Source organism: Pangasianodon hypophthalmus, chromosome 8 (genome assembly GCF_027358585.1).
Source record: "Pangasianodon hypophthalmus isolate fPanHyp1 chromosome 8, fPanHyp1.pri, whole genome shotgun sequence".
NCBI lineage: Eukaryota > Metazoa > Chordata > Actinopteri > Siluriformes > Pangasiidae > Pangasianodon > Pangasianodon hypophthalmus.
In genome coordinates, this window is record NC_069717.1 from 27,463,916 (window position 1) to 27,536,004 (window position 72,089).

Below are 72,089 nucleotides of genomic sequence, written 5' to 3' on the forward strand. Positions count from 1 at the left end.
GGTGTGTGCTGTGTTGCTGAAAGGTTTGTGGTTTGTAGAGGTCATATACAGAGGACATAGATGTGGTAGGTACAGTATGAGTATGAATTCAAAACGAAAGAGAAAATTTGATAATCTTATATTTATTTTGTGGTTAAATAATATTCAATATATATTTCAACATGCAATAAAGAAAACAATGCAGATGTATGTACACAACCCAAAAGTTAGAAAATTGTCAATTATTCAAACTTATTCAAATGAAAGTTTAGAGTTTTGTCTTATAATATGCCATGTTTTATATTCTATCCTGGTTGACATGCAAGAATTATTCCCCGTGTGATAAGTGCTGATATCATCAGTCATTAAAATCCATTAAAAAGCGTCATTGATCAGAGTAACGACATAATAACCCCATTAACATTTCTCATCGTTGATTCATGTCTCCACGCCTTATCAATCTCCTGGAGAAGCCGCCGCTTCTCACAGAACCTTCTGAATGGGGAATATCATGCCTGTGTTGTGGCATCTAGTTACAAAGTATGTGTGTGTGTGTGTGTGTGTTGGGGAGGGGAAAGAGTGGTGCTTTTTTCTGTCTTGGAATGCACGGCTCTGTCAAGAGGGAGAAGTGTGTTCATGTTCCGCATGTATTGAACTGTGGGTGACACACGAGCGGGAGAAACACGGTGGAGGTAGGCGGTGATCGGTGAGGGGGGCAGATGCGCGCTTGTTTTATTGCCCCGGACTGAGCAGGGGGAAGCACACAAACACACAAATGGCAGCGAGGTGAAGAGGTTAGAAACATAATTCTGAAATGCACAGATAAATCAGTGTGTGCAGCCACGGTAAGCCACCTGATGTTTCTTTTATAAACAGCCTGGCCTGCTGTCCTTACCAACATGGCACTTATGCACAAACACACACACACACACACACATGCACAATAATATACAGTAATCACATGACACACATAATGAAAACACATACAGGTTATGTAACCTCACACAAAAGACACAAGCACAAACTCTGACAGGGAGGTAAGAACACACACACACACACACACACACACACGGCCTAAGGACATGAGCAGGCACCCTCTGCACGTTGCTGGCCAGGGCAACGAGAGGACATTCACACCTTGTTAAGTTTTACTGCTTGCGCATTTGTCGGGACCAATCCTCTATTGCCCCCTTTGATGTGAGCCGAGCTGCTGCAGACACACAGAGACGAGCCGAAAGAGGACTCACGACGTCCTGCCATGAGGACACACAAAAATGTGCGAGAACCCAAAGGTTATAGTGGCAAGTCGCTAGATTTACAAATAACTGTAATGTTTTCTCACTTTGTAGACTCAAGGCACATGCTTTAAGACTGCAAGCATGGGAAGCATGACCTCCAGTAAAATTTAAATGAAAGGCAGCAATGAAATTACCAGTGTGTCTACGTTATTCATCAGTCCTGGTCAAATTCAATATTTTAGCAAATCGAAATGAAATATCTCACTGCAATATCACTCCATTCATTCATTTAAAGTTTTTGGTGGACTTCCATTGATGCCTGTGGACTTCCATTGATGCACAGCTTCACTGGGCTCCTATGACAGATGAAGTACACTGTGTTTTAATGGGAGCAAAGATTAACACTCATTGGACACCAGGCTTTCAATACGCCATTTTGGGTCCCGTCCGGACGCATGGCGTCACTGGCAGTCAGTGAGTGCTTCACAGGTGAGTTACGCACAGAAAAAAATATTATTGGACAGCGCACTCTTCACTTGTCCTGCCTGAATGCACGGCTTTTCCAAATGATGACTGGAAGATGTCTCTAAGGGGCGGAACCTCATAACCAACTGCCAATCATTAAAATACTAATGAACATGACTGACATCTCAAACCTTAACATATCAGTGCAGAGCACTCGGAGTTGCAGTAGTGCTCAGTAACCGAAGCCATAACAGTTTTACAAACCAATTATAGCTTTAATATTAAGGTTAATATTCTAAGTATGAAGTTTATTTTCAATTATTTGCGTTCATTTTGGAAATTTGTTGTTTATTTATAGGTCTAGCTAACTATTAAAAAAAACACCAAAGGTACATCTTCTGTATATGTAATTAGTGTATTTTTTTCCAGAACATTTTCAACTGCCAGAAAAACAGAACTTTGGGTTCCGGTTCATTTTCCACCAACTGGAGAGGAAACTGAAACAGTAGCACCAGTGGTGGATAAAGAACAAATATCCTGTAATGTATACTACTTCTGTTTACAATTCTACAATTTACTGTAGTTAAGTGTCAAAAGTCTGGAGTTATTTTAGCTATATTATTTTGATGATCAGTTTCTAGAGATCTCACTTTACTGCAGACTAAAACAAGGCTCTACGTGTCCCCTGTACACAGCCAGTGTCTCGCTGCTTGAGGGGCGTGACTGTCCCTAATGCATGTCATGAATGAACCTGTCAATCATGAAATTGTGGAGTTCAAATTAAGTATCTTCATGTTGGCTACTCTCGCAAACTTAGTTCTAGTTTTCGTGTACAATAGACTTGTGAAGTTAAAACTTATCTTATAGCAGCATCCAATGACACGCATTCTCACTCAGATGTGCTTTAAAAAAAAAAACAGTACTCATCTATAAATACAGATGAAACATGAAACACTCAAGACTAACATCGGAAAAAGAAGAGGGTTGTCATAACTACATAAGTTTTATCTCTGTATTAAAAAAATAGCACAAATAGCACATTTGAGCAGGAATGCATGTAATTGGATGTAAATAGACAGCTAGCTGTATGTCGTTTCCCTTTGGACCAGGACAAAGTGCTTGCTGAAAACCTTTTTTTTTCCCAAGAGTCTACTTTTTTTCAGTATCCCTCACTGCAGAACAAAAAGTCCAGGGGGTGGAGTCGGACCTCATCCAGATCCTCTTACCTGGGAGGAACTGGGTGGGGTCGAGCCAGAAGGGGTGGAGCGTGTTTCAGGCTGGACAGTGTGTTCAATGTGTTGTTTTGTGTTGTTTTGTGTTGTGGTTATGGATTAGTGTTAGGTTTATAGGAGAAGGTGGATCAGATCCAGCTCCGCCCCTGGACTTTTGGCTTGGACTTGTGGATGATGGATAAAAGCACTACTCTAGTTTCCAGGTGCCAAATGTTCTAGTCCTTTGTGCAATAAAGATTGAAAACTTAATTGGGGTGTATAATTGGATCTTAAGGACTGTCACTGTTGTATATTTGTAACATTTTGGGAAACAAAATGTACTTTTATCTTTACGTTTTCTGACAGTGACCGAGTTCTTGGTCCCTTTACAGTGTAATTCCACTACACTGTGTGTTTTGTCATGTTTGGATTTCTGTGTGACAACAGCGAGAGAGAGAGAGAGAGAGAGAGAGACAGAGGATTGCGTGGGGAACGTGATGTCAGACGTGGTTTGTGTGGATCGCTTTGACGTTATTGTTGGGAAATTCTTTCCCTCTTTAACCTGTACATGAGAGGCTTTCCCAAACTGCATGAAGGAATGCAACACGAGGTGATTAAAGGAGCGGAGAGCAGGTGATATTTCAGAGCGAGGAGTGCTTCGTGTGTGAAGACTTAGTGAAAGAAAAAAGAATGAGTGAGAAAGAGAGAGAGAGAGAGAGAGAGAGAGAGAGAGGAAGTGTACATGTGGAAGATTTCATAAACTGACCTCACTGTAAAATGTCCATTCAGTGAAATCAATCCTCAAGGCACAATTCTAGGAAAAACAGAGAGAAACACAATGAAGAAAAGAAAATGTCACATGAATAATCAGAGGTTAAATGTGAATTTTAAACACTTCACATGTTATGTTTCACTAATTTTCACATATGGATTTTTTATATTTGATTTTTTTCATGATTCATTAATTTTCTTGATTTTCAAGCAGCATATCAATTGTTACTTCAGTTTTTTGTGGTTTTATTTTTCAAGTGATTTTTCCCACATGATAATTTTTTACGTTAATTTTTCACACCGACTTTTTTTTTAAACAATTTGTTTAATTTCATGTTAATTTGTCACATGTAGGGCTTGTGGCTTTATTTTCCTTGTGATTTTTTTCTCCCTCTTGTTTGTTTTTTTCAGGTGTGGTGCATTCAAATTTTTAATTTTTCACACTGTGTGTAGTTTTATTTTTCACTTGCTTTTTTTTGGCATTTTGGCATTTTTTTTTTTTTTACATTTTTTCTTGAACTGTTTATTTTCACATTATTTTTTTCCACACTTAGAGCTTGTGGTTTTATGTTTTTAAATGTGATTTTTTTCTTCACCATTCTTCACAATTCATTTCTTTTCAGATGTTAATTTGTTGTGCATTGATTTTTCACATTATTTTTATTTTTTATTTTTTTGCATGTGCTTTTATTTTTTAAATCCTAGTACTCAGTACTCACTAGTAGGGTGAACATTCTGATATAATTGGGACCATAAGACTTAGCAGCATTTACTTCCTGGTCCTGAAAAACAGGAAGTCAAACAGGAAGTTGACCCCCAAAAAAGCTTGAGGTAAGAAAAATGACATATGCATTGACTATGAGGTTATAAAATTGTTATTACTACTATATTACACATATTAATGACAAATAAGGTGTACTACTGTAACAACACAAACAGTTCAAGGTTTATAATTTAATCATTTTCCTTTTCAAGATGTCTCAAATGACCAAATATGGTTTTCAGTCAGTTTTGAAGGTTGTCATGCTTCTTTAGAATATGATACACACATTTTCCTTCACATGTAGATAGTTAACACCTTGAGGAGTGTGTTTACGTACTGAGAAGCTTCTGAGCTACTGATCTGAAAGAAGCTGCATTAAAAGAAAAAAGAAAAAGAAAGAAAAGTCCAGGTTACATGCGAGTTCTCAACACACTGATCAGGTTTCCTCTCCGTCAGAGCCGGGGATGGAGTGAGCAGAATTCCTGGGCTGTTCTGAGAAAAGAGAGGGGAAAAAAGAATCACTATAATTTAGGTAATTGTTTTTTTCCCTTTCTTTCTTTTGACATGGCAGAGAGAGGTTGTGGAAGGATGGAGGGAAAGAGGGAGGGAGCGAGGGCATACCTGAGACCCAGGAACACCACCTTCCTGCGTGAAAGGCTTCTCTTGTCCCTGCGGCCTCTGAATGCGGGATTAAGGCTTTTGAGCATGCCTACTTTGTAGCACCTGAATGTGAAAGAAAGGCGGCTATTGTGCAGCCTGCAGCTCGCTCGAGTCCTCCCCGAGCCTGGAGTCTGCAGCACCGACCCGAAAAAATTAACCGACAAAAAAAAAAAAAAAAACTCAACGAACCCCCTGCATACACAACTAATTGTTTCCTAACGAGAGCTTTGCAGGACGATTACATGTCGTTTTCCTTTGGACCTTTCAGCATGGGGGTCTTTGACGCTCTGTGTGTGTGTGTGTGTGTGTGTGTGTGTGAGAGAGTTTTGGGAGGGCATCGTTCCACTCTGGTTAAAAGGAGCTAAGCCATTTTTCTCTACTTATTTCTTTCTACTTACTCTATTTAAAGTACTTATTTCTACAGATAGAGAGAGAGAGTGAGAGAGAGAGACAGAGAGAGAGCAAGATAGAGGGAAAAAGACAGATATACAAAGTGAGAGACAAAGAGATTGACAGAGATGGAGAGAGACACAGAGAGAAAGAGCGGGGCAGACAGACAGACTGACAGAGAGAGTGAGAAGGAAACAGAAAGAGAGAGAGAAAGGGAGAGAGAGAGATAAAGGAACATAGTAAGAGAAAGAAATCGAAAAGACAGTGAGACAGAGAGACAGACACAAAGAGAGACAGAGAAACAGAGAGAGACGGAGAGACAGAGAGAGAGACAGAGAAATAGACAGGGACAGACAGAAGAAAAAAGAGAGAAACAGACAAACAGAGAGAAAGAGAGACAGAGAGAGAAAGTGAGACAGAGACAGAGAGACAGAGAAAGAGAGAGAGACAGACAGATCACCTCACATGATGTAAGTTGCTGCCACTTGCCCTCTTTTCATAAAGCTTTTAAGTGAGACGTGTGCTTTTGCGCAACTGAATGAAATCATTCTTTTTTCTTTTTTTCCCGCCCTCTTTCTTTCTCATCGCACTTTGATGCACTCTTAAGGATTAATTCTGGAAGAAATGGAGAATAAAGAGAGAATTTAATTCGCAGGCATCCGTAAAGGAACATGTTTATTCAAGTGTAATCCAAATCTGTGATTTTTTTTTTTTTCAGCTCTTCATTATTATTTTTTTTTTCCCATCGAACTTGGAACATGTGCATCTATAATTACACACCTTCTTATTTTACATCAATGGAGCTTTTCCCTGCGACGGCTCGGCTTCAGATGTTAGACATGTTTGTTGCACTGAGACATTTTAAATCAGCGGTGTGCATGAGAGAGGCGTTGTGACAGAGCATCTCTAACATTTTGACATGGATGATGAGAGAACACAAAGAGCTACAGTGAAGTGTGTGTGTGTGTGTGTGTGTGTGTGATGGACACCAAGCTCCTCCTGTGTGTGTTGGTGTGTGTGGGAATGTTTTGATATCTTTGTGAGGACCAAATGTCCACACGAGGATAAGAACAGTTTTGGCCTTGTGGGGACTTTAATTATATAACTGTATTAATAATCCTGTGTGTGGAAGGTGTTCACAAGAGTTGTGAGACAAACTTGTGTGTGTGTGTGTGTGTGTGTGTGTGAAGAGCCACACTGTCATCCTGTAAAGCAGAAACAGTGAGTGAGAGCAAGATATTCCTCTGGAATGTTCCTGTCATGTACAACTGACACACAACCATTGACCATTCACAAACCTCTGCAGTGTGTGTGTGTGTGTGTGTGTATGTGTGTGTGTGTGTGTGTGTGTGTATGCACGTAAGTGTATCTTCTTGTTCCTGCTTTCAAAATGGTTTACTTTTACCTCATCCGCTACCAGAACTTCATCTGCTACCAAACACCATTGACGACTCGTGTGGAATTTGATGGAACTCTAATGAATGGAGTTATTTATTTATTTATTTGTTATTTTGACCTCATTTTCTCCTAATTTGATCATTTGCCAATTCCCACCCACTAGCTAGCTCTATCACCCTACAGCTACCAATCAAAAGCGGAGAAGGCTAATAACTTGATTTTATTCAATTTCATGCAAAGAAAAATGTAAGAAAGGTTACAAACTCTCACTTTGCCTCTTAACTATTTGTAACATCATGCAATCTTACGTATTTACAATGTGACACATTCCACAAAAACACTTTTATCAGGAATCTTCCTATGTTAAAAAATAGAAAAGTTAAAAACTAAGACTAAAGAGACAAAATTAACTCTCTTATTCACAAACTTTGATCTGCAGAGCCTGCATGCTAAGCAGCTAGCTAGATAACTTAGCTAATATTGTTTCCAGGGGTTTATGATTATCAAATAAAATAACCAAAGATTTACGGACAACTGTTTTACTACAACTGTTCAATCATCAGTTTAGGTGTCTCAAATTGACAAGGAGACATGAAAAATACAACCTAAAAAAAAAACCCTGACACGCTCCTGCAGATTTTGTGTCAAAAACGATCTGATATTTGCGTATGAAGTAAGCTATGAAGCATTTTAATTCAGTTAATTTTGAAGATTCAATAATTGATTGACTTATGAAAATAAACGTGGAGATGATAGCCTGCATTGTAATACCACTGGCACACGAGGACGCGGATGAAATCTCATCCTTACGAGCATCTCGAGTAGAGGAGAGGGGGCGGCAAAACACAACATAAAATTATTATATGGTTATTTATTTTGTCCCGCCCACAATCCTACTGCGACAGTGAGTTACTGTTACAACCAAAAAGATTTCTTATAATAGCACTTCCCAAAGTGTTTCATTCCTCTTATACCAGAGCAATTTGCCAACAATTACAATTTTTAAATTGATTATTTATTATACATCATATCTTTTATCCATTTATAGTTACAATTACTGTTGTGGAACATCCACAAAAAAGTCACATACGTTATCGCAGCTATAAACAGTCATTCCCTCACTTTCACTTAAAGTTACTAAGACAAAAAACTCAGCTCGTCACGTTACCAAGAAACCGCAAAACATAAACTCCTCTGCACTGACACTGGAGACTCCTTCCAAACATTTCACAGAAAACTTCACCATATCAACAATTATGAACATGTTCTGAACACCTTCTGACCAATCAGATTTGAGAGTTCAACAGTGCCATGACATTTTTAACCCATCAATGTCTAAAATGTAAATGTTGCTTCAGAACTTATTGAGGTTAATCTGTTTATTACACATTTTTATGACAGGTTTGAACGCTAGCTTGTGTGCACGCCTCAAACATGCCGAGTTAAGAAGACGACTGTATTCATCTAGGAGGGTGTGGAGAGCATCACTCATGGCCCCGGATGAGCGCGGCCCCCTCGCTGGCCGAGTCATGGCTCCTGCAGGAACTTGCTTTAGTGCACATGTCCGCACAGGTGAGGAAGGAAAAGGAGCTGTGTATGTCTGCGAGTCTATGTGTGTGCGTCTCTCTCTCTCTCCCTCTCTCTGTCTCTCTCTCTCTCTCTCTAAGGGTTTAAGTGCTGTCTGAGATGGTGTTCGGTTACGCCGCTCTCTCTCCAACCTCACACGCACACACTCCCGCAGGCATCAAAGCCTCGCTCTCCATCACTCCCAGCGTTACGGTGTGTGTTTGACTTGGGCACTGTGTGCAGCGAGACAGATCTGCCGGTGAATGATAACTCCAAAATAACAGAATGCTAACGTTTCAAACACTCTCGGATTTCAAAGAATAGGCTAATGGTATTTGGTATGGTAATGCTATTAAGGTATTGGATGCAAAAAAAAAAAGAAAAAGAAAAAAAAAAAAAAGAAAATCAAGTTCTTGTTTGTTCTGTTTGTTAAAACTTAGTCTTTAATTCTATATTTTGTCATTAGCCCTATGTGTTGTTAGGACACACCTGCAGGACACACCTGTCCTAAAACACAAAAGTGTTTGATTTTAGCATTAGTCCTAATAGTACATTTTGCATTTGGATTATTAATTAATGTGCAGTGCCAGTGAAAAGATTTTCACATTTTATTACAGTTTACACATCACTGGTAAATAAATATGGACAATAAATAAACAAGTATCTCATCCAATAAATAAATCTTTGTATTTACAGACTTCTTTTAATATTTAAATCCACTCTCAGATATTTTTAGGGGTATAGAAGACATAGAATTAGGTTAGATTCAATTTACTTTTAATGCCTTAAACCCTGGTCCAAAAATATTAAGAATGGGGTTCAAAAGCTTTTGTTTGCAGTGTAAATATTACAATTATATCACAGTGTTTCTGTGGAAAAAGTTTTGCACTAGTGAATTGAAGGTTTGAATTCAGATCTCAGGACTTTCAGAAAACATATAATAGTCCTTAAGCCAGGTCGATTTGGATAAAACTGTCTGTGAAATGTATAAATGAAAAATAAAAAGCTTTCTATGCAAAGCCGTACAACTACAAAAACTCAGAAATGTTAGCAATTTGTTCAGGAAGCCATTTATTCCAACACATCTCCTTGAACTGCCACGTAAACAAGTGACCTTTCGAATAGTGCAGTAACCACAAAAAACCTCCAATTCCGGTAGGATTTACCAAAAAACTATTACTCACTTTTCCATCCTCAGTCAGGCTCTGAACTTTTTTGAATGGTGCTCTTGGCCCCTCGCCGAGTGAGAGGGCGGTTGAAAGATGCCGCTGTAGATTGTGGAGGTGGAGAGCTGATTGAAGAGAATGAAGGGATGAGAGAGAAGAGGGGTGAGGATTGACACGGGGGAGGTCACTTGTTCTCCTAGCAGGGGTCAGCCACAGGTAAGAGGGCATTGTGACTGACCCGAATAAAGCAGAGCTGGTTCCCACGACTGCTGACCCCATGGCTTGTCACCAAGAATGAACACACCTGACCTGATAATTGGAGGGGAAATCTTTACCTTCAGTGACCAAAAAGTTAAAACTCTAGGCAAGTTAACCAAGCAAGAGAATCAGTTATCCTTTCTGAGGACAAGGTCATATTTGATGGTGTGAATTTCTGCAGCAGAAAGCAATATTCATAGAACATACTGGACTCACATCAACACATGTTCTATCTCCAGTTCATGTGTGCAGTATCTGCTGAGATGAAAATTGTCAGATTGACTACAAAGGCTTGGTGGCATATCATCTGAGACCAAAGATGTGTTACTCACTTCTTATTATTTAGAAGCTAGTATTTTTTAGATCACTTTGTAAGAAATACTTTCCAGAAGGTAAGGGATATCATAATTTGTATATGTTAGTAAAACCATCCGCCCTGCATGCGTCATAATTATCTTCTTCTATAACTGTTTGGTCCTGTTCAGGGTTCTGGTGGTAACAGAGAGTGCAGAGAAGTTCAGATACCTTGCAACTTCCTCTATCTTCTCTTGTAGGATCAACAGGCACTCTCAGAGGAAAGGAGACAGGGTCCAAACTTGGTGGAGTCCAACACCCATCTCGAACAAGCTCGACTACTCCATACTCCCAAAGCACCTCCCAAAGAATACCTCATTGTCATACACTGCCTTCACCAAGTACACCAAGCACAAAACAAACTTAATTAGCAAACTACTCACTCAGTTATCTGTGAGAGAATTAAAAATTTGTATAGTTTTCCACAGCCAGTACAGAACTCAAATCGTGCCCCCTGGATAAGAGGTTCTACTATCAGTACCCTGACTAAATTTTATAGGAATGATGACAAGTATGATATCCTAGTAATTAACGCAAACCTTTTGGACCCGTCATAAAGTTACTACCAACAAGGGACTATCACCTCTGTTTGTCAGTTCAGAGTCACTCCAAAACCCTCCCATGCCAATAGCTTTTGATTCAGCAACCACAGTAGCTGCAGTCATTTTCACTTATTGGTACCAGTCCGCAGGTCCCAAATGTGAGCCAAAAAGTCTCTTTCCTCCACTTGCCAGCCTCATTCACAGCTGGTATCCACCACAGGGTGCTCAGTTGCTGCCATGACAGTCACCAACAAGCTAGGATTAACAGTCAAACCATGACTGGCACAGTAGTCCAATGAAATCTCACTAGTCATATTCAGATCAGGCAGGCCATTGCTCACAATTCCGCCACTCCAGTTTTCCCAGTTGCTGCCAGTATGTGCACTGAAATTCACCATCAGAGTTCTCCATCAAATTCTCTAAACAATGGAATCTGTAGGTGGACCCCACTTACTTCAAGAAGACTTTGACTTGACAAGCACACGCAACATCAATTTTCGTTTCTGCAAATAATTTGCACTGAAACAACCATCTTGTCTACTAGGATGAACCTCTATCTATGTGACTGTTAGCTGGGGTTTCAAGATGCTTGTTTGAGATGGGTGTTGGTGGTTTATATATCTGTATCAAGACCCATGACAACAAGCATCCATGCACCTTGATGGGCATTGGTCAATATCTCAACTATGGACCTTGCACAAGTTTGGGCCAAAATGTCACATGTGGCCCCTTTTGACTGAGTCTGACCAGGTTATGTGGCCTGCATGGCCATCGGTCACTTGCTTGCAGACACTTCCCCCAGGGCATGAGTCCAGTGATAAGGTTTTGGAGAAAATATTCCAGCCCAGATAAGAGAGGCCTTTACTTGTCCTGTATTCATTGTATTTTTTTTTTCTTGAATGAACTCCAACTACATGGCTGCTAGCTGGGGTTTTGTAAGAACACACACCATCACCCTGTATGAAGATGTATGGTTTCAAAGTCAACGCCATACATAGACTCAACTATATCTATATCAAGGCCCATGACAACAGGGGTCCCTGCACATTTACCCTTACCTTGATGGGCATTACACCATACTCTAACTATGGACCTTGCCCTGAATGGTCACCCGTGGCTTCTTTATTCTGAACTCGACCAGGTTAAGAGGGCTCCCTGGTTTCAGGGCACGTGCTTGCAAACCCGACCCTCAAGGTTTGAGTACAGGGGTGAGTTTTCAGTTTCCCATTCCAGGCAAGGTAAGAGAGGTCTCTACTTTCATGTATTGTAGCATTTGACTCACCAAGGTTGTACAGGTGTAATTAACAAGCATATCATAAAGGGAGGGAAGTTTGAGACAATTCCAAGGGTCTCGAGTAGACCATGCCACATCTTCTTCCATTCAAGGCAACAATCTTTGTTGCCAAGTGGAATTTATTTAAGTCTGTATGTATCTCTCTGATTGACAGAGACTGTAATGACAGTAATCTCTATTATCTCAGAGAGCAGGATGAATTTTTGCTCTCTCAGATGGTTGTGGCATGGCATCATCAGGATTCAAACTCGTGATCTTCCTACTCAGTAGGCTAACTATATAGAACAACAGGAGGACTATCGAAATAACCCAGATTGTATGTGTAAATTTATAGGAGGAGTAAAGAGATTATCTGGAAAGTCAGTCCTGTGTGATAAGTTAAGAAAAGAAAATATGAATGTGCAATGAAGTGCTTATGCAAATAGTATATGTTTTCACCCAACGGCAGTCTAGCATGTTTGTTGGTGTGTGTGTGATGTTGATATCTGAAGTTGCCCGCTTGTGGAAGGACACTTGTGCGTGTGGCTTTTGTGGTGGTGTTGGGGGTGGGGGGGAGTGTAGGGTTAGGGGACTAGCAGAGAGTGAAAATAGAAAATGGAAAATTCCTGGGTGAAGTGCAGCGGTTTGTGATCAGGTGTGAACTGCGGCAAGATCAGAGCGAGGGAGAGAGGAAGGGTGGAGCTGACGGCTAGACAGCTGCTCAAATCCACTCTAAACAGAGCAGCCGAAAAGTCACGACAGCACACAGCGGCCTCGTGAAGGGTTACTGTAATATGTTGTCTGGCACATTGAGTACTTGATGATAAGCTCAGAACTCCTTTTTTCACCAATAAATTATTGTGTAATTTTCATACTGATAATATTCTTGGAAAACATTCCAGTCAATTCTCAGGCTGCATTTTAACGTTAGGTTTTATTTTTGTTGTGCTTTCTGGGTGGGGCATGGCAGAGTGTCTCTGAGCTCAGACTCTGTGGAGGTGTTAATGTGTGAGAAATGCAGAGAGATGTTTCATGGGCTAATTTTATCAGAGGGAATTTCCAGCTATTGGTCAGCTAGAGCAGTATGTTGTTGGACAAGATGTGAAAATAGTACTGAAAAAAGAAATGTAGTTCTGGACCTCAAGAGATGTACCTGTTCAAATAATTAAAAATATTCACATAGAAGCAGTTATTTAGAGAGAATAAAACAGAGTAGAAATAAAACCATTCCTACAGTGACACGACTCATATACGACTCATACGACATACAAATTACGCACACTACGTATCAAATCACACATTATCTAGCTAAAAACTTGTTTAGCTAGCTGCCTCCCAACTGTAATGAATGTATTGCTAAAATTTTTAGGTGTTCATGATAATATTGTGCATATTGAATATGTAAGGAGTAAATCATGATGGGACGTGGTGTTAAGTGCTGACGCTGGAGTCTCCTTCCATAAATGCTAAAGAAATGCTTACAGAAAACTTCACCATATCAACAATTACACATGCCTTTTAATCTGTTTATATGGAATGTCCTCTGTACATGTCCATGTGTAAGTTCTACATGTACTACATAAACAATATCATATTAGAACACGCACGTTAATAATAACCTGGATTTGCATCTGCATCTTTGTTAGAGCTGCTGTTATAGAAAATTAATCAACATCTTCTGACCAATTAGAATCAAGAATTCAACTGATCTATGGTATAAAGTGAGGTTAAGGCCCCAAGATGGGCAAACTGATCTGCTGATACATATTATATTTGTCCGAAGCTATAACACAGTGCTGTAGGACTTCATTCATCATTACATATCAATCACACAAAAGAGTATAAGTCTCGATTATCACACAGACATCCTCGAAACACTTCATCTCAGACCCCCAACCCAGATTCAGTCTGCAGTCTCTCATCTAGCAACAGTAAAAACAGCCAGAACCGGGGGCAGGGACAGGTCTCAGCTAGCGTGTCCACAATCACTGAAACATCTGTGTTATTTTTAAGGAGCAAAATGTCAGCGTGCAGCGAATAGTCTCGAGGAACGTGTGTGTTTTCATGTGTGTGTGCGTGTGTATGTGTGTGTGGCTGGACCTGAGAGGTCAGGTCAAAGCCATAATGCTGGTGCAGGATGAGCGTCTAATGCTGCCCAGATCAAACCCCACATTGAGCAGAATGTGCTCTTGGAGACTAACTGATGCTTGGCTTCAAATCATGTTGATTAAAATAAATAAAATTTAAAAAATCTTAATTTTTCAGGTATTAGAAAGGGGCTCGTGTTGAAAACAGTGCGAGTACAATTTTAATCGAACATGGCTGAGAAAAAAGAAGAAGAATCTTAAAAATGTGACCTCTAAATCGCAGCTTTCGGAAAAATAGTCATTTATTAGAGATTGGTTCTGCTCCAGGAGAGGAGTGACCGATGTGTCCCAGTGGAGACGTAAGTCCATTCTATTAGACGGCTCAGTGATTTCATGGCCTCAATGAGGATTCATGGATTCATCAGCCTTCGCATGCATTTAATCACACTCGCTTCATATTTAGACACACACTAAATTAGTGCACAGCTCAGTAATATACTGCTACAATTGTAAGTCATTTTGGATAAAAGTATCAGTCAAATGAGTAGATGTAAAGGACTATATTTTTATTTTAGTTTAATTTACAATATATTACTGGAAACATATTAATATACTGTAAAAAGTATAGTAATTACCTTACTTATTGTACATTTACTGTACTTTACTGGCAACCAGTAAATTACTATAAGTTCTGTAGTAATCTTTTTACAGCGTATATGCGGTTGAATGTCACCTTCAGCTGTCCAGTGTTTCATTTAACATCAGTTTAGGTCATGTGTTCAGCTGATTTAGTATAAAAGTACACCTCTAATCAAGAGGAGAACGCTTATTAGCTGCATATCAATTTTTATATAAAATTCTCACAATTTCCACACCTGGAACTTTTAATTTTACATTTTAAATTAACAAAAAACACCCCTCCAAGTACGTGCATATCAGTTGTTGACATCATTCTGTAATCTGTGAATAATAGTTCATATATCTGAGGTTCTGAGGTTACACGACTGTATTTGGCAGTTCAATCAAGAAAGCATTCTTCAGTTGCTTAGAACCCTAAAACCCCAAATTTGTCATTAAGAAACGGTTCAAGGTTGAACTTCTTTGGAAAGCCAAGACCATTAACCACCCAGAGAACCTTTGGAGAACTATTTTTGCAATGCTATTATTAACTAATAGAGAACATGGACAATAAATTGGCTTGTTGTATGAGTTCATTTCAGTTAGGGTTCTATGGTTTGTCCCTTTGGGGAATCCTTAAGGATTTTGTATAGAAGCCTACAACTGGGGGTTTCCTTCTTTAGGAAGCTAACTATCCAGAGAACCATTGGCAAGTGCTTTAAAGTTCCCTCCAAAAACTCTTTGCCTCACTAATTTCTTAAAGAGTCGTTTCACAAAACTAGTCTTTCACTAAACTGTAGCTATTCTCTGAAACACAAAATTCCCTCCAAGATCACACCAGGACCAGGACCATCCATAATCATTTGATTTTTACTAATATAGTGTAGTTTTACTACATATATAACATATGTATTAGGCCAGTCACTATGTTAAATTGTCATCTTAGCATTGCCATTACATTATCCTGCTTTATGATGACAATATCCATTATGAGTCTTCCTTAAAGCACAAGATGAATACCAGAGCACCTAGCTAACAACTCTTTCAATTAAATTAATTAAAATTAAGCAAAATATTACAAACACAGGTTGACGATACTAAATCAAAGACATCACAGGGTTTGGATTGAGACGTGTCCTCTCTTATTCTCCCTAGGTGTTGTTGGGGGTGAAGGGCTAGGCCTCATTAGGGATCAAGGGGGTGGGGGAACTAGTTCAAATTTATTGCCTGTGTCAGCTGTGTCAAATTTGGCAAGCTCAAATGGTCAGCTTGCAAATGGCTGGGGTAAAACTAAGGGTCAGCAGCAGACCCTGTAATAATTAGCCATTTTCCAGTGTGATTTCTTTATTAGTGGAAATCACACCATTAATGCACTTAAATCTGTATCGATTCTTACCCAGGTACGTTCCATCGAAGATCAGACCCAATTTGACAGCACTGTACATTCAAGAGGACACCCAATGAGCTAGTAAGGACAAAAAACTAGCATGGTGATGAGAACAGTCTCTTAATTCCTCCTTTTTTTCCCCACCCTCTCTGTTGCACACATCCTCAAAGTTCATTTTTTTCCACGAACAGCGGACCACCCACTTTTTCAAGGCCTTGTCTCTATTTTTGTGGGGTCAGAAAAGAGTAGCCAGTTGTTCTTTATGCCAGTTGTATTTTACGATGTGGTTTAAGCTGTTAGACCACCAATCGACCTTTCACTTGCTTTACTGGGATGCGGCCACAGATAGCTAGCTATCAGGTAATGGCTAGAACGTTAACCCCAGAAAAACGTTAACCCCAAAAAAACCACTAGGAACATGGCTAAGACAAAAATTTCAAGGTTCAACTAATGTAATTCTACTCCTGTACATTATGTTTTCATCACTGACTAAAGATTTCAACCCATTGCTGGGTTGAAAATGTGACAATAAGATGACATTAAGTAGAGTAAAAGATAGCAACAAAAGATAGAGCAAAAGATAGCTTATATATAGCAAGATATAAGCAAAATATTATGAATTGTTGCTTGTGTGTATGTGAATAGGTTGTATTGTGTTGAGAGAGAAGATGAGAAGAATGCAGGTGGACACATCCACAATCTCCTGGGTCACTGACTACCTGTTGGACAGACCCCAGGCTGTGCGGCTGGGAACCTGCCTGTATGAGCACCTGCTGAGCAGCACTGGAGCACCACAGGGAACCGTGCTCTCCCCCTTCCTCTTCACCCTGTACACCGCAGACTTTCAGTACAGGTCGGATTTCTGCCATCTTCAGAAATTATCTGACGACTCTCTGGTGGTCAGGTGCATCAGGAATGGAGAGGAAGAGGAGTACAGGGACCTGGTCAACAGTGTTGTGGGAAGAATCATCTGCTCCTCAAGACCAAGGAGATGGTAGTGGACTACAGGAGGAAGGGGACCAGAACCAGCCCCCATCATTACCATCATGGGTCAGGACATTGAACTGGTTGACACCTACAGATACCTTGGTGTCCATCTCGACAACAAGCGGGACTGGCATGTCAACTCAGAGGCTGTGTACAGGAAAGGGATGAGCAGACTCTACTTTCTGAGGAAGCTCAGCAAGATGTTAGAGATCTTCTACCAGTCTGTGGTAGCCAGTGCAGTATTCTTTGCAGCAGAACGCTGGGGAAGTGGCATCAGAGCTGGAGATGCAAAAAAACTCAACAAACAAGCAGGCTCGCTCGGTCTTGGGCTGCTCTTTGGACTGTTTTGAGGTGGTGGAAAAGAGGACACTCAATAAACTCACAGCCATTCTGGACAATAACCAGCATCCCCTCCATGACCTACTGGTTAAACAGTGGAGCTCCTTTAGTAGAAGACTCATTCAGCCCCGCTGTAGAAAGGATCGGAACAGGAGGTCGTTTGCACCAACAGCGATCACATTATACAACAGCTCATCACTGTGCTGGGATATTTTGCATTGAGCCAATCTTAGGATAAGCTCATTGGATGAAGGTTGAACTTGAATAGTTGAACTACTACCATCCACTATTCATATCCATATGCACTGCCACTTTACTTCCATACATTTTTCTGTTTTCACACTGTTTACAATGTTTACACTCACTGCACTACCACATCACACTCTTATATATATACCTAATGAATATATATATATATATATATATATATATATATATATATATATATATATATATATATATATTCTTATTTTGTTTCATTTATAATGTTAAATTACTTTTAGTATACTTCTAGCTCTCTGTGCTGCTGTAATTGGTGAATTTCCCTCTAGGATGAATAAAGTGATCTATCTATCTATCTATCTATCTATCTGAGACATGGCTGCTAACTTTGTTAACTAGCACGAATGATGGAATCCAATCCAATCTGCAAAATATGCGACACTGTACATTGTTAGTAAGGTGTGGATATTTAGGTTCATCCTGGTACGGCAGGTTATATTTTATAGCTAGCATGTTTATCATCAGAAAGTGGATACAGCTGATGGAAGTGTATGCTTCAAGCATTCAAACATATCCTCACATGTCTACACATTGAAGATCAAACACAAATCCATGTCTTCATGTTACATGTCATCTTTTTTGGAACTTCTCAGAGTTTTAAAGTGTAAAGAGAGAGATGCTCAATGGGTGTATTCTGGGCCAGAGCTAATCTGCTGTTGTTGCTAGGTGCTCGTTGGGTTATTTCCATCATGGAGTTAACACCAGTAAAACTAGCCAAGACGCAAATAAATAAGATCGGGTTGCAGGGTCTTAGATCTCTCCGCCACTTTGTAAATGAAGTGAGGGCTGGGGGGTGGAGAAAGGGGTAGACGAGTAGAACCCCTCACCTCTCTCTTCTACTCAGCCACTTCCAAAAGCACACAGCCGCCACCCTTGGCATCCTGCTGGGTCTGAGAGGAATCCAGAGGTAGCGCTAAAGCTCTCTGTCTTTTACACATCCTCAGCTGTGGGATGCAGGCCAGCGTCGAATGTCTCGTTCTGTCCTCTCTATGTTGCTTTAGGAGGGTGTGGCTGCTTTAAAGCACAGGTACTTATCACATAAGAACGGCTCAGGAAGCACCATAATGAACCATGAAGACTGACTCAGACTGAGGTTCTCTCAGGATTGGGCTGGAGATGATTTGCATTAAAAATTCACATTTTGTGGCAAGAGGACCCTGTTTGTCCCTACTTCAGATATGTGGTTTGATATTGCAGACTTGTTTTTTAATACCATAAATCAAACAGCGGGAATCTGAGTTTTTTGTAACCCGCAGAGTTTTCTCACGTGTTTTTAACACATCTGATGGTTCACACCCATGACACGTCAGTCTGGGTTGTTTATCAAGCATTGATCTGTCCTCCTCAACCAAATACAAACTGATGGGTGGAGAACATGCCAATGACCAGCCCAACACAAATGACGCGCTAACAACCGTGCAAAGAGAAAATCAGCTAAAACGCAGTGATTAACTGAGTTTCGTATCTCATCAAATGAGCGAATTAACATCTTAACCTTAATTATACCTATATATTTGGCCATTTATGTACTAACAATCTAATATTGCTAATATCTAATAATATCTCTCTAAATCACAAATGCAAACATTCTAGTTTGGTCCAAATTTCTTTTTTTTAATATTTTAAGGCAACACAATCAAACAGGGATGGGAAATCCTTTGAAGGGCCAAGTGGCATTCCCATTTCCATACACTTTAGCAAGATAGCACTAATTGCTGGGAGGCATCTACTAAGTATGCGTCGGAAAGTGAGCATCCTGTTAGCCATGTAGCGTGAGGCCCTGATGTTGATTCCAGCATAAACTAACAAAAGCCAGCTGGACGCCAATGATTAAAAGGCCCCATTGTTTCCTTATTAGGGGCTGCCACGTTAGCAAAAGGTGTGAGCCATGGGCCCTAACAAACATCATCTGCCCCGCCCCTTCTTGAAGGAAAAAGCCTCAAAAGCTTTAAATACAGTGGACGACGATGATGACCTGAATGCATCACAGCTGATTTGAAACGACAGACTTTAATCATCCATTAGATCGGATCGAAAATTAGAGCCCAGGGCGAAACTGACAGTTTCCAGTCATATCAGAGGCCACGGTTTTATCTATAAGCTGTTTCCCTTTTGTGTATATAAACTGTACTGCTTTACTTAAGGCTAATATGTTCTTATATGAGATATTTTTTATCTGACAGATCATAGTTACGTAGTCAAGCATCACTGTCTGAGAAGAAATAGTTACTTTGTACTTTAGCAGTTTTATTATGACTCATTTAACTGATTTGATTCTTTGATTCTGATTTGATTCTTTGAATCAAACTAGACAAGTTGATTAAAAGTTGATTTAACACTCAGCGTCAGTCAACCACAGCAATATATGATATATAGTGTAGTTATAGAAGACATTACTCAAATATAACCTCTTAAGACATGATCAGAACAGACATAAATATAAATTTGTGTTGGCAAAAAAAGTCAGCTGAATGTGAAGTGTCGCAGAAACGCAAAGGGGAAATCAGCTTCCGAAAGCAGTTAATACAGTTAATCTGCACTGAATTCATCAAGGTTAACTTTAACTCTGTAAATTCACAAACAATGTAAGATGGTGATCCGATTGCTTTATGAAAAACAAACAAACAATAAAACTAGCACTCACACCAGACTTTTTCTTTTTTACTAGCTAGCTAACATTAGCACTGCTTTCCCTCCAAAATCACATCACACCAGGAAAGCCCATATCCTGTATTCAGCCCATTTTAAAAAAATAACATAATGGAAGTGCAGATGAACCACTGTTGTTCTAATGAATTATAACATATAAATTATAATGTAATTATAATTTATATAACTTATAATACTTATAACGTAATTATAATTAACTATTATAACTTGTTATAATTATTATTGAGTTATATAAACACAGTTACAGTCTAAATCAATTAAAAAATTATAAATGTCAACATGAATCTGCAATTTGAATAAACCTAGTCAGAATAGTCCAGTTGTTTTTTTTTTCTTCTGCCCAACTGCATGATGGGATACAGCTTACAGGTTTTATAGTCCTGTGTATCATGTTATGGCACTGTTTTGTATCATGTGGAAAGTTTAAGAATAAAACGCTCAAAATTATATGATGATACATGTTTTAATAATGGGCCTATATATATATATATATATGATTTTTTTAAAATTAGTAATCAGCAATTATGATTTGCAGTTAAGTTTCTTTTATATTTTTTTTTTTACACTAGAAGGATTCACTGATAACTTTTACCTAAAAAAATCTAAAGATATATACTGTATAGATAGATAGATAGATAGATAGATAGATAGATAGATTAATTAGTAATCTATAGATTTATAGTTTTATTTATTTTTTTATTTAATATAACACTAGAAGGCTTCTCTGTCTGGGAGAAAGGGAGGTTGCAGAACCCCTGATTTGGATGCAGTGTAACTTACAACTTGGGGTTGGTGTGTGTGGCGCGTTAAGGGGCGTGGTTTTAAACACCATTGGTCTGCGGTCACTTCAGTCTGGAGACCGGTGTGGATGTCTGTCATTTCGGTGCAGTGAGTGACCGGAGACGCGCCGCGCGCTTTAAGAACCGGAGCACGAGCCTGCACACCGGCGCAGCACAGCCGCGGCACTATGAGCGCGTGCCGCCAACACAGTTAACTAACAAACACCAATAACACACACACACACACACACACACACGGCCTACAGCATACGATGGAACCGCACCGCTGTCTACGGATGTGCTCTTCTGACTTCGGCTCGGGATTCGGATTTATTGATTCGGGTTTACTCTCTTTCTGAGGACACTGTATTTATTATTTATTATTTATTATTAGCTGCTGGATTTGAATCTGATCATTTAAAGCACGAGCCGCTGGATTACTACTACTGTTTTTTTTTTTTTTTTAATATATATTATTTTTGGGGAAATAATCTCAAGAAGATGTATGGAATTAACCAGCGCTGTTTTTACTTGTAAGTACAAAAAATAATAATAATAATAATAATAAATTCTCATATTTGAGCAGATTGTAAAAGATGGTAAAGTTTGATTGTAAAGTTGTTGCTAAGTTTTAAAGTTTTACCTTTTCCATTTTTGCAGATCTTTTCACTTCTTCGTGGTCTGGTGCCATGCACAGGTAAATAATCCACTTCTCTAGATATTCTATACAAATGAGTAAATATAGAATTTATCCATGTGCACTTCATTATGCAGTCTAAATGAATGCAATATTATTCCTGAGATTCCTAAAAGTTATCCTTGAACACCACTGATATAGTGTATATAGTGTATATAGTGTATGTATTATAGGGTTATAATTTATTATAGTTTTCTGGAGAGATTAATTTACATGCATTTATAGCAAACATAACTGTAAGTCTGTTTAGCATCCAATCCCATTTCTACAATGTTTATTCTCTCACTCTGTCAGTATTATAAGGTCACTGATGCATTATAAAATCTGCTGTTTTTTATTTTTGCATGAGCTCATATTAGCATTGCATTGCTCTTTAGAGAGTAAACACGCACAGTGTCAATGCTGTTAGGCATCTAACATCATGCAAGCCTATTTCTCACATATTTAGACTATGCACGCATGTTGTAAGCTTCCTATGGTTTTACTTTATTTGTGAAATCCTCAGTGTTAAGTTAGCCTACATGTCATAAAAATATCTATTTAATTTAAAACTAAAAAATCTGCAAACGTTATTTGAGCACGAGGCGTTTTAGCAGTTTATTTGTTTGTTTGTTTGTTTATTTATTTATGCATTTACCGTGTAAGTCAGTGCTGTGTAGGCCCAGAGAACGAGAGCCAGGGAGAAACGTGTGATCTTATGTTTTCCCTTTACGTGAAAAAAAGGGGGAGAATGAGCCTTCTCCTGATTTTAAGCAGCACGTGAGGGAGCAGGGCGCGCAGACGGACGAGCTCAGCCGGCGGCAGGTGCGCGTGTACCAGCTCTACAGCCGCACCAGCGGGCGCCACGTGCAGATCCAGGGCAAGCGCGTGAGCGCCACCGCGGAGGACGGCAACACTTTCGGTGAGTGTAAAGGGATTTCGGGTCAGGTTTCGGTGGAAGAGCCTAAAGAAGAGCATAAACAGCTTTGATTAGTTCACTAGAGCAAAGAGCGCGCGCATAAAGACCGACAAATATTCCGCTAATTGCTCGCCTTTGTACCGTGAGCAGCGCTTTAAACATCAAAGCAGCGAGGAGCCGAGCGCACGCGCACGAGCACGCGCACAGGGACGCTCAATATATCGCGTTGTTGCTATTGTGATATTGTCGATATTATTGTACCATCTACAAAATCTGCAAATAATCATTCTGACCAATCTGCCAATGCAATTTTTTTTTTACAACACGTCTCAATAACAATATGTACAGTCTTTAGAAAAGTTCCAGAAAAGGTTCCTATAAAAGAAAATAACTTTTTTAAAATCTTCCTTAAAGCACTCTGAAAAACGTTTCTCAGAGCGAATAAAGGTTTTTAACTTCCTTGAAGAATGCTCTTTTATCTTCTTTACAGAACTCTGAGAAAGGTTCCTTCCCTAAAGGACACTCAGAAAGGTTCATAAGGACCACTCCGACAGGTTCTTTAGAGCAAATAACCTTTTAGCTCCCTTAAAGGACACTCTAAAAGGTTCCTAAGGACTCCAGAAAGTTTCTTGGAGCATGTAACCTTCTTAACTTCCATATAAAAGGCTCCATAGGGGCGAATAAACCTTTTTGGCCTCCTTAAAGGACACTCAAAAAGGTTCCTTGGAGTAAATAACTTGTTCACCTTTCCTAAAGAACCCTCAAAAAGGTTCTATAGACCAAATAACCCTTTTCAGCTTCTTTAAAGAACACCCAGAATGGTTCAGTGGGGCAAATAAACCTTTTAGCCTGCTTAAAGGATGCTCAAAATGGTTGTGTAGGATGAATAAACATTTTAACTTCCCTTAAGAACACTTTAAAGGGTTCTCTAGAGCGTATTATGTTTTCAGCTTCCTTAAAGAATCTCAAAAAGGTTCCTTAAGGGTTCCTTGGATGTGTAAGGTTCCTAGCTTGCTTGAAGGACTCGGCCTGTCTGAAAGAGAAATCTTAAAAGATTCTACATAAAACTGACAGCAGTTCAAAACTTTTAAGGACCTTTTAAGGTGCTAGATAGCACATAGATAGCTTTTTTTTTATCATAATAGTAAACTTTTTTATGGATTGTTCCATTTTTTTATTGGTACCACAAAGAACACAAAATTCACATTATGTTGAAGGTCTTCACAAACCTAATACAAACACTAAATATTTTCTTTAAAATAACTTTTTATGGTCCTGGAGAACCCCCTGTCATGCACACTGTAGTGTTTTTCCTACTCTAACACACTAGAGCCAACTAATCAGCTAAATAACACATCTGCATGAGTTGATGTTGAAGTCGAAGGGGTTCTCCAGGACCAGGCGTGTGCTTTAAAGAACCTTTTCTGGCACCTTTACGATTTTAATTTCAATGTAGTTAAAGTAATAAAGCATTTTGTTCATAATGTTAGATTCAAAACTGCTCTCAGGATTCCGTTTGTTCTAACAGTCCAACAACGTTATTGTTTTTCACAGTTCTTCAAATGTCACAGCACTAACAGTGTGTGTGTGTGTGTGTGTGTGTGTGTTCTGTGTTGCAGCCAGGCTGTATGTGGAGACGGACACATTCGGCAGTCGGGTTCGGATCAAAGGAGCCGAGAGTGGTCGATATCTCTGTATGAACCGACGAGGAAAGCTGGTGGGCAAGGTACACATTAACATCATAACAGCATGGTTCTCATGACTTACCTCAACTCACACACTGTGTTCACCTACGCTCTTACAAACGGTGTTCTTTAAGGGGTTTATTGGGATGTTAAGGGTCCTTAGCTTCGTAAAAATCCTTAAAGAGCCCTTCACAAACCCACAAACGGTGCACCAAGAACTAAGAAGCTTTAGCTAAATGTTAAACAGGTTCTAGGTGTTTAGAAGAACATAATGACCAATTATTTGAAGTTTGAAGAAAATAATTTGAAGGCATTTCCCATTAGGACACACATGCTTAGTATAAAGGGTTCTTCAATGGTTCTTTAATGGTTCTTCAATGGAGGGTTCTAAGCTTCTGAAAAGGATTATACTTGGAAAAGTTTCTGATAGAGAAACAGGTACATGCTTGGAAAAAAAGGTTCCTCAAAATTCTTTGAATAATTAGGGGTTCTAAACTTCCTAATGCAGGTTCTACTTGGAACCTTTCTGATTGGAAGCACTTTCTATGAATATATATATAGAATCTTTAAGAGTTCCTGAAGATTTCTATATTTTAAGTAATATTAAGTATTAAGATTTCTATATTTCTTAAGAGTGTGCAGACACCCTTAAAGATTTAAAGAATTGATTTTCTTTTAGAAATGTTTACGCTTAGAAGAAAAGGTTCCTCAAGGATGGTTAGGGGTTCTAAGCTACCTAAAGGTGGTTCTATTTGGAACCGACAGAAAAGCATTTAGTAGGACTCTATCCCCAGCCAAAGAACCCATGTTCAGCACTATGGACTTTTCCAGAGGAGAACCACAGAGGAAGTTCCATACTGTTGACGTTGTTGGAATTTGATGTTATATGAACAGTGTGATTGGTGTTATTGTCTTATTTCTACACAAGATTACAATCTAAAGGGTTCTTCAATGTTTCTTGAATGGTTGGCTATGCCAGTCTAGTAGCTTAAAAACACACTCTCAGAAAAACAAGCTCCATATAGGACCTAAAATGGTTCTTTTTTCCCTTATGAACATTTTTCTTAGAACATTTAGAATTTTTAAGGATTCATGGTCGTCCGTCTGTAGTTCTGAGGTCCCTCAGAAGTTCTATGTAGGACATTTCTGTCAGATTGTGTTCTAAGTTTTAGGAGACTAAGTAACCTTAATGACCTAATGAACCTTTGAAGAACCCAACATGAACCACATACTGTACATACCCAGTTCATATATACACTCTCAGGAGAAAAAAAAAAAAAAGGATCTTCCAGAATTTGTTCATTAGATAAATAAGGGTTCTTAGATCCCTAAAAGGGTTCTGCTTCAAACCCTTTCTGATAGGGAAACATTCTGTTGTAGATGTTGTAGAGGTTCTTGTACTCAAGAACCCATAAGTGTAAAAAATTGTCTAAGGGTACATATATTCAGGGATCTTACAATAGTTCAGGGTCTTTAGATTCTTAACCTGGTGTTCCCTCTGTTGCAGGATTCTACTCAAAACTGTAAGAGTTCCCATTAGACTAATAGATAGAACCTTCTTATTAAGAGTGTAGTGGTACCGGTGATTATATTATGCTTATTAAAAAAAAAAAAAATCCAAACAGAACACTTTTAGAAGCCTAAGAACACGTGAAGAACCCTTTTTAAGAATGTAGCAAGTACCAAGACAGTTTGACTAAAAGCCTGACAGGTTCTAGATATTAAGTAGAAAATAATGACCAATAATTTGGTGTTTGTGCTGCACATTAACCCTTGAGGGTACCAAGCGAGTGACCAGGAAAGGTACAGTTTAATACTTTTTCTGAGAGTGTACTTTATTATAGGGATCTCCCAGAGTTCTCCCAGATGGATGGTGAAGAACCTTTTAGGGTTCTAGTTTTAACCGATTTATCTGCAGATGGAAAAAATATCAAATTTAGTTGCTTGTTTTCTTTCCTTCTTTTTTTTTTTTTTTGATTGGATCAAAATAATATCATTTGAATATACAATAAAAAATGGTTATAGAAGAGCTGATGTTTGAGTCGTCTTTGTCGTGGCCTTAAACAGGAAATAGTGCCACCTGCTGTCGGGGTCAAGAACCATGCTAAAGGGTTACTCTGGGTTTTTTTTATGAATGTGAATTGCTCCCTAAGTGAAATCGTTCAATGTTAATATACAGTATCTATCACAATACACAAATCTACACTCTTAGTCTTAAAAGGTGTTCTTTAAAGGATTCTTGCATGATTCCTTGGATAATTAAGGGTTCTTACCTAACTAAAAACCTTTCACAAAAATGTACCAAGTACCAAGAGCCTTTACCTATTTTGGAGTTTGTGGGCCACCACACACGTATCCAGTTAATATATACACTCTTAGAAAACAAAGGGTTCTTCAGTGGTTCTTTGTGGGTTTGTTTGGGTTTTTTTAAGCTTCCAGGTTCCACTTCTATTAGGAACACTTTGTTGTAGGGGTCTACACAAACCTTATAGAGTTGTATATTTTTTAAGAATGTGTCCTTATTTTTCATTGAAAAGTTTACACAATAGCGAAATAACAAACCCTAAAATCTTCTAAATTTAAGAATGAGTGTTTAAGGATTTAGGTTTTTAAGAGTTAAAGTTTTTAATCATCCTAAAATGGTTATAGTTTGGAACCCTTTCTAATATGGAAACACACAGTTGTAGGAGTCTACATAGGGTAAGAGAAGTAACTGATAAACCTATAAAAGTTTCAATTTAAAGTGTTGTCAAACAGCATGATGTCAGGTGACTCATTGCTTCCCATTAGTTTAATATGAAATAAACATTGTGTGCTATAATATCACCTATCGCTGTTTTCCCGTAGGCCAGCGGCAGAGGCAGGGACTGCATCTTCACCGAGATCGTCCTGGAGAACAACTACACCGCCTTCCAGAACGCCAAGTATGACGGCTGGTACGTAGCCTTCACTAGGAAAGGGAGACCCATCAAAGCCTCCAAAACCAGGGAGAACCAGAGGGAAGTCCACTTCATCAAGCGGCTCCACAAAGGCCCCCTTCCCTTCCCCAACTCGGACCGACCTAAACACTTCGAGTTCATCAGCTTCCCTCCGATGCGGCGAGCCAAGCGTAACAGGAAATCACACACAGCTTCCTAACGCTGGGTGCCACAGACCTACAGGACTGATTTTTTTTATAACAAGACAGAAGAGGAAGCTATATTTTTTATATTTTCATAGTTAATGGACATAAAAATGCAAAAAAAAAAAAAAAAAAAAAGAAAGATGACTCGTTATAAGGGGGTGACTTGTACATATGGTAAGATAATGGGAGATGATGTATATATTTAATAAGCTCAGAATGTTTGTGTGAGTTGTGTGAGCGCTTTGTGAAGAGATGCAGGAGACACTGAATTATGGCATATTCAGTAATAAATGAGATTATAAAATATACGGAGTGACCATCCGTTTTTATAGCTCTCATTGAGGACTACAGACTTTACCAGTGATGGCTGGTCGAGATATTAGATGGGAGGACTAAAGTCTAATATCGATCAATAACTCGACAACAAAACTATCACGGCTGAGCAACGCATTACATCACCAATGGCACAATTACCCATATGTTCACATTAGCAAGCAAAAAGAACAGCTAATCATTCATTTTCTAAACAATTACAAAATACAGAGCTGCGATTTCAGTGACAGCGGCAAGCTAAGCCAAACAATTTGCTTGAATGATTCCTCTGACCAATTCTATGGCACTTGTGTTTCAACATTTCTTCAGTTCCAGACTCACAACTTTAGTTCCTAGCTGCAATTAGTTCTTGTTTACTGTGTGACACACAAAAAAGGAAGAAAAATTTCAACCGTGGTTTCATCTTATCCTGTCATATGCGACCTCTATTTAAATGTGAATAGGGACACACTGATTACTGCATTCTTTAATTATATAACAAACAACAACAGTAGTGGTCACTACAAGAGACAAATTACAAGCGATATGAATGACTTGTAGCTTGCTAGGGTGAAAGTAGGGTTAGCAAAGTGCTTGGAATTGTAGCCAAGATGGCCGCTGAGTTGACAGACTTTACTAGAAGTTTTAATGCCTAATTACCTAATTTGCACAGAATTGAAAAAAAAAAAATCTCTATTCAAATGCTTGTTGTTGTACATTTGCTTGTCACTGTTAATGAAATCACGTCTCCATGTTATGTTCCTTGCAGCCGCGAATTTCTATTCAGGACGGCATCCTCAACACCGAGTTCAGCATATGACATGGTCACAAAGTAGCACCTCTCTAATTTTAAATGAAATTACAGTAGCATTTTCTTGAAATCAAACAATATACAGACACATTTTGAGAAAGTAAATGCATCATGAACTTTAAAGATCATTCATATCACATTAACTGGCTAGGTTGTTGCTAACCACACAACAGGACAGGCTTTCATGTAGACGTCCATTTAACCACTTTGTAGCTTGAATGCACCACTTCTAAGTTATACAAGACCAGGCTCTTATCTGTTTGAAAGGTGAAACAGATGGACAAGATGACGGTTATGCATATATATGAAATGACTCTGTGTATATTCCAGGGCTAGGTGGAATGAAGGTGAAATTACATTATTAGATTATATTGAAAGGGAGTCTTCAGAGAAATTAAAAGAAAAAGGCAGGTGCCCAAGCACCTAGAGCCTCTACAACCCACCCTGCATGTGTTTCATCATCAGTGATAATAACATTTCAGTCGCAACATCTAAACCATGAGCTGTTATGCTTTCACTGGGATTATCAGCAAAGCAGCTGCATGACGCATATAGTCAGTGCTTAAGTCTGATAATCCGATATAAAGGCCAGTATAATTTAATGTAAACTTCTGCCTAGTGTTGAATCTGGCACAGAAATCAGACATCAGCTGTATGATGGATCAGCTCTAATGAATTAATAATGTCAAGACATATGAAGGGTAAATATTTCACACTATTTTTATCGCTCAGAGAGCGCCTTTGCAGGACAAACTATTTGTCACTGTGAGGATTTATATAATATATATATATATATATATATATGAGGAGGCAGGACAATATATGCTCTTGCTCCCTCATGCATTCATTTAAAAAAATCCACATTTTTTAATATTTATTTTTGTTCATTTGCATGCTTTTTTTCCCCCCTTCTTTTTGAATTGTTCATGCATGCAGGCAACATGCATCAAGAATATCAAGAAGTAAAATTGGGTAAAAAGCATTACTGCTGGAAAATACTTGTGGCTTTAGGATTTCCTATAACAGCACACCCTGAAGTTTTTTTATTCCTCTTATACCACACCAATTTGCCAATGGGTACAATTTTTAATGAAAGAACGACATGCGGTAATTTTTTACCGTTTATATTTACATTTAATATTGTAGAACACCACATCCATATAGATAACATAACTGAAATTCCTCAGACAGCACTGCTGAAATGTTGCCCAATGGTAAATCCTGGACTGTACCACTGGGCTGTGTAGAAGAGGAGGATGAAGACTGCTATGATTCTGGACAGCCACAAGATGACGCCATGCACACACACACAAACAAAAACACACACACTGTGTGTGTGTGATGGGCCACGCCTCAGTAAAATGGCAGCCTGCTGTTTTTGGAACTGGCATTCACTGAATTAAAAATAGTTTTAATGCTCTTGGAGAGATTTCAGAGAATTTGCAGAGTTTGTAAAATGCAGCCTGCTGCCTGATGATAAATACTAATTATGATGCTGAAAGTATATACAGTTTAGTGCAAAATTCTGCATCCCCCATGAATTCTAGGTGAACAAAAAGGTTAAATATACCTCCATTTTACAATTTATCTACTAAAAAATTTAACACCAGGATGTTAAAAATGAAATGTGAATGTATCCTACACCATAGACTATATATATATATATATATATATATATATATATATATATATATATATATATATATATATATATATATATATATATATATGGCATCCTCATTATTTTATTTTTTTAATACGTTTGTTCTGTTCATCTTTTCCATGAGTTATACCAGCACATCTTGCAGATCTTTATCTTGTGGTTATTGTTATCCCTGTCATTTTTCTCTTATTCAGCTATATCTATGGCTAACCAGTTTGTGCTGTGAGCATGTGTTAAGCAACATGTATAAGAGAAAGTGCATTGTTTTAACAATACTTCCTGTTTGAGCACATTCATTACTGATGCCACAGTATGCTCAAGTTACCTTGTTCTATAAGTTGCTTGATTTATTCCAGATTTAAATTATCATCAGGATTATAAGAATTACCAGCATTGTTAGTGATGAACCCAGTTACCGTCATTCACATACAACATGAGCAAACAATGACGCAATGTTTCACCAAGCCACGCATTTGCATTGTAAATGGTCTTAAGGATTGTTTTCCTCCTGGAAAGGATCCTGATATAGGTCTCCTGAGAACCAGTAGGTTTTTTGCTGTTCACTAGCTAGACAGATAGCCAACTAATACTAATATTAATACCAATACAAATACTCAGTTCAATTGTCACAAAGCAGCTTTACAGAAATCAGGATGTAGATTTAGATTCCAGATGAACAAGCCAGAGACAACAGTAGCGAGACAACATGAGGAAGAGAAACCCTTAGAGAGACCAGACTCAAAAGGGAACTCATCCTCTTCTGGGTGATGGATAGTGCAATTAGAACTCATCATAGTACACAGGTGTAGAAAAAGACAAACAGTGCTGTGTGTGTTGTATATTGTGAATAAGACTCCTGGGATGAGCAACAGGACAGTCTTTATGATTACAGGAGCAGTTCTTGGCTGTAATACTGATTACATAAAGAAAATATTAATACCAATATTTATATTAAAGATTCAAACGTTAACATTTTCTCAACTCATTGACCTCCTAGTGGTTTCATTCTTCCTGATGTTCCCTCCCGTGGATTGCAGTACAGGAGCAGGGTGGAGGAGAGCGAGTCCAGTCCCATTAATATCAGAAGCAGCCTCCTGCCGCTGACTCCCTGGGGAGAGACCAGGCACGCATGACAAAGTGCTTGGAATACTAATGTCACTCTGCATCTCAAGCGCTCCTTCTCAACAGTGGGCAATTTGAAATACAAGAAAAGAAATTTCATGGTGGGGATGGTAGGGGCGAAACAACAGAGTGGTTGAAACTGTAGCTATTTCAAGACTTTTTTTTTTTTTGCATAACTAGCAAGATTTTCCAAAAACATCATCAAATTACCTCAAAATGACCATTTCACAGGGTGAATTAAACTAATTATATGCTGACAGGCATCAAAATGCTGTCATGCAGAAACAAAAACTCAAAACTCTCTTCCGAGGGTGAATGAAGCTAATTTTAAAGGTAATGCTGCCACGCAGAAACAGAAAAACCTCAAAACCAGTCTAGATAGTTAGCTAGTTAGCCATCCAGCCTACCTAATGTGAAATAGTATGATTAAATATCAAGACAATTGCCAAAACAGTAAAGTCAAATTTACCATTTTACTCACTCTGGAAATCTTTTACTGTTTAATGCTGGATATCATACATGGGTATGTGTGTGTGTGTGTTTTTTAAAACTAGTTTTCATCAAATATTATTGAAAATAAACACTGTATGTAAAAATCTGTGACATAAATGAATCTGAAAGGGAATGGAAATGAGAGATGGCATTTACATTCGAGGGGGATGATGTTGATCCCTTGACCCCCTGTGTCCCTGCACAGATCAATAATCAATACTGGATCATTTCTACAGACTCCAGTGGTGGTCCAGAGCAGAAGGTAAAGGGTGTGGCAATGTCTGATTGTCTGACATCAGCTACGCAAAGGACTAGACATCCATCGTGGAGATCTTTTTCTATTCATTTCTTTGTAATGACTGATAAATAACTCATATAGTCTGTGTGGTATTCATTCATGCTCTAATTGCACAGTATATATGCACACTCAGATACAGGCACATCTTTTTGTCTGTGAGTCAGCCTCTGAGAACAATGTCAGGATTCTGGGCTAGCGGCTAATGTGATAATAGACGCTAGTTCTTCAGAGGACAGTGATATATCCAGTTTGAAAGGCAGTGTGTGTTTGTGTGTATGTGAAAAAAACAGTCTGCGTGGCTTCTGAAAGGGAAGCAGTGTGTGCGTGTGTGTTTGTGTGTTCATGGCAGCTGAGTCAGCTTTGTGTAAAGGCAGATATCCTTCGGGAGCATGCTTCTGACTCACCATTAGCTAGCTAGCTCCCTCAGACGCAGGACTGCTGAGAGGGGGATGGGAAAAAAGGTTTAGACTGCAGCAGGGCTTGGCAGAGCTTCATGGCCAGCTTTTTTCTCACACAAAGTGCCCTTATTTCAGTTCGTAGCACTTCAGGAAAACAAATTATACACTACATACTATACTACATGATAAGTGAAGTCTCATCACATAGAGAGCTCCTTCAGAAAATGAAGCTATTCATGGTCACATTTTTTCTGTCAATCTTCAAATAAACATGGCAAGTGTTTATTTAAAGAGCAGTCTAAAATGATCTCTGATGTTTCACAACTCAGATGTGTGTCAGTCCCTGCAGTCCTGGTTTATGAGAGGGTGAAACGGAGCCTGATACAGTGTTGGATCTGTGTGGACTTCCCCTGGGGATTGCACATGCTCTGTCAGAGACAGCTGAACATATGAAAGAATATTCACGACAAGTTCTACCATCCGAAGCCTCCAAGATTATTATCATAGGAATGACTCAGTGCCTTTCCAAATTTACACGACATTCACATCGCCACTAAATCTACTTGATAAACAAATCACCTTTGTTGTCTGAGGTTTGCTTCTTTAATTGTGCACTGGAGCTGTGAGCAAGCTAATGTAGCTAACAAGCTAAGAAGTCTGTCTCACCCAAAATCTTTAAAGAAATACGTCAAATACTTCCTTTAAACAATATTGATAAGCTACACAAATTCACAGTTTAGTAAATACAGGTCAGGCTAATTTAGGTTCAAAATGAAATTGTAACTTTTCGGTACAACTCCAAACTTCGGGCCTAGCTGGAAAATGATACCAAAATGTGCTAAATCAAAATAAATGAACAATTTTGGTTGTCTAAGATGGCCGCCCTCATAACGTTACTCTGTTCAGATAGCATAGGAGTTCTGTATTCCAAACATATACCGCATTTTCTTGGATATGGATTTCATACAGGCTATGATGATTGGTTGGGCTCGGTACCATCGTCCTAGCAACCAAAATGCATTTTGATTGGTAGAATAGCGAGGGGAAAGTGGAGTAGATTGTCCCCTGTTTCATTAGTATGCATTGTCAATATTCTCAAAGCTCGCAAGGAAGCAACAGTATTCCATACAGCGTAGCTTTTTGCAAGACTGAAACTGCGTTAAATGAAATTACAGTGTAATATTTATCCTTTATATGTAATTTAATTATATATTAGGAAGTCTTTCCATATCTTTTTGTTTTTTCATCTATATTTAATACTTGACCATCAAGTGCAATTTATTATTGTACTGTTTTATTAGGGGGTAAATAATAGATTACACTTGCTAGCCGCGTATTAAATATAAAATGAGTTCAGTATTCCTGTAAGCTTTTCCTTTTACTGGTTGATTCATGGGAAAAGGTCAAGCGTACGGAATACCGCACTAACAATTTATACTGCTGTAATTAAAGATTACAACAAGTCACGCTGGGTCCTATATCAGATGAAGTGGATATGATTTGAGGAAGCTTTTGGGTGAGATGGATTTCCATTACTTTAGCTACATTAGCATCATTACAAAACTCCACTGCAAAACTAAAAAATCATGTCCAAAATCAGGTACAAAATCAGGTACTAAACACATCTGTAAAGGCTTACGTTTGATTTCTCGTCAAACCATTTCTTTAATGCCTTCGATTGAAAAACAGTGACCCACCAAATTGCTATTGCTAGTTGCTAAACTACATAACCAGTGCTAAATGACACCTTTTCTCTCCCTGCTGTCTGATCTTTCCTGTTATGCGAAGAGAGATTAGAAGTGCTGCACAGGAAAGACAGATGCTGAGTCAAAAGACGGCAGATCAGTCCGTCCCTCGGAGGATCCATACTGGACCAGACCCAAGGCCTTTATTACCTCAGCCCACTGCAGATCACTCAATAAAACACACACAGAGGCCATGTAATAAAAGCTTATCCTGTCCTTTAACGTCTTTGTGCTGTGCAACACCAGCAAACCGCTTGTTTCAAATTATTGGCACCCTTAGTGTTAATTTATAGATAGCTTGTCTTGTAATATCTACCAAGCATGGAGATACGTATAGAGGATCTTGATCCAGGCGAATTAATAAGTATTATGTATTATGCTCGAAGTTGGTACTAAGATATGGAAGATTATCGGGATATCAAATCATAAATGGTACAATTAGATGTAAATATACTTTGCCATTTTATACATTTTATTGGAATTTTTAAAAAATTTATCTTTATTTTTATTAAAACAAAGAGTAGTCAAGAGTAAAATAGTAAAACAGGTAAATAGAAAAAATACAACAAATAATAGCAGATAGAAAAAAAGATAATAACAACATAAAATATGAAAAACATATAGGTGTCTAAAAATAAATACAAATAATAAAAGTACCATAATTAAAATATTAAAAAAGCACACAATAATAAAATCTAGTTAAATGGTAAAACATAAAAATATGTTTTAGCTGTTTTTTTTGTTTCTTTTTTTAGCCTGAAGAATAATTATTGCTTCCAGATTTTCCAGTCTATTCCAGTTGCATACGTGGAATATGAAAAAGGCTGGCACTTGGTCTTACTTGGTCACTCATTGTTTATCATGCATTAAGAATTATTTTCTTAAAACTGGACTAGCAACATTAGTCTTCAATTGCCTTACATTTTTATTCATATATGTACACAATTACACACACACACACTCCTCCTGTATCACTCCTGCATGCTGCCACACCTCAAGATTTGTAGTCTGATCTCCTACTAAATCGATTAGCCATTAAGCTGCTAAGACTGCGCTGCGGAAGCAGAGCTGGGTGAAATGGGGGAAGTGTTGTGCGATGACGCAAGCTGTTTCACGAGCACACACTGGCTCTTTTGTCTCCAGATTTAGAATTTGGATATAACCACTGATTAGAAAGTGCAGGGAGGATCCAGAAAGTCTTGTTAAATTTAGGTCAGTAGTTTTAGGGAATGTATGTGTGTATGTGTTTGTGTGTGTGAGTGTATCTTTTTGACTCCAGTAGATGAATAAGGCTTAGAGACAGCACTCGACGTGTGCTTTAAAAAAATACAAAAAAACAAAAAAACAATTCCTTTAATTTTGTAAGAAATTTGTCAGCAGGTTTTTTTTTCCCCCGAATGAAATGGAGAGACCTGAAGGGCGACCCGCTAATATCCCATCTGTTCGGCTGCCTCTGGTCATCTCAGGAAAGCCCTCGAGACCTTGGAAATATTCCCTGCCCCCTCCATCACAGCACACAATACGACAAATCTCACATTCTCGCTCTCCAAGTCATGCCAACTGTACCAAGGCAGCTGACTGTATCTTGGCCTTCCCCCTCCTTTATACAGATTAGCTATTAATAATCCACACAAACACTGCAGAGACAAGACAAGCACTCGGATCTTTCCACGCCACAGGCTCTTTTAAACCCACTTTTCCATTGTCTGCCGCCGTCACCTGTAGGCCAAATGCTAAACAGAAGGACTTTGCATTGTGGCAGCCATTTTACTTCATTCTTAGATGACTATGCAACAAACAGCTTGGGGGGTGGAGTAGAGGACATCATTTACTGTAGGCTGAATAATGGCTCGGTAATAGCCTGGAATAGGAGATGAACCGAGCTGAGCTGCAAACACCTCCCATACACAGCTTACTGAGGAAGAAATCACATGCTGGTGCATGTGGAGAATTGCAGCTGCAGCCTGTGTAATATCCTGCTTGTGCTAGTCCAAGAACCTGTGCACACTTGGTTGTTGAATGCACACTAAAATTATGTTCATTTTAGGAGCATCCATATTAAAATTAAAGCGTCAATGCAGCCAAGACACTGCCACATTCTACAATCAAAACCACCTGCAGTACATTTAGTCATAATGCACATGGTCTATAGCCCTATTCGGACTGCATTAGCTTTACACAGGGAGCTATGGTAATGTAATTATTACTTGTGTATCTCTGGGATCTTGTCAATCTGTCAGTACTTCATGTTTGTCCTTTGGAAAGATTATGCTTGATTTGAGAGGCAATGCTTTTCACCTAGTTTTAAAAAATGAATCTGGATTAAACCGCCATCCCACTTTCCATCCCTTCTGGAGAAATGTTGAGCTTAGACGATTTAATATGTCTGTTACTGATTACTGTCAGAAACACTGCATGTTATAAAACAGGTTTGCTAGTGAACGACTGGAGATGAATAAAATGAATAAAGCAGTAGATTTGAGTTTATAAACTTGACAATTATCTTTTATCATGCTGTGTCACTTTAGGCTATGGCATTTCACAACCTTATTATGGTCCTTTTAAATATTTGTGTTTAATGCTTTGTTTTGTTTTATGTGTTTAATTCAGTGTGTAGCACTAAAGGAAAGGGTTCACTGCCTCATTCATTGTGCACTATGCATAATTATAATGAAGATGACATTCATTTGATTAATAATGAGCATATTGCGGTAGTAGGATGGCGAGCTAGCCGGCTAACTATAGGTTTATTTTTTTAGGTTTTGGGTTGTGCATAGTTTGATATTTGATACTTTTAAGAATAAATAAAGAGCCTGAATAGCTTTTAAGCTCTTTATTTAATGAGTTCTAGTGCAATTCCTTGAAAACCAAATGAAAACCATTTTGGGGAGAAACCTTACTAGCTAATCTAATTAAAATCTTTTCCTTAAATATAACTACAGTTTACCTCGAAAACCTTAGTCGTTTTGGACCTTTTTTATGTTTACAAACTGAATCTGGGACAAATTATTTAGTCCTGTATTGATACAGACGCAGGATACATTATATGCTAGCATGACTTTTAACTTAGCATGGCGTGACAAAGCGCAACGTACCCGGTTTGAGTGACAGCCCGTGTAGACCAATCAGCGACGACTACGGCTGCTCTAAGCCGATTTTTGAAAATTTCAACCAATGGCGAACTGAAGCCGGCGTATGGGCCGGGTCTAAACTAGTGCGCTTATAACGGGGGCAGGCGCTGTTTTCCGCACTTCTGTAGAAGAATAAAGGAAGGACAGTTTGCATTTCTCAGACTGAACTACCTCTGAAAAAAAGCAAAAATGAGGGAAATCGTGCATCTTCAGGCTGGTCAGTGCGGTAACCAGATCGGAGCCAAGGTCAGATTTATATATATTTATATTCTTTTATAATTTTTAGAATGGTTTTTTCTTTGGTTGAACTTGAAATGTCATTCATTCAGACGGAATTGAGCTTGAATTCTTGTCTGTTGAGCTTAAAAAGCAAGATACACATTTCCACACTGATATTTTCAGTTTCATATTTTAAAAAAAAACCCTGTAAATGGACGCCGTCGTTGTGGATGTGAAGGAAAAGAATGAAAAGTGGGTCGCCATAACCATGTGCTTCCTCATTTCTTATTCTAGCACTGCACAGGGAAGAAAAAAAGGAAATAAAAACATTAATATTGGTCAAGGCTTCACTTCCATCAGGAAGTTTCTTAGATGTATAATTTTGCTCACGACGCTGAAAAAAAAAATCCTCTAGTGTCGGTTGGAGGGATTTTTCTTTCACAAAGGCGCTGCGGGGAGGCAAAAATACTATCCTTTTTTAAATTAATTTTTATTTTAATCCCTATAAATTGACACTATAGTATTTTTTAAATAAATATAACCCGAATCGGGGCCTAATTCGATCAATTTTATTACACAATTTCAAGTTTATTCATTTTGACTGAAGGCCCAGCCGGGTGCGGGCGCGCGCACCGCGCCTTTTAGCCGGAAATGGGTGGGAGGGGCGGAGCCTGAGTGACGTAACTTAAAAAAAAAAAAAAAAAAAAAAAAAAAAATCCTCGCAGATGGATTTCAGCCAACCGGCGCGAAGGCCGCGCGCGCGATTTTTTTTTCTTTTTCTTTTTTTTGTTTTTGAATTTCCTGCGTCATTACTGGCGGTTAAAAATTTTTGAATCTGCATTCCGAAGCGCGTGTTGAACAAATGAATGTGATTGGCTGGTGGGGGTTTTTCGCGCGCGATGTATTTTATGCTAAGTGATACTAAGAGGAGCGCGTGCCCGATTCAGTGCTGCAATGCGGCGGCTAATCTCTCCCTGCCATAAAGTCAATATCATGATAAATTATGTCACGACTCACTTTTCAGATACTAACTGAACGTAAATTTCTTGGATCTCCTCCCTTCCGAGTCTATATATGTATTGAAGTTTAATAAAAATAAATGTTATTGTAGATTTCTGAATGCAGTCGTGTTGTTTTGTTAGCATTGTTAAACCTAAATATCATGATGTGGCCTGATCTTTTTTTTTTTTTCCTTTTTTATTTTTTTTATCAGTCCTTTATTGTGTGAAGAGTGTAAAGTCCAGTTTGTATACAGTCATAAGAAAATAAATCATGTTAATCACTAACATTTCCTCTTTTATGCTTTCATTTTTATTTTTTTTTTTAGTTCTGGGAGGTTATTAGCGATGAGCATGGTATCGACCCAACTGGCACATACCATGGAGACAGTGATCTCCAGCTGGACAGGATCAATGTCTACTACAACGAGGCATCCGGTACATATTTCACACCAATATGAAGGGTTTGTAACGTGTGAATTGATGGTTCAATTCGTACTAACTTGTGTTTTGTGATGTAGGTGGCAAATACGTGCCCCGTGCTGTGCTGGTAGACTTGGAGCCTGGTACCATGGACTCTGTGAGGTCTGGACCTTTTGGTCAGGTCTTCAGACCAGACAACTTTGTCTTTGGTGAGTGAGTGGTTTTAGTTTGGTTGAATTTGAGCATGTTTATGAGATGATGATGATGATGTGAAGAGTTCAAAAACGAATACTTGAGTAAATATTCCAATTGAATGTTTTGTACAGGTCAGAGTGGTGCTGGAAACAACTGGGCCAAGGGCCACTACACAGAGGGAGCCGAGCTTGTCGACTCTGTGCTGGATGTGGTGCGTAAGGAGGCTGAGAGCTGCGACTGCCTGCAGGGCTTCCAGCTCACCCACTCCCTGGGTGGTGGCACTGGCTCAGGTATGGGCACTCTGCTCATCAGCAAGATCCGTGAAGAATATCCCGACCGTATCATGAACACCTTCAGCGTGGTACCCTCGCCCAAAGTGTCCGACACCGTCGTAGAGCCCTACAACGCCACATTATCCGTACACCAGCTGGTCGAAAACACAGACGAGACCTATTGTATTGACAACGAAGCTCTGTACGATATTTGCTTCCGCACACTGAAGCTCACGACACCCTCATACGGTGACCTCAACCACCTCGTGTCGGCCACCATGAGCGGCGTCACCACCTGTCTCCGTTTCCCTGGTCAGCTCAACGCAGATCTGCGCAAACTGGCCGTCAACATGGTGCCCTTCCCACGTCTGCACTTCTTCATGCCCGGTTTCGCCCCACTGACCAGCAGGGGAAGCCAGCAGTACCGCTCACTCACAGTGCCCGAGCTGACACAGCAGATGTTCGACGCCAAGAACATGATGGCCGCCTGCGACCCACGCCACGGCCGCTACCTCACTGTTGCTGCCATCTTCCGTGGCCGCATGTCCATGAAGGAAGTCGACGAGCAGATGCTCAACGTGCAGAACAAGAACAGCAGCTACTTCGTCGAATGGATCCCCAACAACGTCAAGACCGCTGTGTGCGACATCCCACCACGTGGCCTCAAGATGGCCGCCACCTTCATCGGCAACAGCACTGCCATCCAGGAGCTGTTCAAGCGCATCTCCGAGCAGTTCACTGCCATGTTCAGGCGCAAAGCTTTCCTGCACTGGTACACCGGCGAGGGTATGGATGAGATGGAGTTCACCGAAGCCGAGAGCAACATGAACGACCTGGTGTCCGAGTACCAGCAGTACCAGGACGCCACAGCTGAGGAAGAGGGCGAGTTTGAAGAGGAAGGAGAGGAGGAGCTTGCGTAAATCTTGCTTGTGTATATGTGTATGTGCCAAGCTGTAATATTTTCTGACCTACCTGAAATGAAAACCTTTCCAGAGTTCAGTTTGTGTTGTTCTGCTGTCCATTCCTTTTCTGTACAGAAACGTGTCATTAAAATTCTCTTTTGTTAAAGTGGTAAAGCGTTGTGTTTGACTTGCTTGCACATAAACAGGAAACGAATGATTAAAAATAAATTGTAGCACTCTGTGTACATTTCCTCTGCGCTGCTTCATAAGACTTAATAAGATGGAGATCCTTGCCCAACCTGTTTAGTGTGTGTATAGGATTTCTCTTGGACAGATCAGCATAGTATGAACATCCTCAAGCATAATCATGACCTGCTTAAGCTGCAGAAGATGGCATTCCTCAAACTCTTCAGTGAAGGTGGTTAGGAGCTGCTAAGCACAAGAAGTTATGGCTGAGATTTGTTTTATTTTATATAAGCAGGCAAATTGCAAATGCCTGCACTTACCAAATGGGGGAACAGGTAAGAATAGAGACTATAATGTTTTTACTTTGGAGTCCCCACTTTTTTACCCAGCAGTTAACCTTCTCAATTGTTATATGCATTCATATTACTTGGAGCAAATCATTTTATGCCTACTGCACCAGTACAGTCTTAGGATAAATAAAAATGCCTGAAAGTATACACCAATCAGCCATAACATTAAAACCACCTGCCTAATATTGTGTAGGTCCCCCTTGTGCCTGCAAACAGCCCTGACTCGTCAATGCATGGACTCCACAAGACCTGAAGGTGTGCTGTGGTATCTGGTACCAAGACATTAGCAGCAGATACTTTAAGTCCTGTAAGTTGTGAGGTGGGGCCTCCATGGATCAGACTTGTTTGTCCAGCACATCCCACAGATGATTGGATTGAGATCTGGGGAATTTGGAGGCCAAGTCAACATCTTGAACTCTCTGTCATGTTCCTCAAACCATTCCTGAACAATTTTTGTAGTGTGGCAGAGCACATTATCCTGCTGAAAGAGGCCACTGCCATTAGGGTATACCGTTGCCATGAAGGAGTGTACTTGGTCTGCAACAACGTTTAGGTAGTTGCTATGCATCCTGGTGCCATCTCTTCCCCAGGTAAGCAACACACGCAACCATCTGTCCACATGATGTAAAAAGAAAATGTGATTAATCAGACCAAGCCACCTTCTTCCATTGCTTTGTGCTCCAGTTCTGATGCCCACGTGCCCATTGTAGGCACTTTCAGCAGTGGACAGGGGTCAGCAAGGGCACTCTGTGTGTCCTGACACCTTTCTATCATAGCCAGCATTAACTTTTTCAGTAGTTTTGCTACAGTAGCTCATTGGTTGTGCTTCCTCTGACCACTTTTGGTAGGTACTAACCACTGCATACCGGTAACACAAGACCCATGAGACCCGCCGTTTTGGAGATGCTCTGACCCAGTCATGTAGCCATCACAATTTGGCCCTTGTCAAAGTAGCTCAGATACTTAGACTTGCCCATTTTTCCTGCTTTCAACACATCACTTTCAAGAACTGACTGTTCACTTGCTGCCTAACATTTCCCACCCCTTGACAGGTGCCATTGTAAGAAGATAGTCAATGTTATTCATGTCACCTGTCAGTGGTTTTAAAGTTACAGCTGATCAGTGTAAATGGATTGTTATTAAGATTGAGGTCATTTGCCTGAGGTAAACTTTAAGCAGCTATTGTAACACTGATCTCATATATTCCCTTTTACTGTATATTCATGATATGTTTAGAACCTGACATGAAAGTGATCAAATGACTTTCCTGCTAGATAAAGTCTGTAAGAATCCACTTAATTGGCATTAAGGAGGTGGCAAGTTTTCTCTTTAATTCATTTCCCCTTCCTTGTTTGTCAGTCATAAAAACAGCATGCTGTGATTTTTTTCACTTGTTTACAGGCCATTTTATTCAAAGTTTTGACACTAACCTACTAAAACATTTAAAATTACACACAGAAACAAGATATACATATTTACACTAATCAACATAGCCTGGCTTCAAAATTGAAAATACTGTCACACCAGCAGTCAAAAATACCAGTGAAAGGAAAGATTTCTTTACAATACTGTAGAGAAACACTGATTACTGAATTCTAAAAGCATATCACAAGTAAAAATGGCAAGAGAAAAAAGCTATTGGTGATACAGCACATGATAAGCATGAATATTTCAGTGAACATTGTGCTGCTAGCAATTTTAGCTAGTCAAGGTTAGCATAACATGTGGACTGTTGTATACTGCTGTTTGTTGTTTATTTCGAACATCAATCACTTGAAGGTGTGATATGTGATAAAAATTACAAAATTTTCAGCCTAATTAATTTATAAGGATCATCATTTATATGTTATTCAGGCAACCGGTAAGACAACACTGTCCTGAATTACATTGCTTGTGGTAACAGTCGTCAAGGCAACATTGGAAATTGTATATTATCAGAGTAAACAGTATATCACAATGATAACGATGATATTTTACGGTAGGCTGATATTTTGGCATTCTGTAGAGTAATATGCGTTGTACAATAGCCTCGATATTTTCTGAGAAGTCCTGGCATATGAAAGGGTTTGCCACATGAGGGCACTGTAGACTAAATTATTAGTCTTCTTTTCCACAGGAAGTAGGTGAGGATCCCCAAGCTCAGTATTAGCAAACTCCAGCAGCACACCTTCTTTACCTGGCCCTCCAAAGTCTGCTTCTCCCCAAAGCGAGCCACAAAACCTGACTTGGAAAAACACATATACAGACTTAGTAACTGTTGTTTGATCTGAGTTCCTGCACATATTATTCATCTGCTCTCCGCTTAATCTCTAGCTACAACATCTATAGGGTATGTGTGGTTTCCACAGACACAAACTTGGACACGTATAATAAGTTCAGGGCAATTACAGAATTCCATCAGTATACAACATTGTTTATGTGTTCTTTGGTCAAACATATTTGTAAATTAAATTTCTGCAGATGGGTAATTCATCCTTTCAGAGATGGGACTGCCTTTTCAGAGGAAAGAATCTGGGGTTATGTAGTATCAACATATCTCAGTTTTGGTGTGAAGGTGCATGGATACCATAAAACCTTTGGGAAAGTGTAGATAGCCAAAGTGACTTTTTATTGTAGATAAAAACTAAGACTTTGTTTCATATTTCTTTTGTCAAAGTGTAACATTTGTATCTACCAGTTGTTTTAATTTCATAATATATAACCACATCTTGTAAACACATAATGTATAACCACATCTTTTAAACACTTATTGATGAGTTTACAAGTTAAGAGGTTTGCGGTTCTTTTCTCAGTACAATACAGTGTTAAAAAAATTCTTGTCTGTGACAATCACTCTTACTCTACAAAAGTGAAATGCCCCTGCAGAACTATGGTATTCCCAGTTATTTTGCTCCATATAAAATAATCTGTACATCTAAATGGCTGTTAATACATGAAAACTGCAGTTCCCTAGAAGAAAGACTTCCACTAGGTCTTCCACTATCTCTTCTTACTCCTTGCCCTCTTGCCAACTTACCCATCCTCCCTTGTCCCTGATCTCAGGGCAGATGACTCTCTCAACATAGCTGCCTACAGACTGCTGGATCTGGGGTAGAACACTGTTCATGCCATTTTTTTGGCAGTGAAGTGCCATCTGACCAGCAAGCACAAACACAGAGAGTACGGCGCTCCAGGCCAGGTCCCTGCGCCTCGTCTGGGAGAAGTGCTCGTCCAGTATGGACAGCAGTGTAGAACATGCTGTCTCCTCTGTCACGTCCCGGAAGACACGTGGCCAGCGACGGAAGAAGATCGGGAAGCGCTGGAGGAGCTCGTCCCCTGCATGGCGCAACGCTGCTGAGGCTTGAGAGGGTGCTGGGCCTAGTGATGTGCCTGGTTTGATTGTTACATAGTTAATATAGTCATAGGCCATTAGGTAGGCTTCTCGAACCAGGGGATCAGGGCTGGACAGGCCCTGGCCAATCAGAGGCTTATCTAATAGGCCCATCAATGCTGTATCCAATCAGTCTTGGTTTTCAACTTGGATTTTCCTGCATGATGATCTGCCTTGGTATCTTTTTGTTAGGGTTCTGCAAACACATTAAATCCCACAAGCAGAAATGTACTTAGATTCATTTGTATAATGCGAGTGATAAAATTGTTGTGATCCTTCAACCCTTCAAATGCCCTAGGTACAAAGTGCACTTTGTTGTTCTTGTGAAACATATTGCCATATCAAATATCACACACATCCACACATACACATGCACCCATGTGTCCACAGATGCTGGAGTGACTCACCTCTTGAGAATCCCTTGAGAAGAACGCTAAGGCCCAGTTAGCAACTGTTAGAACAATGAATTAGCTCTTTTGTCTGTTTTGTCGGTCAGCTGAGGTGCATGCATGCATGTATATTTATGCTTGTGTGTTAATATGTTGACCCTGGTTATATTTAGCACTCCTGCTTCTCGAACGTGTACAATTTCGAAGCCTCTGACCACCACCACCCCCCTGGCCTCTGTGGTTCCAGCTAAAAATATTATGCACTCAGATGAGTGAGCCTTGATTATTATCTCTATAAAACTGATCAACACTAAAGCCTCACATTTGTACTGTTGTTAATGGGCACCATTTTTAAATAGGGAGTACTTTGAACAAATCCTACCATAAATGCAGAGTATTTGTATTGCATTTGTATACCAAAAGAATTGTGTCACCAAAATGAAAGCCTGGATCTTGTAGCAGAATTATTCTTCAACTCAATGAGATTTCAGATTTGTGGTGTGTATATATATATATCCCTATACAGGCAACAGAAGGCACACTACTCAAACCACTGCATTCAGTATTGATGATTGATGATTTTGAAATCCTCTTTCTTAACTTTAAGTTTCTGACATGGGGAAGCCTTCAGGACTTCATAGCACCAAAAATTAAATATGAAAAAAATAAACCACTGTTTTTGTCTTATTTATATAAAGGCTGGTGAGGGAATGCTTATTTATAGCTATTATTATTATAGTAATATAAGTGATAACAGGAGAACTAACTTATTTCATGGGCTTTCCACAACATTAAATGTAACTATAAAGGGATAAAAAGTGACATGCCATTCTTTAATTAATAAAAAATTGTAATTGGCATATTGCTTTCGTATAAAAGGACCAAAACACTTCAGGGTGTATGGTTATATGTTTTAGTATCAACGATGGGTTGGGAACAGGAACTCTGCTTCATCACACCAACATCCTGTTGTTGATTATTTTCCTTGTTTTCTTCTTTGGTTGAAAGTGGATTATACAGTCACTAGGAGGCAGTGCTGTACCAAGAACTGGGTTTGTTTAAAGACAAACAAAAAGATGATTTAGAAAGCATGATGCTTGTCTTATCATCTAATCAGCCTAATCTGTTGTTTCAAATGAAAATTTAATAGAAGGGGGTATGGCATCTTTGTAATTCATTCCTGCCTGTCAGCCATTCATTCCGGAAACGTGAACATGTTATTCTTGTGGTAATTAATGGTGTTTATTAATGAGCCCAGCTCTGACTGTTGTGCGAGGCCATGGAGCCTTTCAAAAGACCCATGACAAAGCTTTAATATGCGACAGTGAGCTAAGTAATTAGTACAAAGTAGTGCTCATCATCACTATTTCTGCCTCAAGTACTAATTACTTTTAATTAAGTGGAAAAAGCACACCACAGAGAAGAACAGATACATTTTCTTGCTTTATCTGATGCGCATGAACTGACTTCTCATGCCTTCATAATGCTCTGTGGGGTCTTTATTGTTCCTGACCTGGCTAATTTGACTCATTTGAAAGAGCAATCAGGACTGACCTTAATTGGCATGAGCAACAAAATGAGGTTGTAATTAAGAAAGACAGGACAGAAGGAAGTAACAAGCATCTCAGAAATAAAGGGAGCAAACTCTACTTTGCCTTGTCAGTAGGGTGGTAACATCAAAGGGGACATGTACCATTAGTATGTATACACATACATACAGTGTGGGGAGTTGTGGCCTAATGGTTAGAGGCTCGGACTTGTAACCCGAAGGTAATTCGTGGGTTCGAGTCTCAGGATCCGGCAGGGATTGTAGGTGGGGGGAGTGAATGACCAGCGCTCTCTCCCACCCTCAATACCACGACTGAGGTGAGACCCTTGAGCAAGGCACCGAACCCCCAACTGCTCCCCGGGCGCCGCAGCAAAAAAATGGGTTAAATGCAGAGCCCAAATTCAGAGTATGGGTCACCGTACTTGGCCACAAGTCACTTCACTTCACTTCACTTCACTATATGGCCCAAAGTTTGCAGACACCTGACCATCACTCTTCACTCATCAGTCTTCTCCAAACTCTTGCCACAAAGTTGGAAGCACACAATTACATAGAATGTCTCTGTATGCTGTAGCATTACAATTTTACCTTCACTGGAACTAAGAGGCCCAAACCTGTTCCAGAATGACAATGCCCCTGTGCACAAACCAAGCTCCATGAAGACATTTTTTTGCCAAGATTGGTGTGGAGGAACTTGAGTGGCCTGCACAGAGCCCTTACCTCAACCCCACTGAACAATTTTGGGATTAATTGGAATGCTGACTCTGCCCCAGGCCTTCTCACCTGACATCAGTGCCTGACCTCACTAATGCTCTTGTGGCTGAACGGGCAAATCCCCACAGCCACGCTCCAAAATCTAGTGGAACGCCTTCCTAAGAGAGAAGAGGTTATTACAACAGCAAAGGGGGACTAAATCTGAAATGGGATGTTCAAAAAGCAAATATGAATGTGATGGTCAGGTGTCTGCAAACTTTGTGTTTTGCCTGGAAATCTTTAAAAATAATTTAAAGTACATAATTGGACCTTAAAGTGCCCTTGAAATCAAAATGAGTGTTTCAAAGATTTTGCACCCTTCCCTTAGTGTTATGGACATCAATATTACACTGTATATGAAAAAACAGTTCTGGGGATATTCTTTTTTTTTATTTTATGCATTCTCACCTTCAGGAACATGATCCAAATTATTTTGATGACTCTAGGCACAACTTCATGATCATCCCAGAGGTGTGTCTTGCTCTACAGAAGTAGCACATTACCTGCAGTAGTAGCTTGTTAACGGTAAACATGGTTTGTCAGTTTGTTTTTGTTGTGCATCTTCACGGACACTATTCCTTTTTCCACCATCGCTTGGTAGAGAAATATTGGTTGGTTATGTGACAGGAACAATTAGAATGTGTTTTACCAACTTGGAGCTGTTTAGTGCCAGAATGTCACTTCCTCAGTCTGAGCAAGAAGGTAAGAGTTAGTAAAAGGTTCTTGTTGATCTCTTCACTGTTCTTCATATTTAGCTAGCTCAATAAGCTACTGTCAGGTTTGTTTAGATTGTTCAGGAGTGTGGCACATCCTGAACGCTATTGGCTGTTGTAAGTCAATCCACCATTCCAATGTGATGTCACTCTTACTTCCTGTTTCAGAAGAAAATACATCAACAAATGGAATTAAATCACAGCTAAGAAGCCATTTTATGGGAACTTTAAGGACCAGTACTGTAAAAGATGAAGTTACACCACGTGCACCTTCCTACATTCTAAACCATTCTGGGTTATTTTTCCAATACAGTTGCTGGGTTTAGCTAAGTAGGATCAGGTAGTTGGGTTCATAATTGGAATACTAGGTTGGGGATACTGACCTGAAAGTCGAGACCGGTCGAGACAGAGCAACCAGAAAAAATCTGTGATTGCAAGAAATGTAAGTTTTCATTCACATTTAACTTAGTTTATAATTATTTGAACTGTTGAAATAATCTTTCTGTCATTATATAGGCAATAGGTCCCTGGAGGATTAGCGGTTGGGCCTAAGCACTCTCACTGCCAGGACCTGGGTTCTATTCCCGGCCAGGGAACCACACGATAGTGTGCTCCCAGTGCCGCTCCCAGGCCCAGGTAAAATTGGGGAGGGTTGCATCATGAAGCATCTGGCGTAAAAAACTGCCAAATCAAATATGTGGACCACTTTGGTAACCCCTAATGGGAGCCGCAGAAAGTAGGAGAAGAAAAACAACAACATTATGTAGGCAATAACCTTTTTAACATGTAGTTTGGCTTGATAGCCAGTGCTAGCATTCTGACAAAAAGTATGCTAGATAGTGTTATTTGAGGGGAAAATGTGCCTGAAGTTGGCTTCTTTGGTATTTTTAAAGAGTAGATTAAAATGTGTACATTATAATGACAGTTAACATTAACATTAAGTCACCTAAATTTTGACTGCCACTTAACTATTAATATTAATAGCTAATTAAAAACTACCATATGTTTTCTCTGTAATATTAGCACAGATTATTGGCTAGCACTGGAATGAAGTTCATTCTTATCCTGCCCTTGATGTTTGTCGCTCATGATTTCAAATGTACTTGGAAATGATAGAGTTACTATGTTTTAGTTCAGTAAAGCTGTCTCATGCTAGATGTTTTTTGTCGAGAAAAATACAGCATGAATCACCCTTTTGTGCTGATGTTTGTGTGTCCACAGGCCAGCAATGTAGTCATTTTTACCCACAACTTGAGTTAAAAAAAATCAAGTCAGCATGCTGGGTCAACATCCTAAGCCAACCTGAGTTTCCAAATTGACCCAAATTTTTAATCCAACAATTTTCAAAGTGTAGGTGAAATATACACACTAAAAGAACTACACATGTTCCGTTGTTGGTACCGCCCCAGCAGTAAGGGAAAGTACAGTTTGGTACCTTTATTTCTGGGAGTGTGAAAGTGAGAGGATGAATTTCCACCAAAGCTTTGAATAATCAGTCATTATTTTCTCATTTCGGTCTCTTTGTGGTTTATGGGTGGTTTTTGAAGCCGTTTAATTTCCTGTCAGAAGTGGATTGCTTATACGAGTGTGAGTCAGGGGGATTTGTGTTTTTGTTTTTACAGCATGCAGTTCTCAGCTCGAGGTCAGGTGTCATGCAGAAGTTTAATGCGCTGCTCATTTCCTGGACCAGCTAAGATAGAGATCAAAGCTTCTCGTACATCCGAGGTGTGGACCCACACAGACACGAAGTGTGTGCACATGTCATCTGGATCACATCCCCTTCATGACTTTATTCCTCACTGAACACTAATTCTGTTTCTGTGATATAACCATGCTGGCATGTCCCACTTTATTAAATTTCCTCCAGCAGATGCAGGAACTGGATCACCGAGCACTTCTCCACTCGCGTTTCTCTACTGTAATACATCAAACATGTCTGCAGTGATTATAATTGGGGACATGTGACCTGGTTTGGATGACTTATATCTTCCGATGACAATGATGCTGCATCAGCAACAGTGTTGGTTAAAACATTAAACACTGTTTAAAAAATCAGAAAAAAAATCAGTTCAGAACTTTACATCTTCCTTTCTGAGTGTGTTGTATGCATACAAAACAATAGTTTAAAATGTTTTTCTTATAGAAAGAAGGCGTCCACAAACATACTATATACATAGTTACAAAATTCTATCATTTCTATCAGGAGTGCAGGCAAATGAAGTAGTCCTAGTGAGGATAAGTATAAATAAATAAGAATAAGGAAACAGTACTGTATTTTATTACTTTTATTACTATAAATACCGTCAAGAAGAAAGTATAAAATGAAGAACAAAAAAGTGAGCAAGTGGAAAAACAATGGTGATCGGTTGTTGGGAACAATGGTGATCAGTTATTGGTTGTTGGGAACAGTGGTGATCAGTGATTGGTTGTTGGGAAAAGTCGTGATCAGTGATTGGTTGTTGGGAAGAATGGTAAACATTGAGTGGTTGTTGGGAACAGTGGTGATCAGTGATTGGTTGTTGGGAAAAGTCGTGGTCAGTGATTGGTTGTTGGGAAGAATGGTGATCAATTATTGGTTATGGGTAACAGTGGTGATCAGTGATTGGTTGTTGGGAACAATGGTAAACATTGAGTGGTTGTTGGGAACAGTGGTGATCAGTGATTGGTTGTTGAGAACAGTGGTGAACATTGAGTGGTTGTTGGGAACAGTGGTGATCAGTGATTGGTTGTTGAGAACAGTGGTGAACATTGAGTGGTTGTTGGGAACAGTGGTGATCAGCAATTGGTTGTTGAGAACAGTGGTGATCAGTTATTGGTTCTGGGTAACAGTGGTGATCAGTGATTGGTTGTTGGGAAGAATAGTAAACATTGAGTGGTTGTTGGGAACAGTGGTGATCAGCAATTGGTTGTTGGAAAGAATAGTGTCAACTGAATGGTCTTTGGGAGCAATGGTGATCAGTAATTGATAGTCAGAAATAATGGTGATCAGTGATTGGTCATTGGCTTTACACACTGATGGTGAGTCAATTGAACCTGCTCTCTCAACTCGTATACTTTTGTACTTTTGTATCCTCTGAGCAGCCTTCATATCCTTTTAGTTGTCATGTTCAGGCCCAACAAAGTCTTTTCATTCCTTTTCATTTTAACATTCCAACATGCTTGGTATTGTTGTGTAAGCAATTCAAAGAAGCAATGGAAAAAGTAAAAAAAAAAAAAAATCATATTCTTCCCTCCATAATTATATATAAAGTGCTGTATTTGTGAACTGAAGTGCTTCTGGGTAATAAGCAATGGTGCTTTGGGTTTTTTGTCGATCTTTTATGGAGTTATTATATGAAAGAGTCTTGTATAGGAAAGAGTGATTGTTGTTATCAGTAGGACGGAGCTGCAGGTATTAATTGTGTTTTTGTGCTGGAAGGACAAGTGAGAAAAGGATGAAGAGAGAAGAAAAAGATGACGAGAGAGAGCGAGGGAGAGAGTGCAGGAACATGTCTGATTTCAGAAAGAGCAGAGGGGATACACTGCAAATGACAGGATGTTTTTATTGTATTGCACCAAGGGCATTTGTCAATTTCCCCTTCTTCATCCACCTAGCACTTATCCGACCCCCCTCCATTACTCTTTTCATACTTTCCGTCTCACCAACCCCCTTCTGCAGAAAGTGGCATTAAATGGAAGAACAGAGCAAAAATTATCCTGGTGTTATTACCTTAAATAGGGACAGAGTGCGAGAGACTATAATTTGGCCATTTGCAGTGTTGGAAGGTTTCTCCTGGCACTGAGGTTACCTTTGATATGAATACAGAAGGTTGAACATTTTTAGTTCATGTAAATCAATTGTGTGTTTTAACCTTCAATGTTTAGCTATGTGCTGCGTAGCTAATGGTCTCTCAACGTCCTCAGTGAACAATGTAACACTCAGGGAGAAAGCTAGACAAAATCAAGCAGAGATAGAGAGAATAATGTATTTCCATCTTTATGACCAGGAAACTAGCACAAGCTAGTCATTAAAAGAAACTTTTCAAAACTGCACTGCTTTAGTCTTCACTAAATGACAGAGTAAAGAACTGAAAGAACAGAATGGAACAGAACCAAAAGAAGGAGATGGAAAAAAAACAGATGCAACCAAAAGATAGAACTGAAGCGAGAGAATGGAAATAGAAACGTAAAAATAGAATGTAATGAAACCAAAAAAACAAATCTTCAAAAAGAACAGAAAAAAATGAACGGGACATAGTGAACGTAACGGAAAGAACAGAACCATGTCCAACTCAGAAAGCAGAACAGAGAGAACAGAATGGACTGTAGTGAAGAGAACAAAACAGCAAGTACCAAAAAGAAAGGAAAAGAACTGAAAGAATGTTACAAAAACAACAGAACTTAGTGAATGTAAAAGAATGAAATGTAGTGAATGGAGACAGAAAGAATAGAGGAGAATGAAAAGAAAAGAACAGAACGGAACCAACTCGGAAAACTGAACAGAAAGAACAGCATGGAACAAAAAAAAAAAAAAACACAGAAAAAAGGGAACGTAACAAAAGGATAGGAATGGACTAAAAAAATGGAACATAGAAAACATAAGGTAGCTAGCAGAAGGTAAAAGAATGGGATACAGTGAACGGAATGAAATGAACAGAACGGATCGCAAAGAATAAAATGGGGAAAAAAACAGAGTGGGCCAAAGGAACAGAACTGAAAAAAAATGGACGAAAAAAAGGAACAGAATATAGCAAACACAATGGAAAGCACAGAACGGAACGGAAAGAATGGAACAAAGCCAATGGAAGAGAAAGAACAGAACGGAATGAAAAGAACCGAATGGAAGGAACGGAGCGGACGAGAAGAACTGAACTGAACTTTTCATCTTAGCGAAAAGGAGAAAAGCGAGATCAATGCATATTGCTGTTGTTATGAAAATAAAAGTTGAAAAATGTCACCGTTTCAGTCCGATTATCTTCACTAACGAACAAAATCCTGATTCTTCACACACGTGTTACAAGATAAAAAAACAAGCGGTGTTAGCACGGCTAGCAGTGAATAAAAGCTAATAATACCAGTTAGCATTATCACATGTTCAACTTACTAGTCAGATCTGTATTGTCTGATTGAACTTTCATGAAACCCTGTATACCATAAATGTGAGAATCAGCAGTGGTTTGCTTTTGGAGTCTTAGGCTACTTAGTAGCATATTAGCATGAACAACTCACCAAGTATGTCATGCCAATAAACAACACTGAATTTAACTTGAAATCATTAGCAGTGTTATGTTTTAGTGTATGATGCTTGTCCTTCTGTGTCCTCATCTGACCTTTCTGCATTTCCATGCCCTAAACATTACTCTCCAAAAAGCCTCAACATGAACATGAAAAATCAAAGTCTGAGTTTTTCCTTGTCAATAGTGAGCTGAAGGTGACGGGGAGGCAGCCGTTGGGGGTGTGTGCTTCAGCGTTGTCGAGGAACAGCGGGATGGTAGCGGTCATTGCTCTCAGACCCCCATTTCTCTCTCAGTCAGAGGCCGCCACGCTGAATGGATGAAATTACACCGAATTCTCCAATAATTGAAAATACCGATCCCACCGTATGGTCCACTCCCCCTCTCAGCAACCAGCGACATAAATCCCCCTGCCTCCATCTTTGTCTATCTCTCTCTCTATTTCTCCGTCTGTATGTCTCTTTCTCATACAAAATCACCAAGCCCCAACAAAAGCCCTTTTTTGTAGCACTTTAAATGGCCCCTACCCCATTTTGTCCTCAACTCCCCCACCGAACTGAATTGATGCAAACCGGCGGCGTCCCAATTACCGTCTGCTGGCAGGATAACACACACACTGGTGTGTCTCCCAGCCTAACACGCACACACACCCTGCTGTCGGAGATTGCAGGTATTGATGCTGTACCATTGTGTCTCATAGCGCAGCGGGATTAATAGTTTGGATAGTCTAGGCGTAATCGGGACTCCTCGGGAGGAGAATGCTTTTTATTGATCTTCTCCCCTCTATTTGCTTGTAACTCCACGCTTTGCAGACCAGAGAGACATTTTCAAAAGTCCTATTTCCACATACAAGACACCTGGGGACAGATTTAATTGCGTACATAATTGAGTTGAAGATGTAAACTACAATAGTGTTGGTCTTCTATTTTAAAAAGAGCAACACAGGATTGCTTAGGCCTGGCTGAGGAGGAATAATGCACTGTGGAGTAAGAAAACTATGCATAAACTAAATACACTATGTTTATAGCATACGGTATAAGCCGTTACACTTAGCATACTATCCATTTAGTACAATCTAGTGCACTATGGAGGATGTACGCTATGCTTGTAATACAGTGCATATGTACCTACAATACAGTACCTATGAAAAAAAATATACTCTGTATATAATATAAGCCAGTACACTTAGTAAGTATACCATGCTTAGTATAATTCAGTCTACTTCGTGTAATTATACTATGCTTGTGGTACAATCCAGTGTAATGCAGAGTAAGTATACTCTCCTCTCTTCTCGAAAAGGCGAAACAGCGCCTGTACTTTTTGAGGAGACTGAAGAAAGCTCACCTTGCTCCTCAGATCATGGTGAACTTCTATCACTGTACCATTGAGAGCATCCTTACAAACTGCACCACGGTATGGTACAACGACTGCACAGTGTTTGACCAGAAGGCACTACAACGGGTAGTGAAAACTGACCAACACATCACTGGAACACAGTTGCCCAACATTTCAGACATTTATCAAAAGCGTTGCTTGAGGAGAGCGAGAGGTGTTATCACCAGGATGGACACCGTCCATCCCCACCATGGACTGTTTGTGCGTCTCCCATCAGGAAAACGCTACAGAAGTCTGCGTTGTCGCATGAAAAGGCTCATGAACAACTTTTTTCCTTCAGCTGTACTAATGCTGAACTCTTCTAAACGTTAACTGCCAGCCTAATAACTAAACATTAGCATTAGACACTACTGTTATCTGCAATTATTTGCAAGTACTTGCACTTTACTGCATTATCTGTCATTATTATTATTTATATCAGACTGTTATTTGCACATTATTGCTATATGCACATCTGCATTTTATGCACTATATGTATCCACTGCATCATATTGCATGCATCATGCTGCTTAGCACTACTTGCTAACTAACTGCACCATAAGTCTTATTTATTCCATTTAACTTAATTGCCATTTGCATTACTGGTATGCATCGTATTGTTTACCTTTACCTGTACACTGTTAACTTATTGCACCATAACCTTGTTTCCTTCATCTTAACCTATTTCTACTACTGGATGGATGCTAACTGCATTCCGTTGTCTCTGTACTTGTACTCTGACAATGACAATAAAGTTGAACCTAACCTAACCTAACCTAACCTTATAGTACTAACCAGTGCACAGTATACTCTAGTATGCTTATAGTACAATCCAGTGCTCTATGCAGTAAACATACACAGTATATACAAGTCAGTACACAAGTATATATCCAATTTGGTGGATTTTGTGTAAGTATGCTATTCCTAGACTAAACGATTTGCTGCACTATAGAGTAATTATACTAGTGCACTGAGCCATACACTGATTTGATTTGAGTTTTTTTGAGTATAAAAACGTACAGAATTAATCCAAATTGCACATTAACATTCATGGATAACACAAGGACAATGGAAATTGGACCACATTGCATCAGAGAACCAATACATCAGAGGTAAAGTTTCTTGATACAAAAGTTCTTATGAAAAGTATGAGTCTGCTAACTGGATTATTGCTATTAATAGCTAGCGAACCCTATTAGCTTTAATGAGTGCTACTGTGAGGACATCGTGTATGAGAGCCTGCACTTCACACCATCACAATTCCCTCACACTCTCAGCCCACACATTTCTATCTTTATGGGTGTTTTCAAGTGAACCTAACGAACGAAGCTAAAACACACCTGAACTTAGCCCCTAACCTTTCTGATCAAATATTGTTATTTTTAGTGCAAAGGCCATGTTAGTTGGTAACATCACACGAGAACTTTTTTTTTTTTTTACTCAGGTCATTAAACAGAAATTTGGCACATAGGAAGAGATTAAATCACAGTGCATGATTTCAAGAAATTGCTCCAATAAAGTTCAAGTGCCACTTGAATCATCCTACATGTAAAAACTGACATCAACGCTCTCTGCATCTTTAGCATGTAAGTAAAGTCACGTAGCAAATGGGTATCAACGAGAGGCCTGAAGTGCTGCAGACACGCTAATTAACAAACGAATTACTGCAGAGAGGCGAATACGTGGTTTCAGACTTCTTTTTCTCAAGTACTCATCACCTCCCACTCAGTTATTCCTCTCTCTGTCTCTCTCTCTCTTCCTCTCTCTCTCTATCTCACACTGATCAAGTGTATAATGAATCTAGGTCATCTCTTAGTTTCATTAGCTCACAGCGTCTTGATATCAGCGATGAGGCAGTGTGTCCTTGATTTTAGATTTTATAGCTATTTTTACTCAGCAGACCTAAAGAAACAGTGCAGCAAAAATGTATTTTACACAGTTGTCCTCTTACGCCAAATACAGTCAGTCGGCCTGAAAGATTCTGCTATTTTTACACAATTGTTTGTTTAAAAAAGGAAACTAGCTTAATAGCTATTCCTCTCTCTTGAAATTAAAAAGCTCCTCATGTTACCAAGAAACTGTAAAAGCGTAAACTCCTCTGTCCCGAATATATTCCTATGTTGCAAAACTTAAAACTTAAAAAGTTACAGCTTTACCGCTGACTATTACCAAGTGTTGACACTGGAGACTCCTTCCATAACCGTTAAATAAACATCTCCTCACAGAAAACATCACCATATCAGCGATTACACACATTTTTAATTTGTTTATGTGGAGAGTCCACCATACAGTAAATATTTAAATTAGTTACAATAGAAATGATGACTTATTGGAATGAGTGCTTTTATAGAAAATGTAGAGATTTCAGCAGCACCGTATTATACAGGGTGTCCCAGAAGTCTTCATACACAGGGGAAAGTAGCATTTTTGAGCAAAATGTGCCTTTATTTACAAAACCTCCTCTACATGATTGCCATTTCTTTGTTAGCACACATGGAGTCGTCTCTCCCACTCATGATGAACTCGTGTTAACACATCTGCTGTTGTGCATGTAACTGCATGACCATCATAACCTTGCGACAGCTTCCTGATCCAACCCTGAGAATGATTTCAATACGTTCTTCTTTTGTCAAAGGCATTCTTAACGGCTATCTATATATATATATATATACACACACACATAATCAACTAAGTATGACATTTTGCAAAAAAGTGTTAATTCCCCCTACGTATGAGACTTTTGGGCCACGCTGTAAAGTCAACATTAGATAAGTTAGCCAGCTAATTAAATTAGCCAATTAAATAGTTAACTTTGGCATTGTTAATATTACCTCTTTAGGAATAACTATCTTATATTATGTTTAATAGTGTAATTAATAAGACTATTTTATACTAAGCAGTACAGCACGATGAATGACATTATGTCTCTTTCTTCTGATTGGTTGGATGTTGGTGGCCCACATCACGTTTTTTCATCCGTTTACAGACCCTGATGCACCATAGAGACTGGAGTTTCTCCTCTGAGCTGGGATTTTATTGAGAAAAACACATAACCAAATATTAGAGAAAGTGTTTGGATTTTAATGAAAAATCACTGACTCCACCTTCAACACAAATAAACTTCAGAGCTCATGCTGAGGTCTTATAACACACAGCGTAAACACTTCATTAAGTACACCCTGCTCAAACGTAAACACACACACACACACACACACACATTACCAAAAACTGTACTGTTGGAATACTGCTACAAAAAGGCTGAATTCTTTACTAGATGTAAGGATGCAGCTGTTGTTTTAAAATCCTACTTGTATATAATGGAAAAGATGTTACGCTGTTAGCTTGTTACTGTGATTATTGTTAGTGTGCATACAAAGACAGGGCGCTATTACTTCCCCCCATGCTGTCTCACTGAACTCCGAATCAAAGCAGATGGACTCATTTGCAGCCAATTAGGCGGCGCACTTAAAGCTCAGATTCACCTACACAATTAAAGATTAAAGCCTTAATAGAAAACCCTCTCAGACCCCCAACCGCCTCCCGGTCCAGATGGGACGAGAGAAAAAAGTCGCACAGGGGCATGAAACAATGAATGAGAGACTCAGAGAGAGAGAGAGAGAGAGAGAGAGAGAGAGAGAGAGAGAGAGAGAGAGGGGCAGTTACAGAGGTGGCACAGAACTGTTCCTGCACTTATTAAGCCTATTTTTGTTTGTACCTGCCCACAATATGTTCTAATGAACTCAGTTCGGTTCTATTTTACAAAATATAAACAAATTAAACCGCAGTGACCCTGACCAGGATAACACAGTTAATGAAGATTAATGAATGAATGCGGTAAAAGCATCACATGATAAGATGATCTTAATTTTTATGATGCTTTTAGGAAACCAGTTTGGTAGAACAACACATAAGGCACAAAGACACAAATTACATTTTGGTCATCATAAACTAACAGCACTTGGAGTTTTTTGGGTTTTTTTTAGATTTATGTTTGTCTTTCGGTTTTAAAGAAATATGAAGTGTAATATATATGTATATGTACTGTATATATCTCCCCTAGAACTGCGTTCAGATCTAAAAACTACCCATTTTTATGAAATTATACTTATTTAATTCCTGTACCAGTTCTGTATTGTTACTGAAAGATTTTTCAATGTTACTAATTGCTGAAAGTCTGCACAGTTTTGTACTTAAACATGATCTCAACATCATTTTTAATAACACAGCTTAGTGGTTTCTTGGTTAATAATATGTTAAAAATGTATAAAATAAAAACAATATTTTCATTCTTTTTACATACTTACAGTAAGCATATACACAGCACATGCTTATTGTCTTTAAATTATTACTCTTATTATTATTATTTGCTTTCTATACGAAATGCAAAAATTAAAAATACATGTCAGAATATCGTACAAAGTTTTGTGGGGAAAAATCCCTATTTGCGTGTTGTGTCTTACGTTCCATAATGTTAGCTCTGATCTAACGTGATTACGACAATTTGAGTTTGCACAGAACAATGAGTGTGTGTGGGTGCAGGTAGTCTGTCATCTTTACACACACACCTGCACACAATTATGTAATTGGAGCAATCAGGACATAGTGTACAAATTTTCTTCATACTCATATTTCTGAATTTTCTTCATGTTGGCAGCAGCCTGTTCGTTTTGTTTGCTGTTTGTTTTGCATGCCAACCCACGATGCATTGCACTTAATGCTTGGTGTAGCACTTGCTATTTTGATGGTGGGAGTGATTGTGTCGACACTCTTCTAAGTCGACACAATCGACGCCCAGTCTAACTTAATCAAAACACACACATGAACATGGCCTGTTAATGGACATGGCAGATGTAGTGTGACAATACAGTGGTTGTTAAAGTGTGAACAAGTTGCTTTACACTGATAAATGAGATTTCTTTTTATTCTGATTGAGAACGAAGGACACGAACGTGCATCAGCTTGCTCTTTCCCTCTCCTGTAATCACTGTATCACGCCAGCGGCCGCTGCCTAACTCCTTTTGTGATGGTCCACTTCACCTGGGCCATAAACAACCTGCAGTTCGACATTAAACACTCATTCCTCTCTTTTTTCCACCTGATGTTTCTCCCAGTAGTGATCATATGTTAGTATGTAATTACTGTACATGGTAAACCTTCTACTGTTTTACCACAACTCTGAAGCTGTACCAAAGGTCAGGTCTTGAAATGAACTTAATCACTACCTAGCCACTTTGGCTAGTTATTTTACAAAATTAGTAGACAGTTAGCATTTTTTTACTAGCCCAAAAAATCATCAATCGATCATTTTTTAAAAGACTATGGTTCTGGGTACTTCCTAGAATGTTCAGTCAAGTCTGTTAAGTCTGAGAAGTTTTTAAGTAACGTATTTTAATAGAATTAAAACACACAATACGCTCACTGTTCAAGTGGTTAAAGCCGCTAGGAAAACGGCAAACAGACAGCGAGCATAAACTAGCTTACTAATAAGGAACCTGGCTAGCACACATGTAGCTCTTATAAACTATTTTGAGATAAAATGACAGCAAAAACAAGACAAAGCAATCAGGATTGTCAACATTTACCACAGAAGTGTTAGTAAATTTATAAAAAATGAAAGGTCAAGGCTTGAAACTAACTTTACAGCTCACCAGCCTCTTTGGCTAGTAAATTACAAATTTAGCAAAGAGTTATCATTTTTTTTTATTAGCCAAATTAATCAATATCAAAAGTTTTTAAAAATTACGGTTCTCATTTCACTCTGATAATTTTTAAAATAACGTATTTAAATAAAATAAAAACACACAATACACTTACCGTTCAAGTTGTTAAAGCTATGAGAACACTGTTGCTAGGCAACCAGGAAACACAGACTGCAAGCATAACCTAGCTTACTAACAGTGAAGCTAGCTAGCACATATGTTGCTGTTGTGTATTTTATAGACAGTCTTGAGAAAAAATGAAAGTGAAAAAGAGACCAAAATCTCAGGAATATCAACATTTACCTCAGAATTGTTAGTAAAATTCTAATAAATGAAAGGTCAGGGCTTGTAATGAACTTTATAGCTCAGCAGCTAAAAAAATCATTATTGATAGTTTCTAGTATGTGAGCATTTACTAAATGTTTTGGTTCTGGGACCTTTCTTAAACGTTTAGTCTTAAGGTTCTGAGAATTTTTTCTCAGAACTCAAACAATAGAACTAGCTTACTAATAACGAACCTAGCTGACATGAAGCCATTGCATATGTTATAAAGAATTTGAGACAAAATAACTGTGAAGACGAGACAAAACTGTCAGGAATATCAACATTTACCTCAGAAATGTTGCTAAATTTCTAAGAAATCACTTCATATGACTAAAATTACAATGTAACTACGCTTAGCATTGACCGCTAATGGCCGTCCATGGGCTCTGCCATATTGAGAAACGTCAGAATTGTGTTACAACCCGTAAGCTTGGAGCTATCATAAAATTTTGACGGAGGACAAAATACTACATGAATTAAGGAAGACGGGGAAATCAATGAACAAGAGAGACAGAGAGAAAGAGGAAAGAGATCGCTGCTCGCGGTTGCTCTCAGTATCAGTGCAGTCATCGGCTGGTCTGTTGCACCAAGGCTGCTGTCTGGCTCCATCCGGCTTATCAGACTTCTACAGTAACACACACATACACACGCAAAGTCATTTATAGGCATAGACACACACACACACACACAAATTCATATACATGCCACCCACCGACAACCAGACAGATATGAATCACTGGTACAAGTAATTGACCAACCTTTTGCCTTTTTAACATTTAGAAATGTTACAAAACATATTAGAGTTTTCATTTGAGTTTAGTTTTTAATTCTACATGCAATTTCAACTTCAAAATATCACATGACATGATGGAGTGATCTAGCGCATCTCCTTTCATTCCCTCCTCGTCCATTTATTTATTTATTAAGACCAGTTTTGAATTAATATCCACAGTATTATGTTTACATGATCATAGGTTCATAGGTATCATAGATATTTTGCCTTTTTTTTTAAATTTCACATGACTTCAAGAGACAAACCCGGACCGTCAGTCAGGGATTATGGATCCATGTCACTAAATCCATTTTGAAAACATTTAACATTATGTCACAGAATAATTTAGCATATACGATATATGATTTTATAGCTAAATATTTTTCACCAGAACTAAAAAAATGCTGGACAGGCCACGCCCACAAGTGACAACAGTACCAGTCACTTCGCACCCACATGAGACAAACTACAGGTGAGTACAGACTTGGTAGTGTGAACGCAGGTAGGGGGCGTGGTCTAACTGTCATTTAACAGCCGAATTAGTATTACGTTTAACCTTAGCAAGCATAGTGATTCTAAGAGCTAAAATCTATTGGAGATACTAAGAATAGGGATTAAAGCATTAAAGTTATCTCTCTCTCCCCCTCACACACACACACACACAGAGTAAGTGATCATGTAAATGGTAGCTTAACTGACTGAAGTGCAGGTGATACTGAATGCTAAGTGGAGGAGGATCTTACTGACCAAGCTTGATCATCACACACACACACACACACATATCCTGCGCTGGCCCCCCATTGTCTGTGCGCAGGTGTGTGACAGACGATAACCAAGAGAAGTGCTTTGTGGTTCAGCAAGGTGGACCACCCTCTGAGAATCTGTAGTGGCATTTAAACACACACACACACACACACACACACAGTCCTCTCACTCTCAAGTCGAGCCCTGGTATTTCCAGACAGGTTAAATCCAAGGCTAAGCCCCAGCCTTAAGTCTTATCTCTCCAGCTAAGAACCCAGGCCCCATTTCCCACAATGCACCTTGGGGTGTGTGGTTAGGACCCCCGCTTTCACAACTGCCCTCTGCACTGCCTGTCTGAGCTCCAGCATGCCACTATCACTGAGGGTCCAGCTGGAAAGGTGTGAGGCCCTCTGCAACTATCTCTCTCACAAATGCCAAACCACCAACTGACATTTCAGCTACATGGCCTGATTCACCTGTGCACGTGTGTGTCTGTGTGTGTGTGTGTGTGTGTGTGCGTGTGTGTGTGTGTGTGTGAGAAAGAGAGAGAGCGAGAGAGAGAGAGAGAGAAATCTGTTATGATGGTCTAAATTAAATTTGTACAAATAACTAGAGAACATTCCTCACTTCACAGGTGATCTAATAGAAGGAAAGAAAAAAGAAAACAGAACGATAAAACAAACCGACCCAGACAGAAATCTTTAATTATAGGTACAATCAGTAATGTGGAGGAAACTTAGCTGAAGCTAACCTAAAAATTCCAAACAAAACACAGCTCCTCGTCACACCATTCTTTCTAAAGCCATACTTAGTACACTTAAATGCTAGTGCACTTCTCAAATCTGAATTGACAGGCTGTTAAAGACACCTCCTTGTCCTGATTGGAAGTTGGTGGTACAAAACAAGATCAGATGGCAGTCACTGATTTTCAGCTCATCGTTCCATTAGTCACAAATTTTCAGAATGAACTGGCTTGAGAACCACGATTAGAATCTGTATGTTGACATACACTATTTCCTGTTGAACGACCAATCACTGATCACCATTGTTCTCAACGTCCAATCACTGATCACCATTGTTCTCAATGTCCAATCACAGATCACCATTGTTCCCAACAACCAATCAGTGATCATCATTGTTCCCAACAACCAATCACTGATCATCATTATTCCCAACAACCAATCACTGATCACCATTGTTCTCAACGTCCAATCACTGATCACCATTGTTCTCAAAGTCCAATCACAGATCACCATTGTTCCCAACAACCAATCACTGATCATCATTGTTCCCAACAACCAATCACTGATCATCATTATTCCCAACAACCAATCACTGATCACCATTATTCTCAACGTCCAATCACTGATCACCATTGTTCTCAATGTCCAATCACAGATCACCATTGTTCTCAATGTCCAATCACAGATCACCATTGTTCTCAACAACCAATCACTGATCATCATTGTTCCCAACAACCAATCACTGATCATCATTATTCCCAACAACCAATCACTGATCACCATTGTTCTCAACGTCCAATCACTGATCACCATTGTTCTCAATGTCCAATCACTGATCACCATTGTTCTCAACAAACACTTCCTTTGTGTCTCGTGTCTGATTTCCAAACTCCTCACTACCTTCATTTTTTCTGCATTCTTTAGAAATTGAAGAATTTTCTAAAATATGTAAATAGTTATTTTGTGGTGGTGTGACCAAAAACTTTTTCTTTCTATAAGAAATGATATAATCTATTATCTACTATTTTATTCTATTCTATTCTGTCTTCAGAAAATCTTCCTCCTCTGCGTAACACGTCTTGATACGTAAATGATCCTGACGATTCACTAAATATGCAAATGAGTCTATGATGTCATCTGAAGACTTCTTGCAACTTTTCGAACATGCATTAGCTACTTTCCCCTGAAAAGAATAAGCAGTATTTTTCATATGCACTGGTTAATCTAGATGAGCCAGTTCTTAATTACTGGTGATGGCGCAAACCAACAACCCAACCAACAAATGCAGAAATATTCAGTGTGTACATGAGTGTGAAGCTGGCGGTTCATTCCTGTGACTTTTGATTTGATAATAATAGAAATGCTGTCAATCAGGCCACATCAGAGTAGCTTCTGTAATAGAGTGTGTCGAGCAGCTGTGTAAAGCAATGCCGTGGGGCCTATTCATGTGCCAAAGGCTTCGAACTGAAAACTGTCGCCTTCGCTGCAAAAAAAAAAACATTAATTGCGTGCTGTGGTACTGAGCTCGGTTTCAGTTTGTATGTGTGTATATGAAGGTGTTTCTTACTGCATCTGTTCCTCTCCACAGGGTGCTAATGAACAGTCTTAGTCACCTTGGCTGGAGATGTTGAGGAAAGAGAGAGAGAGAGGTGCAGGGAGAACTGAGACAACCTGCTCATTCTATCTCATATCCTCTTTTTCTCACTCGAGAAATAACAGTACACAGGCTGGAGTCTGAGAGCCTCCTCACGTTTACTGCCTTTCCATCATTATACGTTTTACTGTATCCTTAATAAACCAGTGCATTTGTACACAATCTGCACAATAATTTACTCCAGTTTTAGTATTTCTAATCTAATTAGAGTTTAAGTTCTAGTATTTGTAATACTATTAGTTTTCTAGTTTTATTATTTGTAATACTTTTAGGGTTCTAGTTTTAGTATATAGAACAGCATTAGAGTTTTGTTTCTAGTATTTCTAATATAAATAGAGTTTTGGTTTGTAATATAATTACAGTTCTAATTTTAGTAGTTTTAATATAATTAGAGTTCTAGTTTTAGTATTTCTAATATAGTTGGAATTCAGATTTTTGTATTTGTAATGAAATTACAGTTCTATTTTTATTATTTCTAATTGAATTAGTGTTCCAGTTTTAGTATTTCTAATAGGTACAGTTCTAGTTTTAGCAATTGCAATATAATTAGAGTGCTGGTTTTAGTATTTCTAATATATAGAGTTCTAGTTTTAGCATTAATAGAAATATCATTCTAGTTTTAGTTTTTCTTATATAATTAGAGTTCTAGTTTAAATATTTCTAATATAGAGTTCTGGTTTCAGAAGTTGTAATATAATTAGAACCTGAATCGAATTCAACATAGTAATGAAAAAGTTCCTGTTTTTAGCTTGCCACTAGTTTTAGCATTCATATTAGAATTACTACTAATGCAGCTCCATCTTTATAAGTATCCATTCGTACACATTCTGCAATGCCAATGTATTATTTAGATGGTTTACACACTATTCCAGCCCAGTGTCAGTATCTGTAATTATTATAGTTTACCCATTAGTATTGCTATTTTTGTGCATTTTGTTTATCCTAATCCATCTTTGTTGTAGCATGGTAATTTTTATTTTGAATTTTTATAGAAAATCTAAGTTTCAGATTGAATTCTTTGTTTAGTTCTAGTCTAGTTTTTACATGTATAATTGACTTGAATGCAAATAGAGTAACTCTTCTTTCTCTAAAGGAGGTGATAATATCCATCCATACCCCCCTCTGTGACACCGCTGTGTCTCTGTTAATGAACCAGCGCCTTGTTTACATCGTCTACACCTCTAGACTGTTGCTGCGCTTGACGCCGGCGGGCTTCCCTCGGTCCTCTGAGCCTGTGTGTGGGAGTGTGTGTGTGGGACCGGCATTGTTCTGATTTAATTTTAGCCAAACTGAACAATACACACGTCTCCCACGGGTGTCTCTATTAGTTTCCTTGTGATGTCGCTTCTTATTCTGTATTCGCTCGGCTCCCAGGTGAGCGGCAGCATCTGGTCTTCCCGTGGGGGCCCCAACGTGCCCCTCGACCTGCCCCTTGACTGGCACGCCCTGTTTATTTACACGGGGATGCCACCTGTGTGCTCGGGATTTATAGGGCAATAGTTTAGGTGTAAATTTAATATGTCATCCAAAAATAGTAAACAGCACTGATTTCTACAGTCTACAGCTGACTAGTTAGTGTGATCTCACATTAACTGTTTTCTAGACACTAATGTCGCTAGCAACATCAGCATATTTCTTTGGCACTTCAGGAGTCTTATTGATAATAACAGTGACCTTACGATGATAAACATGGAGCATCGGGTCACTGTAAAATGTCTCGCAGGGTTTTTTCACCAAACTCACTTATTATATAAAAGCTTAAGGGCAGCCGTTGAATTCAATCGATAAAAGTAAACATAAAACATACACAACTATATCATGTGAATTATATAATTAACTATATAATGTCAAAACGACTTAAAAATCTAACATGGAAGGTATTAGGATGGGAGAGAAAGAAGAGAAAGTTGTTGCTATGGAGCCAGATATTGGAGCAGGACTGTTTTTTTGGTATCAGTGCATGATCAGACCAAAAATATTTTAAAAAATGTTCCATTTCAGAAAGTAGTCCTGTCTCTAAAAGAGTGGATTATGGTCTTGAACTATAATTTACAAAATCATCCATGTGAAGAATGAAAGTGTTAGACCAAAATATGTAGTTTTCATAAATGTTATTGATGGAATTAGACAACTGCCCTTAGACTTCTATTATAAGTGAGTTTGAAGTAATCAGGTTCTTGGTTCTTTTCTCAGTGCAGAGCCACATGTTGAACTTCTTGTCCATGGTAATCACACATAAACTACACAGTTTGTTGATAGAAATTATGTTGAAAAATGCTTGAGTATCCCTTTAAGAGTTCCTTCAAGTTTAGCGATAGAGATTACATTGAAAAATGCTGGAGTATCCCTTTAAGAGTAGTGTTAATCCTTGAAAGAGTTTTGCACTTCCACTTAACAATTAGCTATACTTTATGGCTAAGAGCAGATCTTTATTGCTAAAAGATGAAGCCTGAGTCCGACCTTCCCTATTTGGCCTCTTTGAAACAGCTTCCGTTGTTGAGCATACATAGCTGCTCATTTAAAATGCAAATGACTTTGTTGTCAATCTGAATGTGTGTTCTAATTAAAAACGTGCCGTCAAGGTGAGGAACAGGCGGGGGTGGGATGGGGTAGGCAGAGGAGCGAGGACATAATCAAGGTCTGTCATAATGAGATATTACTGACAAAAGGCCTATTAAAGCCAAGGCTCATGCCGACATGGGAACCGGACCTCAGGGTGGACAGCACTTAGTGTTTAACAGGGGTAAATATTGGCACCCACTGGGGCACTGAGACACTACAAACGGCTTGTTAATGCGCATAAAGGACCAGCACTGAAGCCCAGAGGGGAAAATTTAGGTGTGTGTGTGTGTGTGTGTGTGTGTGTGTGTGTGGTTACAATGATCTTAAGTTGGAGTTTGTGATCCTGACATGTTCATGGGTTAAATTATGGTTGAATGTAAATGACTAAAAAGGCTAACTGAGGCTGTTCATTCCCTTTAAAATTGGCTCACAAATTTAACTTACAATCTGAAATATTCAAATGATTATTAATTATTAATAAGACTATAATGTTATACAGCCTCAGACAGAGGAAACATTAACAGTAGCTACACCATGTGTTCATATCACATCAACCACCAAAGGTGAAACACGTTCCTTTTATCATAAAATGGAGTGTTTCTGATTCATTTTTATTTTTTAACACACTAATATTTTCTTGCTGTTAATATTTAGCCTGATTTTACAGATTCATGTAAAGATCCGTGTAAAAGTCACGTAAAAATCCACCATTTTCACCAAAATCAATGCATTTTGTCAGGAATAAATTTTAAAACTAGAATGAAAAATGTTCAACAACCTGAAAAAAATGAACAATAGCTAAATAATAATTCATCCTTTTAGTCAAAATATATGACTTGCAATGACACTTTGTGTGCTCACTTTGAAAAGGTGATTATACACGAGACCTATTTGAGATGCCGCTGTGTTTGCGCACTTTGCTAGATCCGTGTATGTATGCTAACGCAATGTATTTGGAGGAAGATGATGTCATACTGTCTACTTATTTGGTAACACTGACCTTTATTTTGACTACAGCGGTGTTCTTTTGTGATAAAAAGTTTTATCTCTGAGGAAAAACTGCTACTTGTGTTTTGGAAAAAAATAGAACATATTCGGGGAAATCTGAAGAAAAAACACTAAATCAATAGACTTAGATTTGATTAAAATGGTTGTAGTTGATCATCAACTAAATCTAGACTAAAATGAGCAACAATATTTGACTAAAATATGACCAGGGTTGCCAGGATTATGGTTTTTACACTAGATTGATCTAGTTTTGGAACAAGCTTGCAGTTATGTTTTGGCTAGTTTCAAAATATTCTGCAGCTACCAAAATTGTGTTTTAAAGCAAATAGTTAGAAACAAATCTAATCGATTTCTGCAAACATGGGCTATGACAAAGTGTGTAAGTGTAAGTGTGGACATTGTATCTATGATGTACAGATTAGGAGAGGGAAAGAGAAATTATGGAGTGTAGTGCAGATTATCTGCACTACACTCCATAATTATATCTGATTATATCAGATTATATCTACACTAAGTGATGATAAAAAAAAAAGGCATTACAGCAAATCAGAAATGCGTGCGCACCACGGTGAACTTATTTCCCACGCAAAGACTGAGAAAACGAGATGAAAAATGTCTCACTTTCCTATGCATAAAGTTTTTGGGGCTAGTTTCAGGTCTTTTTGTGTGGTTTATGAGAAGTAGTTGGGCTGGAAATTTTACTGACAGCTGACAAACCTGAATATGACTAAAGCTATTACAGACTAAAAACTAACACTAAAACTAAATTCAAATTAGCTGTTAAAATGAAAACAACTGCAAATTATTCGACTAAAAGTAAACACTGGAATGTTTAAAAAAATAATAAGTAAGCTTTCTGGACAAAAAAATTAGTCACATGTGTCACTTCTTTTCTAACACTTGTTTACGTCCATCTTCACCTTAATACCAGCTGCAGTCCTGTCAGCTGAAGATCCACCAGAATCTTGCGACTGACAATCCTGTCAATTTTATCCCACTCTTCCACTGACAGGATGACAATTCAGCTGGAGTTTGTGGGTCTGTTTCCGTGTTTCACTTGATGTTCCAAACAATCTCATTGGATTTAGGTCCCTACGGAAGGAATGGAAGACGTTATGAAGAGAAATAAAGCTTGAAAGGAAGTAGCAGAGACGGTTGGTGAGTGTATATTGCTAGTACAGTTATTGTAGCTTGATCTGCCAACTTGATCTGGCAACGAACCTAATACCAAGCTGAGCATGTAACGTGAATCAAACCACCAATTCTCGCACTTATTAGTGCATTATTTGACTTGTGTTGAACTTTTGAAGCTAGATATAGTTTCTACTGCAACTAATGTGAGTGTAGCATTCTAGTACACAGTCAGTTCATCTGTAGCTAACAACAGGTAAATAAATAAATAAATAAATAAATAAGCCCTCAACCCCACCCTTTTGTCATGTTCCTCTGCAAATGAAGGACAGATATAGAAGAGAGAGAGATAGTGTGTGTGTGTGTGTGAGAGAGAGAGAGAGAGAGAGAGAGAGAGAGAGCATGTGTGTGTGTGTGTGTGTTTGTGGGGGGGGCTTTGGGGTGTCAACTCGAACAGACTTCCATGTAGCTAATTTATTTACAGATTTAATTAGACCGATTGAGCCCTCACAGTTCTGAGAGAGTGAGAGAGAGATAACAGGGGAGAAATGTTGCCAGCGCTACACTAGTTTAATTACTCTCTCCTGCTCCAGATCCCCATTCACCCACGTCTGGGGAGAAGCTTAATTAAAATCCTCATTATTTTACTTTTAATTAGTTCTCCCCTTCTTTTGTTTCCTTTCACCATATGGCCATGTTCCGTGGTCAAATTAACGTAATTGAGCTAATTAAGCCGATCGCCTTAATTATTCAAAGCCTTCCTATTGGCTGATGCGCTCTTCCCCTCCCCCCTCCTCCCCCCCCCATACCCTGTCTCTTCGTCTCTCCTTCTCTGACATTCTCAGCTCACAGTTGTCAAGTGTGTATGAGGGAGTGTGAGTGTGTGTGTGTGTGTGTGTGTGTGTGTGTGTGTGTGATGCGTCGGGGCCCCCTCATCCCTCATCAGAAGCCTGTCACTGCAGCCCCCGCCCGAGAAGATGTCTTCGAGAACGTTCCCGTGACAGTAATGTAGCAGACAATGTCCTCGTCTTCGTCCTCATCCTCATCCTCATCCTCCTGCCGTGTAGAGAACCACGAGGGATGAAAACTGTGACTTTAGACCCTGCACTCAGCCTCTGTAGAAATGTACGATTTATAAATGGGGAACTGGAATAAATTTTAAATTGTAAACTGCAATAAATATGTTTTTTCTTCATGATTAAAGGTATACTCCAGTGGTTTTCAATCTAATGTCTATGCATCACGTCTGTACTGTATGTACTGTAATATCACCACGTTTCCCTGCACGGAGACAACAACAGAAATCTTTTCGACTAGAAACTCACTTAGAATGGAAGTCTAAGGGCAGTCATTGAATTCTGTCAATAAACATTTAAAACACAAGTTATTTCATGCAATCTGATTGGCGGAAAATTGTTGCAGTCTTTACGAAATGTGTATCATTGCGGTCGCTAAGCAACAGCAACAGTCACGTTACTCCAAGCTGTTCCAAATCATGAACTATACTTTAACAAATCCATATATAGAAAATAAGTAGGATAAGAAAGATAAAATACAGCATATTTTGTTGGATGGGCTGTAAATATTGTTTCCACAGAGATTGAAAGAGCGGTTATATGTTTAATTTGTGAGTAAATTAATGCAGTGTTTAAAAAATATAATCTCAGTCAACCTTTTCCTATTAATTACATTAGCTGATGCTAATGAAGTTCGCAGGCTTAAAATGTTTCACTCGTCCTCTTACTTCTTTCCAACACCTGTGATGGGACGATTGTTTTTGTGGCAGAAGAATGTTCGTCATTTCTTTCTTTCACTGCAAAAGAAAAGAAGGAAACACTCGAGGTCGTGTCAGGAATCACATCATGGCTGTGAAGATCGATGTAACTCGGCTCGCATCTGAGACCAAATCGCAGCCAAGATGTAATTCTGAATAACACATGCCCTCTCATGTTCTTGTTCTGTTACACTCTAACAGATGTTAGGATGAATTTTTTTTTTAAACATCTTACCAAAGCTGTTCTTATGGAGTTTTGTCTAACTTTCCAACACTGGTGCAATACACTAAAAAGTAGTTCCTGTTATCAACAGAGTTAGTGGTGTCCATGCACCTTCAGATCCAAACGCATAAGCACAAATTCTTCTGAAAAAGTTCTGAAAGGACAAATTATTAAGATGTAAAGCTTTATTCACAAAAAAAACCCTTTGAATTCATAAAGAATTTATGAAAGCGCTTTCCATAAACGCTGTGCATAAACATCTGCCCTAACATCTGCCCTAAGACTCTAGTTTGGAGTAAACAGGTTTTCTGTAATTTTCACAGAACAAACAAAATGCTGATTTTTTTTTTTTTTTTTTTTTACCAGATTGAAACATGATTAAAATAGCGAGAGTATTCCTTTAACTTTCGTTTTTAAAGATTTAAATCTATTTTACAGTGTAAAATCAGTGATTTTGTGACAGTAACCGGAAGGTCGTGAGTTAGAATCCCACGACTCCCAAAGACACTTTCATACTCTTGAGGATGATCGTTTAGCCTAAAGTGTTTAGCTCGGTGCTTATATGTAATAACTCATTTGCTTCGCTTAAAAAATGTTGTGTATGTGCTTAGTCATCAGGCCTGAAGGATGAACCTACAGTAAGAAATTTGCATAAATTTGCAAACCTGCCTGTAACCTCTACTCTATACCGACCAGAAAGGAGATGCACAGAGCATAAGAAGCCTCTTGTTAGGGTTGTATTTAAAACACTCCTGCCTCTTTTGCGTCTATCTCCATCACACTCTTTCCTCTTTCTCTCTTTCTCAGCATGAAGCACGGAAGCTCAAGCAATTAGACTCATTTGCATGTGTTAATATGATTAATTAGTGAGCATAAACACTTTTTTCCGTGACAGAAGCCGCACAGCAATCCGTACACCTGCAAACTTTTTTTTTTTTAAATCCTGATCGACGATAAAGCTCATCAGGCTAAGAGGCTTTTTCTTCCAGA

At 38.9% G+C, this 72,089-nt stretch overlaps 3 protein-coding genes across 5 annotated transcripts; 2 read left to right on the forward strand and 1 right to left on the reverse strand.

The window, feature by feature from the left end:
• The first annotated feature begins 21,111 nt into the window (after nucleotides 1–21,111).
• Nucleotides 21,112–27,893, forward strand: fgf17 (fibroblast growth factor 17). Of its 2 annotated transcripts, none has more exons than XM_034306400.2 (5): nucleotides 21,112–21,716; nucleotides 21,844–21,880; nucleotides 22,604–22,781; nucleotides 24,398–24,504; nucleotides 27,311–27,893. In XM_034306400.2, exons 1-5 carry the CDS (start codon nucleotides 21,685–21,687, stop codon nucleotides 27,599–27,601), a joined length of 645 nt encoding a protein of 214 aa, XP_034162291.1. In that variant the 5' UTR covers nucleotides 21,112–21,684; the 3' UTR covers nucleotides 27,602–27,893. The 2 variants fall into 2 exon arrangements, with proteins under 2 accessions (XP_034162291.1, XP_034162293.1); XM_034306402.2 differs by having other exon boundaries at nucleotides 22,637–22,781.
• Nucleotides 27,894–37,645: 9,752 nt separating this feature from the next.
• On the forward strand, nucleotides 37,646–40,742 carry tubb2b (tubulin, beta 2b). The gene is made up of 4 exons (XM_026945801.3): nucleotides 37,646–37,805; nucleotides 39,106–39,214; nucleotides 39,298–39,408; nucleotides 39,526–40,742. The coding sequence occupies exons 1-4, from the start codon at nucleotides 37,749–37,751 to the stop codon at nucleotides 40,584–40,586; spliced, it is 1,338 nt and encodes a 445-aa protein (XP_026801602.1). The 5' UTR covers nucleotides 37,646–37,748; the 3' UTR covers nucleotides 40,587–40,742.
• Nucleotides 40,743–40,932: 190 nt separating this feature from the next.
• Nucleotides 40,933–45,200, reverse strand: bcl2l16 (BCL2 like 16). Of its 2 annotated transcripts, none has more exons than XM_026945886.3 (3): nucleotides 44,882–45,195; nucleotides 44,121–44,670; nucleotides 40,933–43,328 (listed from the first exon to the last, which is right to left on the reverse strand). In XM_026945886.3, the coding sequence occupies exons 2-3, from the start codon at nucleotides 44,586–44,588 to the stop codon at nucleotides 43,194–43,196; spliced, it is 603 nt and encodes a 200-aa protein (XP_026801687.3). In that variant the 5' UTR covers nucleotides 44,589–44,670; nucleotides 44,882–45,195; the 3' UTR covers nucleotides 40,933–43,193. The 2 variants fall into 2 exon arrangements, with proteins under 2 accessions (XP_026801687.3, XP_026801688.3); XM_026945887.3 differs by having other exon boundaries at nucleotides 43,186–43,324; nucleotides 44,882–45,200.
• Nucleotides 45,201–72,089: the final 26,889 nt, after the last annotated feature.

Excerpts from the sequence above, each read along its gene's own strand:
- fgf17 (XM_034306400.2), top strand. The coding sequence starts at position 21,685 with ATGTATGGAATTAACCAGCGCTGTTTTTACTT. Across the intron at positions 21,881-22,603 it reads TGGTCTGGTGCCATGCACAG|GGGGAGAATGAGCCTTCTCC; the intron begins GTAAATAATCCA and ends CGTGAAAAAAAG. Across the intron at positions 24,505-27,310 it reads GAGGAAAGCTGGTGGGCAAG|GCCAGCGGCAGAGGCAGGGA; the intron begins GTACACATTAAC and ends GTTTTCCCGTAG.
- tubb2b (XM_026945801.3), top strand. The coding sequence starts at position 37,749 with ATGAGGGAAATCGTGCATCTTCAGGCTGGTCAGTGCGGTAACCAGATC. Across the intron at positions 37,806-39,105 it reads GTAACCAGATCGGAGCCAAG|TTCTGGGAGGTTATTAGCGA; the intron begins GTCAGATTTATA and ends TTTTTTTTTTAG. Across the intron at positions 39,409-39,525 it reads ACCAGACAACTTTGTCTTTG|GTCAGAGTGGTGCTGGAAAC; the intron begins GTGAGTGAGTGG and ends TGTTTTGTACAG.
- bcl2l16 (XM_026945886.3), bottom strand. The coding sequence starts at position 44,588 with ATGGGCCTATTAGATAAGCCTCTGATTGGCCAGGGCCTGTCCAGCCCT. Across the intron at positions 43,329-44,120 it reads TCAGGGACAAGGGAGGATGG|TCAGGTTTTGTGGCTCGCTT; the intron begins GTAAGTTGGCAA and ends TGTTTTTCCAAG.